This window comes from Aotus nancymaae, unplaced genomic scaffold, assembly GCF_030222135.1.
Source record: "Aotus nancymaae isolate 86718 unplaced genomic scaffold, 86718_ANA_hifiasm-v0.15.2.pri h1tg000001l, whole genome shotgun sequence".
NCBI classification, from domain to species: Eukaryota; Metazoa; Chordata; class Mammalia; order Primates; family Aotidae; genus Aotus; species Aotus nancymaae.
The window spans coordinates 14,958,160-15,030,248 of NW_026988412.1; the positions used below are offsets into that span (position 1 = coordinate 14,958,160).

Genomic DNA, 72,089 nt, shown 5'->3' on the forward strand with positions numbered 1-72,089 from the left:
TGTATGGATTTTACTTATATTTGTATATAATTCTTAGCATATAATTTTTATTATGGCCATATAAATGACCCTGGAATCAACAGCAATTTAATTGCACATTTAAAAACAAATAAACTGTAGAATTAAATTGCTTGTGATACAAAGAATAAATGCTAGAATTAATGGATACTTCATTTCCTCTAAAGTGATTATTATATATTTTGTATGCTTGTATCAAAATATGCCATATATGGCATAAATATATACACATATTGTGTATCCACAAAAATTAAGAAGAATAAATTTAAATGTGAAAATAGTAATAAAATTTTAACCTATAGGAACAATATTTTTTATCTTATTGGCAATTTAAAGCTACTGGCAAAAAAGATTACTAGAGATGTTAGTCCATTACCTTACCAAATAGTGTATTCTTACCATCTTTTACCTACACCCTTGATTAACGTGGAATAGGTTAGTGGCATAATAACAATTTATTGAATTCACAATCATATTTAACATGTTAAAAATGTTGAATTGAAAAGTTAAGTTCACACCTAACTTATAATTTTAAAATATGCTGCATATTACTCCATAAAAGCACAATTAATAAAATAACATACTACTAAATTTCAAGTAAAATTAAGAATATTTCTCTTTCATAATAATTCAGAAGACTATTACTTTGAACACCTACCTCTTGCATCACTCAATATTATAAGTTAACTACAAAGAGCCTCTCTACTTAAATTTTCATCATGCATCTTACATTTTTATGTCCTTATCTTTCCACAAAAAAAGATCATAAATAATGCCTAATAAAAAAGAAACTCTCATATCTTTTATTCAGCAACAAGTAGGCACATGCTCTCACATGTGAATACACTGGGAATAATAAAACAGCATGAAGCAATTTCAGAGTTTAACACCATTATTATTCACTTTCAAAAAAATCTGTATTTTCAAAAGTATACTTTGAATGTAATTTCAATGCTCCAAAAATATTCTAATTCTTTTAAAGTTATATACAAATGATGCTTACACAAACTGTAGTTTCTATTTTCTATACTCAGCACTCTGATTTCATGTAACGTCTAATTTTAGAATGCCCTAGATATTTCTAACTGTGAATTATCCCCTGATATTTACTTAATTTTGAATTGAATAACTTTTATATTTACTGCAACTGAAAATATATTTGATTTTCTTTATGTTTAGAATAGTTTGAGGTATTGTAAAAAGCCTTAGCACATCTTTCAGGTTTGTAGAGTTTCTATCCAGCATGAATGTTATGCCTATTAAGAATTTCAGACTTTTTATATGCTTTGCCACATTATTCACACTTGTAAGATTCCTCTCCGATATGAGTTATCTTATCTGTAGTAAGAGATGAGGACTGGTTAAAGGCTTTGCCAAATTTTTCCCATTTGTAGGTTTGCTCTACTGTATGAATTCTCTTATGTTTAGTTAGGGTTAAGGACTAGAAAAAGGCTTTGTCACATTCTTCACATTTCTGGGTATTACTCCAGTGTGAATTACCTTATGTTTAGTAAAGGTTGAAGACTGGTTAAAGATTTGCCACATTCTTCACATTTGTAGGGCTTCTCTCCAGTATGAATTCTCTTATGGTTAGTAAGGATTGAAGACTGGTTAAAGGCTTTGCCACATTTTTTACATTTGTAGAGCTTCTCTCCAGCATGAATAATTTTATGTGTAGTAAGGGTTGAGAGTTGCTTAAAAGCTTTGCCACATCCTTCACATTTGTAGGGTTTCTTGCCAGTATCAATTATCTTATGTGTATTAAGGGTTGAGGATTGGCTAAAAGCTTTGCTACATGCTTCACATTTGAAGGGTTTCTCTCCAGTGTGAATCTTGTGTCTAGATAAGGTTGAGGACCATATAAATGCTTTGTCGCATTCTTCACATTTGTAGAGTTTCTCTCTAGTACGAATTCTCTTGTGTTTAGTAAGAGTTGAGAACCAGATAAATGCTTTGCCACATTCTTCACACTTATAAGGTTTCTCTCCACTATGAGTTATCCTATGAGTAGTAGGATTTGAGGCTTGATTAAAAGCTTTGCCACATTCTTCACATTTGTAGAGTTTCTCTCTAGCATGAATTATTTTTTGTGTAGGAAGGGTTGAGGTTGCTTAAAAGCTTTGCCAAAGTCTTCGCATTTGTAGGGTTTCTCTTCAGTTTGAATTTTTTTATGATTAGTAAAGGTTGAGGACCAATTAAAGGTTTTTCCACATTCTTTACATTTATAGGACTTCTTTCATGTATAAATGCTTTTATGCTGCATTTTGTGTGAAATTATGCAAAATGATTGGACACATTTTTTACATCTGAAAGATTTATTTCCAGTATGTCTGTTTGAATTTAAAAATTTATTAAAAACTTTCAGATACTTATCACATTGAAATACTATGCTCTGGGTAGTTGTGAAATACTGGTTAAGTCCATTATAACCTTCTTTGTCCACCTGACACTCATCTACACATTTACAGCCTTTTTTAAACTGTAAACTCTCATGTCCACATTTTTCATATCTTCTCAGTATTACTTTTTGAAAAGAATTTTCCATGCCCTGCTCTGGCCAAAGGTCTTCAGCAAAATGAGGACATATAACTGAAAAATAAATAAATAAAAATAATAAATTACTCCACTTGCTAAAGTCACATGGATATAGTTTAAAAATCTTACCTATAATATTATACAAACTACATAATCAAAATGGCATTGCAAAATACCACAGGCCCTAATTCTTTCATAGACATATAAGTGTAACAGAAACATACAGACCCAAATACCTCTATGGAAAATTTATAAATGAGTTAATTCTGTGCAGTGTCCCCAGTGAACACAACACAAAAAAACACATAAAAGAAAAATAAAAGTCTGTTAAATTTATCCAACACAGCTTTTCCTGCTTCCCACTATAACATAGTGCCTTTAGAAGTAAATCATCAGCTCTTGGTTTCTGTTTTAAAATAAAATACTGGCACATTCACTGTTATTTCTGGCTTTAGGGGCTTTTTCTGACACTGGTTTCTATCTCTCATGACATAAAGTACTGAAAGAAATGGTGGTATATTTTGAAATGAGAGTTTGAATCTGCTGAGACCAAAGAAAAACCTTACAGCAGCAGAGAGACAGCAGAGCTACAGACCGGGAACCGAATGGCAAGTGATTACTGACTCCTACAGAGTAACATTAGTAAACTCTCTTAAATAAAAAACACAGCTTCTTCTCTGAGGGAAAAAAAAAAAATGGAGGATGCCATTGCGGCGGGGGGCCCTGGGATGAGGAACAGTGGTGGTTTCTGAGGATGTTTGGGCAGCAGCATCAGAGCCAGTGTCTCAGCCTTGGACAGGTCTGGGGCCCGGTCTGCGGTTGGGCCACAGAGCTTATGGAGGCAAGGCCAAAGATAAGGCGTGGATGCCCGTCACCAATCTGGGCAGCCTGGTTAAGAACATGAAGATCAAGTCCCTGAAGATCTGTCTCTTCTCCATGCCTATCAAGGAATCTGAGATCACTGACTTTTTCCTGGGGGCCTGTCTCAAGAATGAGGATTTGAAGACTATGCGGTGCATAAGCAGACCCGTGTCAGCCAGCGCACCAGGTGTAAAGTGTTTGTTTCCATCGGGGACTACAACGGCCACATTGGTCTGGGTATTTAGTGGTCCATTGTCCTGGCCAAGGTCTCCATTGTCCCTGTGTGCAGAGGCTACTGGGAAACAAGATCAGTAAGCTCCACACTATTTCTCACAAGGTTAAAGACCACTGTGGTTCTGTGCTGGTGAGCCTCATCCCTGTGCCCAGGGCCACATGCGCCTGTGCCCAAGAAGCTGCTCATGATGGCAGGTATTGATGACTGCTACACCTCACCCCGGGGCTGCACTGCCACCCTGGACAACTTCACCAAGGCCACCTTTGATGCCATCTCTATGAACTACAGCTACCTGACACTCAATCTCCAGAAGGAGGCTGTATTCACCAAGTCTCCCTATCAGAAATGCACTGACCACCTCGACAAGGCCTACACCAGATTCTCTGTGCAGAGGACCCAGGCTCCAGCAGCTACAACACAGGATTTCATACAAGAAAAATAAATGAAATAAGCCTGTAAAAAGAAATAAATAAAACTAAACACAAAATTTTAGAGTACATGTATAAGAAACTCCCATAATCACCAGTCAAGACAATTGTTTTCAGACTGCCAGAAAAAAGCTACATTATAAAGATTTTGACAAGTAACATTTTTTAATGTCCAAATCTAAATCAAAGATCATAATATATACAAAATAGGGCAACATAATCCCACCAAAAATATAAAATTTTCTGAATAAAACATAAAAAAGTATACATTAATTTAAATAATTGTTAATAAATTGAAAAATACTGATTTAAATACAGAGACAAATATGGAAAATCAGAAAAATGAGGATGAAAATAAAATTATGTAAGATTACAAAATATTAGAAATTCTGGAGAAAAAAATACAAAAAAAAAAGATTAACAGATCCTAAAAGAAAAAAAAAAGGTAAAAATAAAGAAGTTTAACAAACTAGGAACACAAAAAGATATTTATAACAAACACATATATAAGCACAATTTCAAAAGCCACAGACAAAATGATTATCTTTGGAGCTGAATATAAAAGTGATGTCCCAAATCAGGCATGGTGGCTCACTCCTGGAGTCCAGGCACTTTGGAAGGCTGAGGTGGGCAGGTTACCTGACATCAGGAGTTTGAGACCAGCCTGACCAACATGGTGAAACCTAGTCTCTATTAAAACTACAAAACTTAGCTGGGTATGCTGGCATGTGCCTACAATCCCAGCTACTCAGGAGGCTGAGGCTGAAGAACCACTTGAACCCAGGAGGTGGAGGTTGCAGTGAGCTAAGGTCACACCACTATATTCCAGTCTGGCTAAGGAGTAGAGTGAGACTCTGTCTCCAAAAAAAAAAAAAAGAAGAAGAAGAAGAAGAACAAAAGTGATGTTCCATTTACAAATACAGTCTTATGAGATATAATCATAACTGTTAACAAAAATTTTGCAGGCAATAAGGAAACTGTGTGATGCAGTCATGAAAAAAGCTGTGAAAAAAATAGCTTCAATTAAGTGGGAATAATATCATCAGTGAATCTGTCCTGCAAAATAAAATAATAAAAACCTTTCAAAGTAACCAAATTCTATAAAAGTATATTGTAACTACATAGCCCCTACATATAAAACATGCTGAAAACAGTTCCTTCTACTGAAAATAACATGATTTTTTAAAAACACATGATCATATAAAAATACATTATTTTCTGGGAAAAATATGCAAATACTCAAAAGTAGAATTTCATAGCATTATTTCAGTAGTGTAGAAAACGTTCACAATAGCAAAGACTTGGAACCAACCCAAATGCTCATCAATGATAGACTGAATTAAGAAAATGTGGCACATATATACCATAGAATACTATGTGCAGCCATAAGAAAGGATGAGTTCATGTCCCTTGCAGGGACGTGAATAAAGCTGGAAGCCATCATTCTCAGCAAACTGTCACAAGAACAGAGAACCAAACACTGCATGTTCTCACTCATAAGTAGGTGTTGAACAATAAGAACACATGGACGTAGGGAGGAAAACATCACACACCAGGGCCTGCTAGAGGGTTGGAGGCTAGGGGAGGGATAGCAACAAGTGGAGGAATGGGGAGAGATAGCATTAGAGGAAATACCTAATGTACATGACAGGGTGATGAATGTGGCAAACCACCAAAGCATGTGTATACCTACGTAACAAACCTTCAGGTTCTGCACATGTACCCCAGAAATTAAAGTATAATAATTTTTAAAAAAGAAAACATTTATACACACCTCCTTGGAAATGTAAGAAAAATAAAATTTTTGAAAAAGAGAAAAAAGAAAATAAAACATTTATAATTATTCTCTGAAATTTGAAGAATAAAAGCATAGAAATCAATATAAACACTTGTTAGTGAATATACAACACAAAAAGATATAATTAACAACATCAATGTCAAATTTGAGGGAAGATGCAATCATAAATAATTTTTATATGAACTTGTTTATGTTTTTACCAGATTAAAATATATTGTTATATCTTTTAGAGGTTATACATAATCCCCAGGTACCACAAAAATATTTGTAAAAATACACAAAGAAAATAAGTAAAAGCATATCAATAAAAACATCAGAGACACAAAGAAATAACAAAGATATCTCTTTGTCAAATAAATAAAAATACTTAATAAAATAAGTCCTTCTCTTTCAGAAAATTATTTAAATATATATAAAATTAACTTTTAAATTGAGACATACTTTCAATAAACAGATTTATTTAAAAATTTTAAAAGCCAAGATCCGTCTTGCTTTTCTACAAGAGGCAGTTGAAATCTAATGATAAAAAAAGACTCAAGTGGCAGAATGGAATTAGACATCCCATGCAAATACTAATCAAATGAGAGCAGAAACAGTCAAAATAATATTACACAAGGTACATCTTAAGTCAAAAAGTATGATATTTTATAAAATATAATTGAAATTGAAACTCCAAAGAAACAAAGAAGGACATCAAGAAACAACAGATTCACTCACTGGGAGCCTATGACGTGTGTGTGTGTGTGTGTATGTGTATGTGTCATTAGAGTTCCAAATATATAAAGCAAATTTATATATATAAAGCAACTATGTCCAAATATATAAAGCAAATTTATATATATATATCCTATATGTATATATATCCAAATATATATATACATACCCAAATATATAAAGCAAGTTTATGACAGAATCAAAGAATGACAGACTGAATAAAGAAAATATGGTACATCTGAATTCTAGTACTTGAGTTTTAGTTGAAAAAAAAAAAAGAAAAGAAAATGTGGTACATACACACCATGGAATATTATGTGCAGCCATAAAAAAGGATGAGTTCATGTCCTTTTCAGGGACATGAATAAAGTTGGAAACCATCATTCTCAGTGAGCTGACACAAGAACAGAAAAGCAAACACTGCATGTTCTCACTCATAAGTGGGTGTTGAACAATGAAAACATATATGCCCTATGTGAATGGAAGAAACACATAGAAAGCAATATAATTATAGCAAGGTATTTTAATACCACACTTTCTATAATAAAAATAAAACAAGAAAGAATGTTAATAAGGGAACAGACTACTTAAAGGCAGTATAAAAACAGTATTCCAAACAAAATTATGGAGAACACTCCTCAACATCAGAATACACACTCTTCTCAATAGCTCATACATATTCCTCTCTAGACCACATCTTAGGCCAAAAAGGAAGTCTTACCAAAATTTTTAAAAATAAAATTCAATGAACTACTTTCTATGACCAAAATGGAATGAGCGTATATACAATGATAAGAGAAAAAAACTGAAAAATTTATAAATATATACAAATTAAGCAACACACTCTTGAGTGTGCTCTTATACAAAGGTTGAAATAGTTCATATTGTGAAGAGGTCCATGCTGCTCCATGCAATCTCCAGATTTAATGCAATGTTTTTTCAAATTTCTCACTGCATTTTTGAAGAAACAGAAACAGCAACCCCAAAAATATAAAGAATCTGAAGAGGCAATAAAGTACCCAACAATCTTGAAAGAAGGGAAGGAAGGAAGGAAGAGAAGGAAGGGAAGGAAGGAAATGAAACGATGCCAGAGGCACTAAAGTTCTTGATTCAAAACACATTACAAAGCTACAGAATTAAAACAATTTGGTATAAATATAAATGTGAAAAAGTAGACTAATAAAATAGAATCTAGCATATATATATAAACTTTTACATATATGGTCATACAAGGAGTCATTTAGATGATCATAATTACTGCAGCATTGTTACTGTAAGCCAATAGGTAAAAGCAATGCAAATTTCTTTCAACAAATCATTCAGTAGATACAATTTGAAATATAAAAATTCTGGAAAATCACTCAGTATTCAAAAATCAGGAAATAGTCTACCAACTATAAAGATAAATCTTGTTGGCATTATGTAAAATGAAATAAGCCAGCCACAAAAAGACAGAGATTGTATGTGATACATGAAGCAGTTCACTCTTAGAAAAAAAGAACAGAGTGGTCTGTGCAAAGTGCCATAAAAGAGAAAAAAATGGGGCCAGGTGTGGTGGCACACACGTGTAATCCTTGCAGTCTGGGAAGCTAAGGCAGGTCGATCACCTAAGGTCAGGAGTTTGAAAGCAGCCTGGCCAACATGGTGAAAACCCATCTCTATTAAATACAAAAATTAACCATTCATGGTGATGAGCACCTGTAATCCCAGCTACTCAGAAGGCTGAGGTACAAGAATTGCTTGAACCTGAGAGGTGAAGGTTGCAGTAAGCTGAAATCATGCCATTGTACTCCAGGCTGGGTGACAGAGCAAGACTCAATCTAAAAAAAAAAAAAAAAGGTAGTTGGTTAATATTTATTAAGATTTAGCATTGCAAGATAAAAACATGTTAGCAATATGTTGCATGACAATGTCAAAATAATATGACTAAACTGAATATTTAAAAATATTTTGTGGTAAATTTTGTTAATTTTGTGCAAGTAACAATAAACAATAATACCTATAAAAGAGTTATGATAGTTTTAAAGTTATTCAAATCCAAAAGTGTTTCTCCTACACAAAAATCATACAGATTCACAAATAAATGAGATATTGAAATTACAAGAATTGCTGGGCATGGTGGCTCACGCCTGTAATTCCATCACTTTGGGAGGCTGAGGTGGGTGGATCACAAGGTCAGAAGTTCAAGACCAGCCTGGCCAACATAGTGAAACACCTCTTCAAAAAAAATATAAAAATTAGCCAGGCACAGTGGCATGCACCTGTAAGCCCTGCTACTCGGGAGGCTGAGGGAGGAGAATTGCTTGAACCTGGGAGGTGGAGGTTGCAGAGAGCCGAGATCACACCACTGCCTTCCAGCCTGGATGACAGAGCAAGAGTCTGTCTCAGGAAAAAAAAAATTCAGGAAATTACAAGAATTTTATGACTACTCATCTACACAGTATTAAAAAACTACTCACAACAAACCTGTACAACAAACATATAAACTATAAAAAAAAAATACAAGGAGGCAACAAACCACATTGCCATGTATGTACCTATGCAACAATCCTGCATGATCTGCATATGTGCCCCAGAACCTAAAGTACAATTAAAAAATAAAAGAAAAATAATACAAGGATAACACTTGTGCAGGCAAACAAACATAGAGATAATTCCGTTGCAAAAATATCTGGCTGATTCATATTTGAATCATATTTTTAAAAAATGGCTGATTCATATTTCATTTCGCTCCACACTGTCTTAAATTGTACAAACTCAAATATTGTCATGCATAATTATAATATCTACTAAAAAATAAAAACACAATTGACAGATGTGGAGTAGCATACCCTAAAATACATAACACCAGAATATAAAATTAAACTATGAAGTGTAAAACTTATTAGATTTCATCAAGTAGATCAATATATTAAGAAAATCTTAGAAAAAGAATATGGGGAAACATAATACAGAAGTTACTTGAAGATTAAAAAAATGAAAATTTTCCAAATTTTGATATAATTTTAAAAATACTTTTAACCAATATTACTTGATTTAAATTTGTTTCACTTTAAAAAAGATGAAAATAAAAAAATTTCCAAAATAAAAGGTGAGGGTGTTGTTCATCACCACTAGCGCAATTCTACAAAAAAAAAAAAAAAAAAAAAAAGTGCTACGTGGTAGCCAGACACCGTGGCTCATGCCTGTAATTCTACACTTTCAGGAGGTTAAGGCTGTCAGAACACTAGAGACCAAGAGTTTAAGATCAGGCTGAGTAATACAGTGAGACTCTTCAAATAAAAAAAGAAATGCTAAAATGAGTCAATTTTATTTAAAAATAAAATAATACTGGACAGCAGCATAAAACCATATATAAAATAAAGCTCTCTGTTAAATGTAAATACAGAAATATAAAACTCTTTACTATCATAATGATGATGCATAAAACCCTTAAAGCTCTTCTGCAGAATATTTAAAACAGAACAAAAATCTGCATAAGTATGTCAATACACAGTATAATTTTAATATTAATAACTGAAAAATAGGCATGTAATTTTTATAGTCAATTGAAATTGTCATGCGATTAAAATATATTGTTTTATTTTAAAATGTTACATGTAAACTCCATTGTTTTGTTTTTGTTTTCAGACAAAGTTTCACTCTTATTGCCCAGGTTGAAGTGCAATGGCAGATCTCAGCTCACTGCAGCCTCCACCTCCTGGGGTCAAGCAATTCTCCTGCCTCAGCCTCCCATGTAGCTGGGATTACAGGCATGCACCACCACACCTGCCTAATTTTATATTTGTAGTAGGGACGGGGTTTCACCATGTTGGTCGGGGTGGTCTTAAACTCCTGACCTCAGTTGATCCATGTGCCTTGGCCTTCCAAAGTGCTAGGATTACAAGTGTGAGTCACCGTGCCCAGCTGTAAACCTTACTTTTTAAGATGATATGGTTTGGCTGAGTCCCAACTCAAGTCTCATCTTTAATTCCCACATGTTCTGGGAGGGATGTTGTGGAAGGTAATTGAATCCTGGGGGCAGGTCTTTTCTGTGCTGTTATCATGACAGTGAATAAGTCTCATGAAATCTGATGGCTTTATAACAGAGTTTTTCTGCACAAGCTTTCTCTCTCTCATCTGCCACCATGTAAGTCACGCCTTTCACCTTCCACCATAATTGTGAAGTCTCCTCAGTCACATGAAACTATAAGTCCAATAAACCTCTTTCTTTTGTAAATTGCCCAGTCTAAGGTATGCATTTATCAGCAGTATGAAAATAGATTAATACAGAAGATGATTAGGAAGATAATATTTATAGAGACTATGCAAAACAAAATTTAAAAAATAATTGAAGCACATCACTACACAAATAAAATAAAATTTAAGGAAATAAAACAGTACATAAGAAAAAATATACCACCCAGGAACACATAAAACAATAAACTAGTAACTTTATTTTTTTTGACATTTTAATTAGAACAGAAATAAACTAAATATTTTATTTCTAAGCAAAAACAGAACTCCAGCATAAATCCTGTTTGTTTGAGAAAATTCACAATACATTTTAGAAATCTAATGGATATATTCAAAATGTTATCTAATAAATAACAAGGTCAGGTCTACTCCAAATCTAAGAATCTCATTTAAACATAAGGTGCCACACAACTACTAGGGCTGTTTTTTGTTGGTTATAAACAATACTTAATGTATAAACAATACAGTCATATGGCTTTAAACTCAGTTGCAGAGATCTACAATTTATTATTACTTTCAGTGTTAGAGCTAGAGGGTAATTTTTCAAAATTGGCACTCAACTCCACTTAGTTACCCGTCAACAAATACAGAACTGAACTGTTAGCCATAAGCACACAAGCACTTTACAAAAAGACTCAGGAAATTATGCAGGAGACAATGACATAGCTTAACCAGACTCTGAACGACACATTATTTTGATTCACACGTACAAAAAGAACAGTCATATCTGCATGACTTAAGGTTGTCTAAACACAACTGTTTTATGTTTTAGACCTCTTGAGTGTGCCAGTTTACCACATCAAGGAGGAATCAAGGGATGTGCTCCTTCTAAAGAACCAAGGGCAAGTGGGGTGGGGTAGCTGCAGGAACACCCTGGGCAGAAGAGCTGCCTCAGGTTTTTGTGGCAATGAAAACAACTTGTCGCAATTAAGCAATACTTAGGTTTTATCTAGACTGAAGTTCAAAACAAAGGAGAGAATTATTTCTTTCCTTGAGCTTTTTCCAAAGCAATATGCGCATCTCATAATCAAATCTTAAATAGTACAAAGAGATAATCAGTTATCTAAAAATTTAATTTACATACATGTTGGCCTGGATTAAAAAGAAAAAAGTTTCCATAAAGAGGAGACTTTAGTGCTGTATGACTCACATAACTAAAAACAAACCAGGAAGTTTTTATTAAAAGCTCAAGGATAAAACTGAACATTGGTTGGCTACTGAACTCCACATCTGACAATAATTACTGACAGTTTTAAAATGTATATCCAAAATATAACCTCAGGAGGACCAGGTTTATTTATCCAACAGAGCAGCTCAAAATGTTGAGAGGCATCATTTGTTTAGATGTGAGGGGTTTTTCTCAAAGTTCATTTATTTAGGAGGGGAAAGTGATTACAGAAAAATTCTTGAAATAAATTGTCAATGAGTTGCAGATTCTAACAATACTCCACATCATCTTAGATATTTAAGTGCATAATTTCATAGTTTAAACAAATTCTGTCAAAGAGCTATTCAATATACTTAATCACTTTAACTTTCCATGAAAACCAAATAAAAATCACATCTGAATGATTTACTTCCATGCTTTTTTATCTGATTGTATACATATAATGTATGACACATCCAAGTACAAGAGACAGTTATCTTCTCTGAGAGGTGCAAGAGTGTTCTTCCATGAATGCCCTCTAATAGTGAAACCAGCAATTTTTATATATGCATTCATGTGCAGATAGATGTACTTCAAAAAACAAAGCATCATCTCTTCATCCATTGTTAACTTAATGGTAAGAATCAGGGCCACCAGGCATCGGTGGAGCACCAGAAGTTCCTGAAGGCACTTCGAAAGGATTTTTGGGAGTAGCATAGAGTCCTGGTGTAGGATAAGATCCTGTAGGGGCAGGATATGGAGCTCGTGGTCCCCAGGCTCCTGGTGGAACAGTGTTCCATGGAACAGGTGGTGCTGTCCAGGGGCTTGGGGAGGAGGAAGAGCCAGATATGGTCCTGGAGATGGATATGGCATATTAGGGGTAGGATACTGTCCTCCTATTCCTGGTGCCCAAGGTCCAGAAGACATGGATCCCCATGGACCTAAAGGACCAGCTGCAGCTGGATGTGTGGGTGCACCATATGGTCTAGGTAGCTCTGGAAAGGGTATATTTGATGTAGGATATGGCCCTGTGGGGTCAGGGCCCAGCATAGTTGGGGCTGGATAAGGACCACCAGGTGGGGGGGTGTGATGGTCTGGAAGGAGGAAAGAGTGCTGAGGGTCCTGAAGTTGGTTCGGTGGGAGGCACGGAGGGATACATTCCCACTGGTGCTGGTCTAAAAGGCACAGTACAGGGTGTTGCACGTGGTGGGAGTCCAGATGGTACAGAAGGTGGAGCACTCAGATTATTCCAAGGGTCGGAGCCTGGACAGTCTTGAGGAGGTTGGCCAGGTTTTATATTGCTCACAGCAGAAGTTTTGGCAGGGGAGAGTTCAGGTAATGCATCTGCCAACAAAAATTATCAGACATTTTCCCAGCAAGATCCGAGACTGCAGTAGAGTCTAGAAGCAGTGATGGGTCTGAGGGACTGGGCCCTGAAGAAGCGGGCATACTCTGACTGACGGCAGCGAGAGCAGTAGTGGCAACAGCACCAGCAGGGCGTGGCTCCACCTGGCGCCCATAATTTTATTTTTAAGAAATAATTTTAAATATAAATTAATTAAACTACTTAATAAAAAGAAATGTAGGATGGGTTCACTGGTTCACACCTGTAATCCTAGCACTTTGAGAGGCCGAGGAGGGCAGACCACCAGAGGTCAGGAGTTCGAGACTGGCCTGGCCAACATGGTGAAACCCCTACTCTACTAAAAATACAAAAATTAGCTGGGCATGGTTGTGGGTGCCGGTAATCCCAGTTACTCAAGAGACCGAGGCAGGAGAATCACTTGACCCTGGGAGGCGGATGTTGCAGAGAGCCAAGATCGTAACATCGCACTCCAGCCTGGGTGACAAGAGCAAAACTTAGTCTCAAAAAAAAAAAAAGGAAATAAATAAATAAAGAATGAATGAAAAAGAAACATAATCTCAGGACTTTGGGAGGCTAAGGTGGGCTAATTACTGGATCTCAGAAGATTACAGGTGTAATGCTACATACTCATAACCCAGCTACCTGAGAGGCTGAAATGAAAGAATCTTCTGAGTTTGGAAGGTTGAGGCTGCCATGATCACAACACTGCAAATCAGCTTGGTTGACAGAGTGTGACTTCTCTCAAAAATAAATGAATGAACAAATAAATAAATAAAATTATTTTGGAGATCCAAGATGGCCGACTAGGAGGAAGTCGGGATTGCAGCTCTGAGAGAAGGCGCAGAGGGTGAGTGGACGCCGCATTTCCAGACGGATTTTTTACTGCCCACAGACCAGGAGATTCACAGGAGGAGGAGCCCCACGGGTCGCCAGCGCCGGTGGTTTGAGCGGCGAGGCCGCTAGAGCCCTGGGGCAGGGAGCAGCGGCTCGTTGTACAGAGAGAGAGCGACTGAGTCCCCTCTGAGCCAGCAAGGGGAGCTGAAGCAGGGATCCAAGCCAGGAGACTCCAGAGCAAGGGCGCGCCACGAATCTCAGAGCCGCTGCTTTGGCTGCTTTGGCTGATGCAGTGGCTCACAGGGCAGCGGATTTTTACTGCCCACAGACCAGGAGATTCACAGGTGGAAGAGCCCCACGGGTTGCCAGCGCCACTGGTTGGACTGGCGAGGACGCTCGGCCTGCACCTGGGGCAGGGAGGAGCAGCTCCTTGTGCAGAGTGAGCGAGACTGGGTCCCCACTGGGCCAGCAAGGGGAGCTGAGGCAGGGAGTCAAGCCAAGAGATTCCCTGGCAAAGAGGTAGCCACTGGAAACACGGCTGAACCTGGGACGGTCCAGCTCTGTGGAGGAGGGGCGACCCCCACCGGGAAACACCCTGCAGTTCCCAGGGCAATTTGCCGTAACCAAGACAACCCGCCACTACAGAGACTCCGTCACTACAGGGGCAGGCCAGCATAGCGGAAGCAGTTCTAACTACACTCATATAAACAGGACTGCAGGGAAGTTCACACGGAACCTGGGCGGAGCCCACAGCAGCTCAGCGAAGCCTCTGCAGGCTGAGTGTGACTAGGCTGCCACCTTGTGGGCAGGGAAAACAATTGCAAGCCAGCGGAAAATCATAAAGTCCTAACTCCTCAGGACAGAACACCTGGGGGGAAGAAAAGGGGGTTTATGAGTTCAGCTACTGCAGACTTAAAATTACCAAAATCAGAAAGACAGCAACTACAAAGTCGATAGGTGGATAAATCCACAAAGATGGGAAGAAACCAGCGCAAAAAGGATGAAAACACCCAAAACCGGAACACTTCTCCTCCTACAAGGGAGCACAACTCCTCACCAGCAAGGGAACAAGACTGGATGGAGAATGAGTGTGATGAAATGACAGAATCAGCTTTCAGAAAGTGGATAATAAGAAACTTCCGTGAGCTAAAAGAACATGTTCTATCCCAATGCAAAGAAACTAAGAACCTTGAAAAAAGACTTGATGAAATATTAATGAGAATGGACAACTTAGAGAGGAATATGAGCGAATTGATGGAGCTGAAAAACACAACACGAGAACTTCGTGAAGCATGCACAAGTTTCAACAGCCGAATTGACCAAGCAGAAGAAAGGATATCAGAGGTCGAAGATCAACTCAATGAAATAAAACGAGAAGGCAAGATTAGAGAAAACAGGGTAAAAAGAAATGAACAGAGTCAACAAGAAATATGGGACTATGTGAAAAGACCTAATCTACGTTTGATAGGTGTACCTGAATGTGACGAAGAGAATACATCCAAGCTGGAAAATACTCTTCAGGATATTATCCAGGAAAACTTCCCCAACCTAGCAAGGCAGGCCAATATTCAAGTTGAGGAAATACAGAGAACACCACAAAGATACTCCTCTAGAAGAGCAACCCCAAGGCACATAATCATCAGATTCAACAGGGTTGAAAAGAAGGAGAAAATACTAAGGGCAGCCAGAGAGAAAGGTCGGGTTACCCACAAAGGGAAGCCCATCAGACTCACAGCAGATCTCTCAGCAGAAACCCTACAGGCCAGAAGCGAGTGGGGGCTGATATTCAACATCCTTAAACAAAAGAACTTTCAACCCAGAATTTCATATCCAGCCAAACTAAGCTTCATAAGTGAAGGAAAAATAAAATCCTTTGTGAACAAGCAAGCACTCAGAGATTTCATCACCACGAGACCGGCTTTACAAGAGATCCTGAAGGAGGCACTACACATAGAAAAGAACAACCAGTACCAGCCACTCCAAAAATGCACAAAATGGTAAAGAGCATCAACACAATGAAGAATCTGCATCAACCAATGGGAAAAACAGCCAGCTGGCATCAAAATGACAGGATCAAATTCACACATAACAATATTAACCCTAAATGTAAACGGACTAAATGTCCCAATCAAAAGACACAGATTGGCAAATTGGATAAAAAGCCAAAACCCATCAGTGTGCTGTATCCAGGAAACCCACCTCACATGCAAGGATACACAAAGGCTCAAAATAAAGGGATGGACGAACATTTACCAAGCAAATGGAGAGCAAAAAAAAGCAGGAGTTGCAATTCTCATCTCTGATAAAATAGACTTTAAAGCAACAAAGATCAAAAGAGACAAAGAAGGACATTACATAATGGTAAAAGGATCAATGCAACAAGAAGAGCTAACGATCCTAAATATATATGCACCTAATACAGGAGCACCCAGATACATAAGGCAAGTTCTTAAAGACTTACAAACAGACCTAGACTCCCACACAATAATAGTGGGAGACTTCAACAAACCATTATCAATATTAGACAGATCAACGAAACAGAAAATTAACAAAGATATCCAGGACTTGAACTCAGACCTGGAACAAGCAAACCTAATAGATACGTACAGAACTCTCCACCCCAAATCTACAGAATATACATTCTTCTCAGAACCACATCACACCTACTCTAAAATTGACCACATAATTGGAAGTAAATCACTCCTCAGCAAATGGAAAAGAACGGAAACCATAACAAACAGTCTCTCAGACCACAGTGCAATCAAGTTAGAACTCAGAATTCAGAAGCCAACCCAGAACCGCACAGCCTCATGGAAATTGAACAACTTTCTCCTGAATGTTGACTGGATAAACACTGAAATGAAGGCAGAAATAAAGACATTCTTCGAAACCAGCGAGAACGAAGACACCACATACCAGAATCTCTGGGACACATTTAAAGCAGTTTCTAGAGGAAAATATATAGCAATAAGTGCCCACATGAGAAAAAAGGAGAGATCTAAAATTGACACCCTATCGTCAAAACTGAAAGAGCTAGAGGAGCAAGATCAAAAAAACTCAAAACTTAGCAGAAGACAAGAAATAACTAAGATCAAAGCAGAATTGAAGGAGATAGAGACACGAAAAGCCCTTAAAAAAATCAATAAATCCAGGAGCTGGTTTTTTGAAAAGATCAACAAAATAGACAGACCACTAGCCAGACTAATAAAAAAGAAAAGAGAGAACAACCAAATAGATGCAATAAAAAATGATAAAGGGGATATCACCACAGATTGCACAGAAATTCAAACCATCATCAGAGATTATTACAAACAACTCTATGCACATAAACTAGAAAACCTGGAAGAAATGGATAAATTCCTGGACAGTTGCCTCCTCCCAAGCCTAAACCAGGAAGAAGTCGAAACCCTGAATAGACCAATAACAAGGTCTGAAGTCGAGGCAGCAATTAAGAGCCTACCACCCAAAAAAAGCCCAGGCCCAGATGGGTTCACAGCCGAATTCTACCAGACATACAAAGAGGAATTGGTACCATTCCTACTGAAACTATTCCAAATAATCCAAAAAGAGGGAATCCTTCCCAAATCATTTTATGAGACCAACATCATCCTAATACCAAAACCCGGCAGAGACTCAACAAGAAAAGAAAACTACAGGCCAATATCCATGATGAACATAGATGCAAAAATCTTCAATAAAATACAGACAAGCCAATTGCACCAACACATCAAAAAGCTTATCCACCATGATCAAGTAGGATTCATCCCGGGGATGCAAGGCTGGTTCAATATACGCAAATCTATAAATGTAATTCACCACATAAACAGAACCAAAGGCAAAAACCACATGATTATCTCAATTGATGCAGAGAAGGCCTTTGACAAAATTCAACAGCCCTTCATGCTAAAAACTCTCAATAAACTAGGTATCGACGGAACGTACCTCAAAATAATAAAAGCTATTTATGACAAACCGATAGCCAATATCATACTGAATGGGCAAAAACTGGAAGCATTCCCTTTGAAATCTGGCACTAGTCAAGGATGCCCTCTCTCACCACTCCTATTCAATACAGTACGGGAAGTTCTAGCCAGAGCAATCAGACAAGAAAAAGAAATAAAGGGTATTCAATTAGGAAAGGAGGAAGTCAAATTGTCTCTATTTGCAGACGACATGATTGTATATCTAGAAGACCCTATCATCTCAGCCCAAAATCTCCTGAACCTGATAAGCAACTTCAGCAAAGTCTCAGGATACAAAATCAATGTGCAAAAATCACAAGCATTCCTATACACCAATAACAGACTTAAAGACAGCCAAATCAAGAACGAAATGCTATTCACAATTGCTACAAAGAGAATAAAATACCTAGGAATACAACTAACAAGGAACGTAAAGGACCTCTTCAAGGAGAACTACAAACCACTGCTCAATGAAATAAGAGAGGACACAAACAGATGGAGAAACATTCCATGTTCATGGTTAGGAAGAATTAATATCGTGAAAACGGCCATACTGCCCAAAGTAATTTACAGATTCAATGCTATACCCATCAAGCTACCAATGACCTTCTTCACAGAACTGGAAAAAACCACCTTAAACTTCATATGGAACCAAAAGAGAGCCCGCATAGCCAAGTCAATTCTAAGCAAAAAGAACAAAGCGGGAGGCATCACACTACCGGACATCAAACTCTACTACAAGGCTACAGTAATCAAAACAGCATGGTACTGGTACCAAAACAGAGATATAGACCAATGGAACAGAACAGAGGCATCAGAGGTGACACAACATATCTACAACCACCCGATCTTTGACAAACCTGATAAAAACAAGCAATGGGGAAAGGATTCCCTGTTCAATAAGTGGTGTTGGGAAAACTGGCTAGCCATATGCAGAAAGCAGAAATTCGACCCCTTCCTGACACCTTACACTAAAATTGACTCCAGATGGATTAAAGACTTAAACATAAGACCTAACACCATAAAAATACTAGAAGGAAACCTAGGCAAAACCATTCAGGACATAGGCGTAGGCAAGGACTTTATGACCAAAACACCAAAAGCATTGGCAACAAAAGCCAAAATAGACAAATGGGACCTAATCAAACTCCACAGCTTCTGCATGGCAAAAGAAACAGTCAATAGAGTGAATCGGCAACCAACAGAATGGGGAAAAATTTTTGCAGCCTACCCGTCTGACAAAGGGCTGATATCCAGAATTTACAACGAGCTAAAAATGATATACAAGAAAAAAACAAACAAGCCCATTCAAAAATAGGCGAAGGATATGAACAGATACTTTACAAAAGAAGACATACATGAGGCCAAGAAACATATGAAAAAATGCTCATCATCACTGGTCATTAGAGAAATGCAAATCAAAACTACATTGAGATACCATCTCATGCCAGTTAGAATGGCGATCATTAAAAAAACTGGAGACAACAGATGCTGGAGAGGATGTGGAGAAATAGGAACACTTTTACACTGTTTGTGGGAGTGTAAATTAGTTCAACCACTGTGGAAAACAGTGTGGCGATTCCTCAAGGACCTAGAAATAGAAATTTCATTTGACCCAGCAATCCCATTACTGGGCATATATCCAAAGGATTATAAATCGTTCTACTATAAGGACACATGCACATGAATGTTCATTGCAGCACAGTTTACAATAGCAAAGTCCTGGAACCAACCCAAATGCCCATCGATGACAGACTGGACAGGAAAAATGTGGCACATATACACCATGGAATATTATGCAGCCATAAAAAACGATGAGTTCACGTCCTTTGTAGGGACATGGATGAACCTGGAAACCATCATTCTCAGCAAACTGACACAAGAACACAAAATCAAACACCACATGTTCTCACTCATAGGTGGGTGTTGAACAAGGAGAACACATGGAGACATGTTGGGGGGGAGTGGGGGGGACAGCAGGGGTGTGGGGAGTTGGGGAGGGTTAGCATGGGGAGAAATGCCAGATATAGGTGAAGGGGAGGGAGGCAGCAAATCACACTGCCACATATGCACCTATGCAACAACCTTGCAGGTTTTTCACATGTACCCCAAAACCTAAAATGCAATAAATAAATAAATAAATAAATAAAAATAAATAAAAAATAAAAAAAAGAATAAAATTATTTTAAAAAATCATACAATTATTTAGTGGCTTAAGAAAAAAGCAAACGATATGCTTCCTACAAGACTCACTTAAGTACTGAGTCCACTAGACTAAACCACAGACTGAGAAAAAAACTGCATTTTATGAAAATAGTAGCTACAATAGGATACTAGATATAATATGCTTTAAGTCAAGTGCTAATGTGAGACAAACATTGATATTATATACTGGTAAAGTGAGTTGATTTACCACAAATCTATAACTATTATATCTATCTATCTATCTATCTATCTATCTATCTACCTATCTATCTATCTCTATCTGTATAACATCAGGGTTCCAAAATATATAAAGCAAATATTGACAAAAGTAAAGCAAGAAATACATAGCAACATAATAATTTTAGACATCAAGACACCATTTTCAACAATAAACAGAAAATTCAGATAAGAAAATCAATAAGAAAACAGAAAACCTAGATATTACAGACTGTATTAATTATTTTGCACATCGAGGAATACCTGAGAGTGGATAATTTATAAAGAAATCAAGTGTATTTGGCTCACAATTCAGCAGACTATACAAAAACTGTGTACCAGCATCTGCTTCTGGTGAGAGTGTCACCAAGCTTACAATAATGGTTGAAAGTGAAGAGTAAATGTACATATCACATAAGAGATAGAGCAAATATGAGGTGAAGAAGACAAGTTCTTCTAATAAACCAGCTTTCATTTGAATGAACGGAGTGTAAACATTTCAATTACCAAGAAGATAATGCCAAGCTATTTATGAGGACTTTGCCCCCATGACCCAAACATCTCTCATTAGATCCCACATTCAACATTAAGGATTACATTACAGCATAAGGTTTGGAGAACATGAACATGAAAACCATATTATAAACCAACATGGTTTAACCGACTCATACAAAACATTACAGTCAAAAGCAAGAGAATACAAAACAGTCTTCTTTGCACTTGGGTACTGTGTTAGGACACATACTAAGTCTTATTAAATATAGAAATGCCAGCTGGGTGGTGTAGCTCTTGCCTCCAATCCCAACATTAAGAGAGACTAAGGTGAAAGAATCACTTGGAGTTAAAAGTTTGAGGCCAGCCTGGTTAACATAGTGAGACACTATCCCTAAAACTAATCAAAGAATAGTCCCAGCTACTTGAGACACTGAGGTGGTAAGATCACTTGAGACCAATAGGTCGAGGCTGCAGTGAGCCAAAATCAGGCCAGTACACTCTGGCTGGGTGACAGAGTAAGATCACGTCTCCAAACAAAAACAACAAATATAACAACAACAACAAATAAATTTAAGAAGACCAAAGTGACCCGAGATTGTGCATTGCACTCCAGCCTCGGCAACAAGAGCAACACTCCACCTCAAATAAAACAAGAAGAAAAACAAGAAAATGAGCTAAGAAAGAATATATACAAGATAAGCTATAACCAATATTAGGGTCATATGTGTAAATATAAACATACACATACGTAAAATCTGATTGTGATAGACATGTGGCTCATTTATCTTTTAATTAAACCCAACATTCACTTAAAGTATACAAACAAAATTGCAAATTGTCTAAAATTCTAATACACAAAACCACAAACACAATAAACTGATATTAAGAAACTTACACTAAAAAGACACACTAATATAGAACTTCAAGACAATAATGAAAGAAATGTTTACTCATAAAATATAGTTGGCAACATTAATTTACATTAACCAATAATTTGTCTAGTTAACAGCAATGTTTGACATTAACTGCGTTCAGAGATGGCAGGCATTTTAAATTTAGTAATTTAAATTTAGTATCTATTGTATGGCAATAAAATTTCAAAGAAAATGCAGTACAACCATAAATAGGAGATGCTAGTGAGAACCTTTTACTACAGAAGCATTTAAAAGAAAATAGTGGGGGAGGCAGGGGGCGGATCCAAGATGGTCAAATAGGAACAGCTCTGGAGTGCAGTTCCCAGCAATAACAAAACAGAGGGTGAGTGATCACCACATTTCCAAATAAGTTATTACTGCCCACAGGCCAGGAGATTCCCAGGCTGAAAAGTGCCATGAGTTTCCAGCACGGCTGTTTCAGCCAGCGCAGTGGGTCTTTACACAAAAACTCACACAAATCTGGGTGGCCACTTCAACTGGCACCTGGAATGCCTGGGAGACAGAGCCGCCTATCCAACTGAAAAAAAGGGGTCTGAAACAGGGAGCTAGGTGATTTGGCTCACCAGGTCCCACCCCCAACAAAGACCAGAAATCTGAAATGCTCTGCATTGAGAGTTTTGAAGCAAGAGCAGCTGGACCAGGGACAGTCCAGCTCTGTGAGGGGAAGGGCATCCACCATCACTGAGGCAGTCCACCACTACTGAGGAAATCTGTCATTACTGAGGCAGTCTGCCATTACTGAGGCAGACCACCATTACCAAGGCAGTTCTAACTATACCTCTATAAACAAAACCACAAGGAAGTTCGCACAGCAGCTGGGCAGAGCCCACAACAGCTCAGCACCTCTGCTGGCAGACTGTGACTAGGCTACCTCCTTGCTGGGCTAGGCAGCTCTGAAAAAAGGCAGGAGCACATCAGGAACTTCTAAATAAAGCCCCACCTTCCCAGGACAGAGCACCTGGGAAAAAAGGCGATTATGAGTTCTGCTGCAGCAGACATAAACTCACCTGTCCTGCAGCTCTGAATGGAACAATGGAGCACCCAGCTCAGCACTTCAGCTCCTATAAGGGACAGACTGTCTCCTCAAGCAGCTCCCTGACCCCTATATATCCAAAGAGACACCTCATAGAGGAGAGTTCACGCTGACATCTGGCGGGTATCCTTCTGGGACAAAGATAACAGAAGAAGAACCTGGCAGCAACCCTCACTGTTCTGCAGCTGCCACAGGTGATCCCCAGGCAAGCAGGTTCTGGAGAGGACCTCCAGTAGTCCTACAGCAGAGGGGCCTGTTAGAAGGAAAACTAAAAAACAGAAAGAAATAACTTCATCATTGACAAAAAGGACATCCACTCAAAGACCCCATCTGACAATCACCAACTACAAAGACCACAGGCAGATAAATCAACAAAGATGGGAAGAAACCAGTGCAAAAAGGATGAAAACACCAAAACCAGAATGCCTCTCCTCCTCCAAGGGATCACAACTCCTCACCAGCAAGGGAACAAAGCTGGATGGAGAATGAGTCTAATGAATTGACAGAAACAAGCTTCAGAAGGTGAGTAAAACAAACTTCTCTGAGCTAAAAGAACATGTTCTAACCCAATGCAAAGAAACTAAGAACCTTGAAAAAAGGTTTGATGAAATGCTAGTGAGAATAAACAGCTTAGAGAAGAATATAAATAACTCAATGGAACTGAAAAACACAACATGAGAACTTTGCAAAGCATACACAAGTTTCATGGCTGAATCGACCAAGCAGAAGAAAGGATATCAGAGATTGAAGATCAAATCAATGAAATAAAACAAGAAGGCAAGATTAGAGGAAAAAAGAGTGAAAAGAAATGAACAAAATCTAAAAAAATATGGGATTATGTGAAAAGACCTAATCTATGTTTGATAGGTGTACCTGAATGTGATGGAGAGAATGAATCTGAGCTGGAAAACACTCTTCAGGATATTATCCAGGAGAACTTCCCCAACCTAGCAAGGCAGGCCAATATTCAAGTCCAGGAAATACAGAGACCACCACAAAGATATTCTTCAAGAAGAGCAACCCCAAGGCACATAATCATTTCATTCACCAGGATTAAAATGAAGGAAAAAATGCTAAGGGCAGCAAGAGAGAAAGGTTGGGTTACACACAAAGGGAAGCCCATCAGACTTACAGAAGATCTCTTGGCAGAAACCCTCCAAGCCAGAAGAAAGTGAGGGCCAATATTCAACATCCTTAAAGAAAAGAATTTTCAACCTAGAATTTCATATCCAGCCAAACTTCATAAGCTTCATAAGGGAAGGAAAAATAAAGTCCTTTACAAACAAGCAACTGCTGAGAGATTTCATCACCACCAGGCCTGCCTTACAAGAGCTCCTGAAGGAAGCATGAAACATAAAAAGGAACAACCAGTACCAGCCACTCCAAAAATGGCAAAGAGCATTGACACGATGAAGAAACTGCATCAACTACTGGTCAAAACAAACAGCTGGCATCAAAATGGCAGGATCAAATTCACACATAACAATATTAACCTTAAATATAAATGGGCTAAATGTCACAATCAAAAGACACAGACTGGCAAATTGGATAAAAAGCCAAAATCCATCAGTGTGCTGTACCCAGGACCCATCTCACATGGAAGGTCACACATAGGCTCAAAATAAAGGGATGGAGGAAGATTTACCAAGCAAATGGAGAGCAAAAAAAGAAGGAGTTGCAATCCTAGTCTCTGAAAAACTAGACTTTAAACCGGCAAAGATCAAAAGAGACAAAGAAGAGCATTACATAATGGCAAAATAATCAATGCAACAAGAAGAGATAATGATCCTAAATACATATGCACCCAATACAGGAGCACCCAGATACATAAAGCAAGTTCTTAATGACCCACAGAGAGACTTAGACTCCTACACAATAATAGTGGGAGACTTTAACACTCCACTGTCAATATTAGACAGACCAATGAGACAAAAAATTACAAGGATATCCAGGACTTGAACTCAGATCTGGACCAAGCAAACCTAATAGACATCTACAGAACTCGCCACCCCAAATCCACAGAATATATATTCTTCTCAGCACCACATCACACCTCCTCTAAAACTGACCACATAATTGGAAGTAAATTAAGTCTCAGCAAATGCAAAAGAATGGAAATTATAAGAAACAGTCTCTCAGACCACAATGTAATCAAATTAGAACTCAGGATTAAGAAACTAACTCAGTGGGGAGAGATAGCATGGGAGAAATGCCAGATATAGGTGATGGGGAGGAAGGCAGAAAATCACACTGCCATGTGTGTACCTATGCAACAATCTTGCATGTTCTTCACATGTACCCCAAAACCTAAATACAATTAAAAAAAAAAAAAAGAAACTAACTCAGAACTGTACAACTTCATGGGAACTGAACAACTGGCTCTTGAATGTTGACTGGATAAACAATGAAATGAAGTCAGAAATAAAGACGCTCTTTGAAACCAACAAAAATGAAGATACAATGTACCAGAATCTCTGGAACACATTTAAAGCAGTGTGTAGAGGAAAATTTTTAGCAATAAATGCCCACATGAGAAGCAAGGAAAGATCTAAAATTGACACCCTATCATCAAAACTGAAAGAGCTAGAGGAGCAAGATTTAAAAAAACACTCAAAAGCTAGCAGAAGACAAGAAATAACTAAGATCAGAGCAGAACTGAAGGAGACAGAGACACAAAAAACCCTTCAAAAAAACACAATAAATCCAGGAGCTGTTTTTTTGAAAAGATCAACAAAATAGACAGACCACCAGCCAGATTAATAAAAAAGAAAAGAGAGAAGAATAAATAGATGCAATAAAAAAAATGATAAATGATAAAGGGGATATCACCACAGATTCCACAGAAATACAAACTGCCATCAGATTACTACAAACAACTCTATGAAAACAAACCAGTAAACCTGGAAGAAATGGATAAATTCCTAGCCACTTGCACCCTCCCAAGCCTAAACCAGGAAGAAGTTGAACCCTGAATAGACCAATAACAAGGGCTGAAGTTGAGGCAGCAATTAATAGCCTACCATCCAAAAAAGCCCAGGTTCAGATGAGTTCACAGCCAAATTATACCAGACATACAAAGAGGAGCTGGTACCACTCCTTCTGAAACTATTCAAAACAATACAAAAAGAAAGAATCCTTCCCAAACCATTTTATGAGACCAATATCATCCTGATATGAAAACCCAGCAGAGACTCAACAAGAAAAGAAAACTTCAGGCCAATATCCATGAAGAAAATAGATGCAAAAATCTTCAATAAAATACTGGCAAACCAATTGCAACAGCACATCAAAAAGCTTATTCATCATGATCAAGTAGGCTTCATCCTGGGGACTAGTTCAACATATGTACATCTATAAAGGTAATTCACCACATAAACAGAACCAAAGACAAAAATCACGATTACCTCAATAGATGCAGAGAAGGCCTTTGAAAAATTTCAAAAGCCCTTTATGCTAAAAACTCTCAATAAACTAGGTATCGACAGAACCCAAAATAATAAAACCTATATACAACAAACCCACAGACAATATAATACTGAATGGGTAAAAACTGGAATCATTCCCTTTGAAATCTGGCACTAGACAAGGATGTCCTCTCTGACCACTTCTATTCAATATAGTATTGGAAGTTCTAGCCAGAGCAATCAGGCAAGAAAAAGAAAGTAATTGTATTCAATTAGGAAAGGAGGAAGTCAAATTGTCTTTATTTGCAGATGACATGATTGTATATTTAGAAGACCCCATTGTCTCAGCCCAAAATCTCCTGAAACTGATAAGCAACTTCAGCAAAGTCTCAGGATGCAAAATCAATATGCAAAAATCACAAGCATTCCATACACTAACCTTAATTTGACTTAAAGAGAGCCAAATCAAGAATGAACTGCCATTCACAATTGCTACAAAGAGAATAAAATACCTAGGAATACAACTAACAAAGGACGTAAAGGACCTCTTCAAGGAGAACTACAAACCACTGCTCAATGAAACAAGAGAGGACACAAACTATGGAAAAACATTCCATGCTCATGGTTAAGAAGAATCAATATTGTGATAATGGCCATACTACCCAAGATAATTTATACATTCAACACTTTTGCAATCAAGCTACCTATGACCTTCTTCACAGAACTGGAAAAAAACACCTTAAACTTCATATGGAACCAAAAGAGAGCCTGCATAGCCAAGACAATCCTAAGCAAAAAGAACAAAGCTGGAGGCATCATGCTACCTGACTTCAAACTATACTACAAGGCTACAGTAATCAAAACAGCATGGTACTGGTACCAAAACAGAAATACACACCAAGGGAATACAACACAGGCCTTCAGAGGCAACGTGACACATCTTCGACCATCTGATCTTTGACAAACCTGACAAAAACAAGCAATGGGGAAAGGATTCCCTGTTTAATAAATGGTGTTGGGAAAACTGGCTAGCCATATGCAGAAAGCAGAAACTGGACCCCTTCCTGACACCTTAAACTAAAATTAACTCCAGATGGATTAAAGGCGTAAACATAAGAGCTAACACCATAAAATGTTTCTTCTTGTCTAGAAGAAAACCTAGGCAAAAAGAACACCAGCATAGGCAAGGACTTCACAACTAAAACACCAAAAGCATTGGCATCAAAAGCCAAAATAGACAAATGGGATCTAATTAAACCCCAGAGCTTCTGTACAGCAAAAGAAACAATCATTAGAGTGAATAGGCAACCAACAGAATGGGAAAAAAGTTTTGCAATCTACCATCTGACAATGAGCTAATATCCAGAATCTACAAAGAACTAAAACAGATTTACAAGAAAAAAAAAAAAATTTTAAAGTGGGAGAACATGAACTGACACTTTTCAAAAGAAGACATGTGAGGCCAATAAACATGAGAAAATGCTCAGCATCACTGGTCATTAAAGAAATGCAAATCAAAACCACATTGAGATAACCTCTCATGCCAGTTAGAATGGCAATCATTAAAAAATCTGGAGACAACAGATACTGGAGAGGACATGGAGAAATAGGAACACGTTTACACTGTTGGTGGGAGTGTAAATTAGTTCAACCATTGTGGAAGACAGTGTGGTGATTCCTCAAGGACCTAGAAATAGAAATTCCATTTGACCCAGCAATCTCATTACTCGGTATATACCCAAAGGACTATAAATCATTCTATTGTAAAGACATATGCACACACATGTTCATCATGGCACTGTTTATGATAACAAAGACCTGGAACCAACCCAAATGCCCATCGATGATAGACTGCATAAAGAAAATGTGGAACATTGGATTGTAAAACCAATGACAACAGAATTTAAACCACAGACTTACTTTGATAGTACTCTTAATGGTATAACTTCTCCTCTCATTTTATGTCTCTCTTTGCTTTTTCTTGTGCTTCCTTTTTGAAAAAAAAAAATGTGTCAAATATACACCATGGAATACCATGCAGCCACAGAAAATGAATAGTTTGTGTCCTCTGTAGGGACATAGATGAACCTGGAAACCATCATTCTCAGCAAACTGACACAAGAACAGAAAATCAAACACTGCATGTTCTCACTCATAGGAAAGTGTTGAAGAATGAGAACAAATGGATACAGGGAGGGGAGCATCACACACTGGGGTCTGTTGGTGTGGAAGAGGGGAGGGACAGCAGGGGATGGGGAGGTTGGGAAGGGATAACATGGGGAGAAATGCCAGATATAGGTGATGGAGGGATACAGGCAGCAAACCACATTGCCATGTATATACCTATGTGACAATCCTGCATGTTCTGCACATGTACCCCAGAACATAAAGTGCAATAAAAAATACATATATATGTAATAAAAATAGAAAATATATGTATAAATTAAGAAAAGCCAAAATGTATAAATTTTTATGTTTTAAATATATGCATTTTCCACAAACTAAAACAACTGTAATCCAAGTTTAGAAGCAAAAAATAGCCTTACATTGCTAAATTATGCATATATTTAACAGAGCCTCATATATAAAACAAATATTTGGGAAATAAATTATGTTTTTATTTAGATATAGGCTGACAAAAATGGTTGAAAATTCTATAATTCCTTTTTGCCTGCCTGTATACTATCTAATTCAGGTACATGTAAATTTTAGTATATTGCCCTAAATATCTGAATCTAGAATTACAGACAAATTTGAAGTAAAAAATAGAAAGTAAAAATTTATATGGAGAGTGACATTAATAAGATTTAAAAAAAAAAAGGTTCCCTGTTTACTTATCCCCTGACAGCAAGAAAACTCATAAGCTATTCCTGACAAAAATGCCTTTATGAGAGAAGCAGGCATCACGGATCCCACCTGAAACGTCAGCTACATGGTACATTAAAGTTGAAGAATTGCTTCTGGTAAAAATATTAAGACCTGCTTGGGTAATGTAGCAAGACCCCATCTCAAAAATAAGTGCATTAAGAGAGCTCTGAGATTCAGGAAGGGAGTTGTGAAACGCTGCTAAGGCCCAAGATTGAAGGCAATCTTTTTTAGAAGGAAGGCACTCATTCAGGTAGCAAACTACTAAACTACTGTTTTTGGCTACAGATGAGAAAATGTTCCACCTAACTTGATTCCACTGAGAATTTTGAACTTAATCTATAACTATCCCTAACTTTTCCCAGCCACAGTCTGAGGGAGGTCCTGTTTTTCCAGAGGCCTGGATGAAGTTCCCCATTTTATAGCCATCCAGCAGGCCTACAGATCATGACTTTTACTGTGATCCCTGAAGCAGATCCATGACTCAGTTCATGACCAGTTCTGCCTATGTACAAACTCAGAGTGACCTGGGAGAAACCTCTTTTGTACTCAGTGAAAGCCATGCTCATCCACATATTGATATAAAGCCCACCATATGCAGACCTGACTGCAGAAAGCTGCCCTTGAAGCTGCCCTGCAGAGCAAAGTCCTGAAGGATATTCACTCTGTCCAAAAGTTAAATGAGAATTACAACTATCCAAGCCCCTTTTAATGAGACAGCTAATGGTGGACCTGTGTGCAAACCCAGCAGCTTTAAGACCAAGCTATAACCCCTCTTCACCACAAACCCAGAGGGCATTCTATCACTTGGCAGACCCAACAAAAATAGATTTTTACTTTCTCAAATCAGTTTATAAAAACTTGGAGAGCTGTTTGCTCATTCAAATTTACAGACACCAATGCAAAATTATTATTTCTTATTGTCAATTCTTCTATTTTAACATAGCACTGAAAGTATATGGAAGAAGAAATAGTCAAAAGAAAAATTTAAAGACATTGATATTGAAGACCAATAAGTAAAATGTTGCTGTTTGTATATCATGTAATCTTATATATTAACAAAACATAAACACTATATTAAAACCTGTGTAAACTAATAAATTTAATACTACTCAGTTAATTAGCAAAATATAAATTAACATAAAAGTTATGGTTCCATATACCTAAAGCAAACTATTTGATAAAGAAAAAAAATCTAATTTACAATAGCAGTAAAATAATCAATTTTAGAACAAATTTAACCAAGGAACTTATAAATCTTTTAAGTGAAAACTATATCAATGATAAAAATTAGAGAGGGCAAAAATAAATTTTAAAATATGTTATTTCTATTGAAAGAATAAGTATTGTGAAACTGCCATAATATGCAAAGTGATCTATAGATTCAACAGACTCCTTATCAAAATTCCAGTATTATTCCACAGTAATAAAAAATATAACCCTAAAATGTACATAAAATTACAATAAACTTTGAATAGCCAACACAATCTTGAGGAAAAAGAATAAAGCAGAATGACATCACACTATAATTTTGAACAATATTTCAAGACTATAGTAGTGAAAACAGGATGAAATGTGCAGAAAAAATTTTTTAAAAATCAATGGAACAGAAACCACTGCTGTCATGCATTTCAGTCATGATGCAAAACGAGAACTTAAAAAATAGGTTAACCCCAGGTGCAGTGGCTCACACCTGTAATCCCAGCACTTTGGGAGGCCGAGGTGGGTGGATCATGAGGTCAGGAAATTGAGACCATCCTGGCCAACATGGTGAAACCTCATCTCAAAAAAAAAAAAAAAAAAAAAATAGGTTAACATACAGTATATCAAAATTATGCAGATACCTGTCTCTCCACAAAAACAAGAAAAAATAAATCAGATTTTACACTTTATTGTCTGCCATGAACAGTACTTTGGCTGTCACTGTAGGAAGGAAGATCATTTAAGGAAAAGTAGAATTCTTAGATACTTTAGAAGCATAAGACAGAAGATGCCCTTATGTGAGAGTATAATTTTTTTTTAAATTACAGGCTTCTCAGAAACTATTTCCTTTGGATAACAGCTTCCCAAATCACTTTAAAGACTGGCTTTCTCCTTGACTTTGGACCGCTCATCCATGTCGTCTGTTGTATTCACTCTCACCTACCTGGGGGTTCATCCACCATCGCATGTTGCTTCATCTTCCAGGGCTCTTTTGCTTTCTCCAGACAGGTGACCGACTCTGGCTTAGAGGCAGCAATACCTGTTTTATTAAAAATAACAGGAATCTTGCTCATGTTTTCCAATTACCAACTTAGTAATGTGTTCAGTAAAGAGGATATAATATTCTAATAAATGTATCCCAATATACCAATTTATAACAGAAATTTTTAAATATTTATGAAATATTTTAATTTTATAGATTCTTAATTTCACTGCCTGTTACTACTCAATCAAAAATTCCTGATGGCAATTAGACTTTAAGGTGTGAGAAACAATGTTCTATGCCACTAAACTACTGAAATTATCACTAAAGTGAAGGACACAGATCAGCTCAGAAATATGGAAACTTCGGGTCAAAATAAAATATCTTGAAGAAATTCTTTTCTAAACAGACAAATCCCCAGGATTTTCTTGAAAACGGAAATCTGAAAGTATAAATAAGCAAAATACATTCTACAGAAAAGTAATGAAACCTTTAGTTTACATTAGGAATTCCATATTAAAGCTATCCTTACCCAGAAAGGCCAGGTTTCTGTAGTTCTCTAACATCACATTCCTATATAAATTCTGCTGTGCAGTGTCCAGGCATTGCCACTCCTCCAGAGAGAACTCTATGGTCACATCCCTAAATGTCAACAGTCCCTGGAAAACATAGACAAACACACATATTTACAAAGTAGGTCTGGGCAGAATTTTTCATTTGACTCAAGGTAAAATGAGAAAGTGAATAGAACTGGTTCTGACTTATAAGAGTGGCTGAAACTATCCAATAAAATAATTGTCAATATAGAAACATTTTGTAACATATTCTCTAACTCTGAGAAAAGAGAGTAGCATAATATCCACAACATCAGTGTATATATGATACTTGTCTGGATGATAAAGTGGAAAATAGAGGGCATAAACACTAACGTGCATTTTTGTGTGCTATATTTACATAATAGAGAATGAGTTCTGAATATTTTTCAGAAGAAAAAGACACAACTGTTTTTATTTTTCATACAAGATAGACATGTTGAGTTAGAAGGTACCATTCAAATTTTAATGTGTACAAAACGGGACATCTTGTAAATGTGGATTATTTTTTCAGGAGATCTGAAATAAAGTCTGAGTTACTGAATTTCTAACAAGCTCACCAGTAATGCCAATGTTTTGGCCCCAAAAACTATTTTGTCAAACATCCAGCAAGTGAAAGAGCCTGTTTTCTTGTTTGTGTGTTTGTTTTCAGTTTTTCTGGCCTGTAAACAAAGAAGAGAGCTTTCATTTACCAAAGAAAGATAAGTGCAAAGAAAACCTAAAGAACAGCACCAGGCCTGCCCTACAACAGCTCCTTAAGGAAGTACTAAACATAGAAAGGAACAACTGCTACCAGTCACTGGAAAACATACCAAATTGTAAAGACCATCAATGCGTGGAAGAAACTACATCAATGGGCAAAATAACCAGCATCATAATGGCAGGGTCAAATTCACACATAACAATATTAACCTTAAATGTAAATAGGCTAAACACCCCAATAAAAAGAAACAGGCTGGCAAACTGGATAAAGAGTCATGACCCATCTCACACGCAGACACACACAGAGGCTCAAAATAAAGAGATGGAGCAATTTTTACCAAGCAAATTGAAAGCAAAAAGAAAACAGAGGTTACAATTCTAGTCTCTGATAAAACAGACTTTAAACCATCAAAGATCAAAAGAGACAAAGAAGGGTATTACATAATGGTAAAGGAATCAATGCAACAAGAAGAGCTAACAATCCTAAATATATATGCACCCAATGCAGGAGCACCCAGATTCATAAAGCAAGTTCTTAGAGACCTACAAAGAGACTTAGACTCCCACACAATAATAGTGGGAGACATTAACACCCCACTGTCAATATTAGACAGATCAACAAGATAGAAAATTAACAAGGATATCCAGGACTTGCACTCAGCTCTGGACCAAGCGGACCTAACAGACATCGACAGAACCCTCCACCCCAAATAAACAGAATATATATTCTTCTTGGCACCACATTGCACCTATTCTAAAAATGACCACATAATTGGAAGTAAAACACTTCTCAGCAAATGCAAAAGAACAGAATTTATAGCAAACAGTCTCTCAGACCACAGTGCAATCAAATAGAACTCAGGATTAAGAAACTCACTCAAGACCACACAACTACATGGAAACTGAGCAACCTGCTCCTGAATGAGTACTGGATAAATAACTAAATGAAGACAGAAATAAAGATGTTCTTTGAAACCAATGAGAATGAAGACACAACATACCAGAATCTCTGGGACACATCTAAAGCAGTATGTAGAGGAAAATTTTTAGTACTAAATGCCCAAAAGAGAAAGCAGAAAAGATCTAAAATTAACACACTAACATCAAAATTAAAAGAACTAGAGAAGCAAGAACAAACAAATTCAAAAGGTAGCATAAAACAAGAAATAACTAAGATCACACCAGAACTGAAGGAGATAGAGACACACACACAAAAAAACCCTTCAAAAAATTAATGAATCCAGGAGGTGGTTTTTTGAAAAGATCAACTAAATAGATAGACCACTAGCCAGACTAATAAAAAAGAAAAGAAACAAGAATCAAATAGATGCAATAAAAAATGATAAAGTGGATATCACCACTGCTTCCACAGAAATACAAACTACCATCAGAGATAACTACCAACACCTATTTGCACATAAACCAGTAAATCTAGAAGAAGTGGATAAATTCCTGGACAATTATATCCTCCCAAGACTAAACCAGGAAGAAGTTCAATCCCTGAATACACCAATAACAAGGTCTGAAATTGAGGCAACAATTAATAATCTACCATCCAAAAACAGTCCAGGACCAGATGGTTTCACAGCCAAATTCTACCAGAGGTACAAAGAGGAGCTGGTAAAATTCCTTCTGAAACTATTCCAAACAATAGAAAAAGAGGGAATACTACCTAACTCATTTTATGAGGCAAACATCATCCTGATAGTAAAAGCTGGGAGAGACACAACTGAAAAAAAAAAAAAAAAATCAGGCCAACATCCCTGATGAACATTGATGCAAAAATCTGCAAATAAAATACTGGCAAACCAAATCCAAAAGCATATAAAGAAGCTTATCCATTACAATCAAGTCGGCTTCATCCTTGGGATGCAAGGCTGGTTCAACATATGCAAATCAATAAATGTATCTCATCACACAAACAGAATCAAAGACAAAAACCACACGATTATCTCAAGAAATGCAGAAAAGGCCTTCAACTAAATTCAACAACGCTTCATGCTAAAAGCTCTTAATAAACTAGGTATTGATGGAGTGTATCTCAAAATAATAAAAGCTATTTATGACAAACCCATAGCCAATATCATACTGAATGGGCAAAAAACTGGAAGCATTCCCTTTGAAAACTGGCACAAGACAAGGATGCCGTCTCTCACCACTCCTATTCAACACAGTATTGGAAGTTCTGGCCAGGGCTATCAGGCAAGAGAAAGAAATAAAGGGTATTAAAATAGGTAAAGAGGAAGTCAAATTGTCTCTATTTGCAGACAACATGATTGTATATTTAGAAGACCCCACTGTCTCACCCTACAATCTCCTTAAGCTGATAAGCAACTTCAGCAAAGTCAGCAAAGTCTCAGGATACAAAGTCAATGTGCAAAAATTACAAGCATTCTTATACACCAGTAACAGACAGAGAGCCAAATCATGAGTGAACTCTCATTCACAACTGCTACAAAAAGAATTAAATACCTAGGAATACAACTTACAAGGGATGTGAAGGACCTCTTCAAAGAGAACTACAAACCACTGCTCAAGGAAATAAGAGAGAACACAAACAAATGGAGAAACATTCCATGCTTATGGTTAGGAGGAATCAATATGGTGAGCATGCCCATACTGCCCAAAGTAATATAAAGATTCAATGCTATTCCCATCAAGCGACCATTGACTTTCTTCACAAAATTGGAAAAAACCACCTTAAACTTCATATGGAACCAAAAAAGGAGCCTACACAGCCAAGACAATTCTAAAGGGGTGGGGGTGAAGCTGGAGGCATCACACTATCTGACTTCAAAGTATATTACAAGGCTACAGTAACCAAAACAGCATGGTGCTGATACCAGAACAGGTATGTAAACAAATGGAACAGAACAGAGGCCTCAGATGTAATGCCACAAACCTACAACCATCTGATCTTTAACCAACCTGACAAAAACAAGAAATGGCAAAAGAATTCTCTATTTAATAAGTGGTGCTGGGAAAACTCGCTAGCCATATGCAGAAAACTGACACTGGATCCCTTCCTTACACCTTATACAAAAATTAACTCAAGATGAATTAAAGATTTAAATGTAAGACGTAAAACCATAAAAACCCTAGAAGAAAATGTAGGCAATACCATTCAGGACATAGGCCTGGGTGAAGACCTCATGAATAAAATACCAAAAGCAACGGTAACAAAAGCCAAAATTAGACAAATCAGATCTAATTAAACTGAAGAGCTTCTGCACAGCTAAAAAAAACTATCATCAGAGTAAACAGGAAACCTACAGAATGGGAGAAAAATTTTTGCAGTCTACCCATATGACAAAGAGCTAATATCCAGAATCTACAAAGAACTTAAACAAATTTACAGGAAAAAAAATAAACAACCCCATCAAAACTGGGCAAAGGATATGAAAAGACACTTCGCAAAAGATGACATTTATGTGGCCAACAAACATATGGAAAAAAATCACATAATCACTGGTCATTAGAGAAATGAAAATTAAAACCACATTGAGATACCATCTCACACCAGTTAGAATGGTGATCACTAAAAAGTCAGAAGACAAAAGATGCCCAAGAGGTTGTGGAGAAATAGATACAATTTTATACTGTTGGTGGGAGTGTAAATTAGTTCAACCATTGTGGAAGACAGGGTGGCAATTCCTCAAGGACCTAGAACTAGAAATACCATTTGACCCAGCAATCCCATTACTGGGTATATACACAAAGGATTATAAATCACTCTACTCTAAAGACACATGCACAGGTATGTTTATTGCAGCACTGTTCACAATAGCAAAGACTTGGAACCAATCCAAATGCCCATCAATGACAGACTGGACTTAAAAACTGTGGCACATATATACCATGGAATACAATGCAGCCATAAAAATAAGAATAAGTTTATGTCCTTTGCAGGGACATGAATGAAGCTGGAAACCATCATTCTCAGCAAATGAACACAAGAACAGAAAACCAAATACTGCATGTTCTCACTTACAATTGGGAGTGGAACAATGAGAACATGTGGACACAGGGAGGGGAACATCACACATACCATGACTGTCGGGGGCTGGGGGTCTAGGGGAGGGCTAGCGTTAGGAGCAATACCTAATGTAGATGATGGGGTGATGGATATGGCCAATCACCATGGCATGTCTATACCTATGTAACAAACCTGCATGTTCTGCACATGTACCCCAGAACTTAAAGTACAATTAAGAAAAAAAAAACCTTAAAAATATGGGGGGACAGCTGCCAGATTAAATGTGATGGTTTATGCATATTACCTTCATAAAGATACTTAATGATGAAGAAAAAAATAACTCTGTAGTGAAAAAATCTACAAAAAGGCTTATTAACATCAACTGCACTAGGACAAGTTTTTATACTGTATTGATACACCCAGAACACATCATTACTACTGAGATACTGCCACCACCAAAGTAAATTACAGTCAAAATTTAAACCTAAGAAAATAGTTTTATGGAAAGTTCAAGATACAGATATCTTCCATGTTCTACAATTTTTAATAGGAATTTTAAGTAGTCTTTCTTTAGCACCCTAATAAGCAAGTAACTCCTGATAATTTTTTTCAGAACTTTCTGGGTAATAAATGTCATCCTGTTTAAATGAGCATTTTCTTAATCATGTAATACATAGAGATATAAAAAAATACAAATATAACCTCAACATTATATGTTCTCCATCTTTACTAGGAACCCCAGGTTTTCCCCATAGAAATATTATCCACACCTGTCCATGTTCAACAGTCACAAAGCGAACATTTTCAATATTGCAGATCACAAATTTATGGTGAGAATTCTGCATGGCATATAAGAAGCCATGATGTAGAGAAGGCTATGATATTTAGAAAAAAAAATATTTTTCAGAGACCCTTGACTATCATAAGCATTTTTTTAAGTTAAGACAAACTCATTAAGGAGAAAAAACAGAGGTAATAGAAGTAAAGATTTGCAATACTAAATGCATCGCACTCCAGAGCAAACACAACTCGATCTGAGACATATTTAACTGAAAAAAAAAAAAGTCATTTTTTCTCTTTCTCCTCCTCCTCTAGAATTGCTTCTCAGATGAGATCTTCTGGACTAATTACACCTGCATCTTTAGAATATTTCTTTACAATTTTGAGCACCACATGTTTACCTGTCACCACCACACCCAAAGGCAGATGGCCCAAGATAGAAAAACTACAATTTCTGTCTTTTATAAGAGAAATGATTCAGGAACAATGAGCTGCTCCACAGAAATAAAGACGACAGTTTTAAATATAAGTTTCTCTTTTTTTGTTCTCAGGTGCCCTCTCCTGCTACTGACACTGACTTATTTAAATAAATAAGTTTAATTACTTTTTGACTTAACATTATTAATGTTAAGGTATAGAACATAGTGTCCAGTGTGACATTATTAGTTTAACGTATACCTACTTGTGGCAGTAGTGAACGGTTTCAAAAGATAAACAAATAGTTGAAAGAAAAGAGAAAAACATAATTGTGCTCTTATTTTAAAGTCTCTCTAAACTTTATAAGTAAAAAGACTTGCATTCCTCAAATAAAAGTTTTGGCTTTTTTTAATTTTGTTTTGTTTTTTAAAATTCCAAGACCTAAATTTAGATTTTAGAGCTCCAGATTTAGGTCCCAGATGGGTGGAGTAGCAGCAGGTTTTACCTGCAATTGTGAGCATTTCAGCGAGAGGAGGGAAAAAGAAGTGGAGATTCTCATGTCTTTGTCTACTCAATGCATACGTGTTACTCAGATTGGGTTTCTGTGCTCTATGGCCTCTGAGTCAGTTTCAGTTCTGAAGACACAAGAGCCATTGAAAGAAGTAAAATGATTAATATCTGCCCATTAAGTTTGTAAAAAGCTGGTCTAGCCTCTCTAAAAGTCACTGTAGAGGACCATAGATACCAAATAGGCAGAGACACAATTCTGCCTGCATATTTAGGTGACAGCATGCAATTCCAGTGGTTGACTGGAAGCCTGAGAGGAAACGTCCCCTGTAGAATAAAGCTTGGTTGGCACCTTATGTTTATATTTGGTCTGGTAATTCTACACAGTGTTTGGGAAATACAATTTTTAAAGAAATTATCTTCAGCTCCAGAGAAACCACAATAATAGAACAGAAAGAAAACTGTTTCATTACACAATTAAATCTGAATGTCACATGTATTACAGTCAGTCGGCTTAAGAGATTAAAAAGACAGAAAGACAGTTATCACAATTAGTTCACAAGAAGAATTTAAAGCACCATGTCATACATAGTTGATTCTAAATTCATCCGGTCCTTGGAGAGGCCATTCGTGTATGCTAATTGGTTATATTCAATAACAAAATAAGCTTTTCACATCTTCAGGACAGAAGGTAGCTTTGCAACTTGAAGCCAGGTGCCTGCTTAAGGTAGACTTTCACTCTTCTACAAAAGTGCTTGAATAGGTTGCTATCTTTTTGGCTATTTGCATTTTAAAGCAGTGGCTCTCTACTCCCTGAGGACTGGGCTAGAGCACTCCTGCTTCCCCTCTTCTGGTGGCCAGCGTTCTCTTTTGTTTTCTACCATCTGCCACTGAGATACAGCCCACAGCACAATGTTTACAGGTAGCAGCTCACATCTTAGGTGTATGCCAATCGCCACAGCAGCACTTCAGTGTCACATCACAGAGTGAAGCCTAAGCTGCAGGAGCAGAGCCTGCAGGGCTCCTGGGTAGAACTGCACCTTCACAATAATGGGAATAAGAGCATTATTTAATCTACAGTGTCTATTTATAATGGTGACATGGAAGAAATACTGCTGGATTTCCACCATGCATCCAGATAGAGATAGCTCCAAGAGTTCTCACTGTGACAGCCTACACTTTTCACAAACTTTATGTGATACCCATAGGGCTTCTAAAACAGAAACACAAAGCATTCCAAAGAAAAACAGCTCTCACTTCAAGAAAGACTATATAGAGAGAAAAAAAGAAAAGCATCTTAAGGGCTGGGCGCGGTGGTTCACGCCTGTAATCCCAGCACTTTGGGAGGCCAAGGTGGGTGAATCACGAGGTCAAGAGATCAAAACCATCCTGGTCAACATGGTGAAACCCTGTCTCTACTAAAAATTAAAAAAATTAGCTAGGCATTGTGGTGCATGCCTGTAATCCCAGCTACTTAGGAGGCTGAGGCAGGAGAATTGCCTGAACCCAGGAGGAGGAGGTTGCAGTGAGCCAGGATCGCACCACTGCACTCCAGCCTGGGTAACAAGAGCGAAATTCCGTCTCAAAAAAAAAAAAAGAAAGAAAGAAAAGAAAAGCATCTTAAGAAGAAAACTGAAATCAGATATAAGATTTATTAAGTCAGCCAAAAATTATTTCTCTAAAAATAATTTCTCTCTAAATGCTCAAAGTGCATAGTTACTCTCAACATGAGAAACATGAGTATTATGAAGAAAGGGGCCATATTATTAGTAGAATTTTAAAAGATTTTTTTTAATCTCTGCTGCTCTCTAATCTTCTAGCCATTGAATGCAGAATCTATATCGAAATATATCTGACAACTTCCACCAGCACTTTTTGATAAAAAATTTAAAACTTCCTGTGGTAATATAGTGGAATATATGTGAGCCTGAAACATAGCTAAATGGAAAGCTGTTAAGGTTCTGGGGCAGCCACAGCACCTGCCTTTATTTGTCCTGTAATAGCAGCATTCCAATTTGTAAAATAAAAGACACTAAAATTATGCTTACATATAATTCTCCTTACTGGTTAAATTGATAATCATATCAGACTAATAGCTACTGTAACAATTTGATAGTAAATTTTTTGGATATTATTTATAAATATGTAAATATCAATAATTTTAAGGTACTAGTCCAAATGTATATAAGATTTTCAAAAATTTTCTGTAACTAAAATTGTTGAGAAACTTTACTTTTTAAAAGTATGAAACACAATATTAAAATAACTAAGGAATGCATTCAAAGTAAATATTGTGACTTTATACTCATACTATTGTAGAAAATACTATTGAATGTATATGAATGCAGGCTGTTTATGAACACTACACATAACTATGCTAATTGTACTAAATAATAAATAGAAATCAAAGTTTGACAACAGACTCCACTGTTCAGTTTATGTACTGAGGCTAGGCATGGTGGCTCATGCCTATAATCCCATCACTTTGGGAGGCTGAGGTGGGCAGCTCACCTGAGGTCAGGAGTTTGAGACCAGCCATGGTCAACATGGCAAAACTCCACCTCTACTAAAAATACCAAAACTTAGCCAAATGTGGTAGCAGGAAACTGTAATCCCAGCTACTTGTGAGGATGAGGCAGGAGAATGGCTTGAACCTGGAAGGTGGAGGTTTCAGTAAGCTGAGACTCCTCCATTGCACTCCAGCCTGGGCAACAAGAGCTAAGCCCCATCTCAAAAAAAAAAAAAGGCCGGGCGCGGTGGCTCATGCCTATAATTCCAGCAGTTTGGGAGGCCGAGGTAGGCAGATCACACCTGAGGTCAGGAGTTTGAGACCAGCCTGGCCAACATGGAGAAACCCCATCTCTATAAAAAAGAAAAGAAAAGAAAAGAAAGAAAGAAACAGAGAGAGAGGGAGAAAGAGAGAGAAAGAAAGAAAGGAGAGAGAGAGAGAAAGAAAGAGAGAAAGAGAGAAAGAGAAAAAGAAAGGAAGAAAGAAAGAAAGAAAGAAAGAAAACTGAACTCTTTTTGCTTTTGTAGTATAATTCAGCCTGCAAAATCACTTTGGATAACCACATTTCTGTCAAACAACTTACTCACTATCTTTTAGTCTTTATAATTCTGTATTGCTAAATTTCATCCTGCATTTATGCTCAACTTTTACGTGCTCTTGGAATGAGCTTTGCTCTGAACAAATCTGAGTCAACTTTAAAAGACTAAAAATAATAAGAATCATCTTTTGCCAAAACAAAAACCAAGCAATTGATGTCAGGTCCCAGATAAAGACAATCCTGAGTCAAAAAGAAAAAAAATGACAAAACATTTATTTAGCTGTTAATATGATTTACATATATTTCGAAAGAAGATAAAAATCTACATATAATCTAAATGTTTTAAGAATATTTTAGTAAGCTATTTTCTCTTATTTGTATGTAGCCAAGACTGTGCCACTTCACTCCAGCCTGAGTGACTAAGCAACACCTTGTCTCAAAAAAATATATAGATATAGATATGAAATATTTTTTTATATATACTCTAAAACTGACCACACAATCAGAAATAAAACAATCCTCAGTAAATTCAAAATCTCAAAATTTGGCAAACCATACAGACAGACCACAGCTTGACACAAATATAATTCAATAAAAAGAAGACAACTTGAAACCATACAATTACATAAAGATTAAATGACCTGCACTAACTTATTGGTAAATAATGAAATTAAGGCAGAAACCGGTATGTATTTTTGTTTTTGTTTTTTTAACAAATAAGAACAAAAAAACAGGCCACACACTGTGGCTCATGCCTGTAATCCCAGCAGTTTGGGAAGGTGAAGCAGGCAGATCATATGAGGTTAGGAGTTCAAGACCAGCCTGGCCCCATCTCTGCTAAAATTACAAAAATTAGGTGGGAGTGGCGGAACATGCCTTTAATCCCAACTACTTGAGAGGCTGAGGTAGGACAATGCTTGAATCCAGGAGGCGGAGGTTGCAGTGAGTTGAGATCGTGCCATTGCACTTGAATTGGGCAACAAGAGCAAAACTCCATCTCAAAAAAAATTTAAGAAACCAAAAAAGAACAACCAAAACACACACACACACACACATCAGAATCTCTGCAGTACAGCTAAGGTGGTGTTAAAAGAGAAATTTATACCATTTAACTCCCAAATCAAAAAGTTAGAAAGATCTTCATTTAACAACCTGACATTATAAATAAAAGAATGAAAGAAGCAAAAGCAAATCAACCCTTAAGTTAGAAGCAGGCAAGAAATAACCAAAATCAAATCTTAACTAAATTTAGACATAAAAATTGTACAAAATATCAAGAGATCCAGTAATTAAATCTATGAAAAAAAAGATAAATAAACCACTAGCTAAACTAATGAAGAAAGAAGGAATGATTGAAATAAACACAATCAGAAATAACCAAAGACACATTACCACTGACCCCACAAAAATATAATGAAGTCTACTATGAACATTTCTGTGTACACAAACAAAAACATCTTGAAAAAAATAAATAAACTGTCCGGGCACAGGTGGCTCACGCCTGTAATCCCAGCACTTTGGGAGTCCAAGACAAGTGGATCATGAAGTTATGAGTTCAAGACCAGCCTGGCTAAGATGGTGAAATCCCATGATTAGCCCAGGTGGTGGTGGGCACCTGTAATCCCAGCTACTTGGGAGGCTGAGGCGGAGAATTGCTTAAACCCAGGAGGCAGAGTTTGCAGTGAACCAAGAGCAGGCCACTGTATTCCAGCCTGGGCGACAGTGCAAAACTCTGTCTCAAAAAAAAAAAAAAGATAGAAAAAAGTCAGGAGCTGTGGCACACACCTGTAGTCCCTGCTACTAGGGAGGCTGAGGTGGGAGGATCGCTTGAGTCCAAGAGTTTTGGGCTAAAGTGAGCTATGCTGATCGGGTGTCCACACTAAGCTCGGCATCAATACGGTGACCTCCCAAGAATGTGGGACCACTAGGTTGCCTAAAGAGGGGTAAACCGCCCCAGGTTGGAAATGGAGTAGGTCAAAACTTTCATGCTGATCAGTAGTGGGATCGCACCTGTGAATAGCCACTGCACTCCAGCCTCAGCAACATTGTGAGATCCCATCTCAAAAAAATAAAGAACAAATTATTGAACAAATACATTCTTCCAAGAATGAACAAATTTTTTAAAAAAGCCTTAAATAGATAAATACAAAGCTCAAAAATTGAACTAGTAATACATAGCCTACCAATCAAATAAAGACAAGGACCAGACATTCTCAGGGCTGAATTCTACTAGATGTACAAAAAAGTGCTGGTACTATCTCTACTGAAACTATTCTAAGAAATTAAGAAAAGGTAACTTCTCTCCAACTTATTATATAAGAATAGCATTACTCTAATACCAAAACCTGGCAGAGATTTAAATAAAAAATCAGGCCAATATCTTTGAACATTAATGCAAAAATCCTCAACAAAATACTGACTAACCAAATCCAGCAGCATATAAAACAGCTAACCAACTATGATCAAGTACAATTTGTTCTGGGTGCGCAAGGCTGGTTCAACACACACAAATCAATAAATGTGATTCATGACATAAACAGAACTAAACACAAAAACCCCAAGATTACTTCAATAGATGCTGAAAAATCTTTCGATAAAATTTAACATGTTTTATGTTAAAAACCCTCAATAACCTAGGCATTGAAGGTACATACTTTAAAATAATAAGTTATCTATGACAAAACCTCAGCCAACATACTGAATGGACAAAACCTGGAAGCAGATAGATGCAGTGGCTCACACTTGTAATTCCAGCACTTTAGGAGGGCAAGGCAGGTGGATCACCTGAAGTCAGGAGTTTGAGATCAACCTAGCTGACATGGCAAAATGCCGTCTTTACTAAAAATACAAAAATTAGTCAGATGTGAGGGTGGTTGACTATAATCCCAGATACTCAAAAGGCTAGGAAAGGAGAAGACTTGAACTCAGAAGGTGGAAGCTGCAGTGAGCCAAGATTGTGCCACTGCACTCCAGCCCCGGAAACAAAAGAAAACTCTATCTCAAAAATAAAAAATAAAAATAAAAATAAAGCTTGACGGATTCCTCCCTGAAAACTGGCACAAAGCAAAGATGCCTTCTTTCAACACTACTATTCAAGATAAAATTGGAAGTCCTGGTCAGAGCAATCAGGCAAAATATAAAAATAAAGGGCATTTAAACAGGAAGAGAGGAAATCAAACTATCCCTGTTTGCAGACTACCTGATTCTACATCTGAAAAACCATATAGTCTTGGCAGAAAAGCTCTTTAAACTTACAAACAACATCAGTGTAATTTCAGGATACAGAATAAATGTACAAAATTAGTTGCACTCCTGTAAATCAACAACATCCAAGCCAAATATGAATCATAAACACAATCACATTCACAATTGCCACAAAAAGAATAAAATATTTATGAATATAGCTAACCAGCTAGGTGAAAGATCTCTATAAGAATGACAAAATGATGCTTAAAGCAATCAGAAATGGCACAAACAAATAGAAAACAACTTTATGCTCATAAATAGAAAAGCTCAATATCCTAAGTATGATCATACTGCCACCAAAATTTACAGATTTAATGCTATTCTAATCAAAGGACCAAAATATTTTTTAAAAAACTAAAGGAAAAAAAACCCCACTATTTACAATTTATTTAAAACCAAAAAAGGGTCCAAATAGCCAAGATAATCACAAGCAAAAACAACAAAGCTGAAGGCATTACATTACCTGACTTCAAATTATACTACAGAGCTACAGTAAACAAAACAACATGGAATGGTACAGAAACAAATTCATAGACCAATACGATAGAATAGAGACTTCAGAAATAATGCCACACACCTAAAACCATGTGATCTTCAACAAAGGTGACAATAGAAATAGAAATGTGGAAAGAATTTCCTATTTTTTTAATGGTGGTGGAATAACTAGCTAGCAGTATGTAGAAGACTGAAACTGGACCACTTTATTACCCCACATACAAAAATCAAATCAAGAATAATTAAAGACTGAAATGTGTATTTTAAAATCATAAAAAAAATAAACCCTGGAAGAGAACTGAGGAATTGTTGCAACTTAACAATTGCAACAAAAGCCAAAATTGACAAATTGGACCTAATTAAACTAAAGAGATTCTTCACAGAAAAGGAAATTATCAACACAGTAAACAGACAACTTACAAAATAGTAGAAAATATTTGCAAACTAGGCTTCTGACAAAGATCTAATATTTAGAATCCATAAGAAACTTCAACAAGTTTACAGAAAAAAAAGACCTCACTAAAAAGTAGACAGAAAACATGAAAAAGTTGCTTTTCAAAAGAAGACAAATATGTGGCTAACGAGCATATAATAAAATGCTCACCAATAATCACTACAAAAATACAAAGAAAAAACACAAGATGCCATCTCACACCAGGGAGGACAGCTATTAAAAAGTCAAAAAATAGATGTTGTGATGGTTGCTGAGAAAAGGAAATACTTACACACTGCTGTTAAGAGTGTATGTTAGTTTAACCATTGTAAAAGGTAGTGTGACAATTCCTTGCAGAACTAAAACCAGATTTATCATTTCACCAAGCAACCTCATAATTGGGTATACACTCAAAGAAATATAAATTATTCTATCATAAAGACCTAAGCACAAGCGTATTCACTGCAGCACTATTCACAATAGCAGACATAGAATCAACTTGAATGCCTATCAATGGTAGACTGGATAAAGAAAATTTAGTATAATCAGGCACAATGGCTTATGTCTGTAATCCTAGCACGTTGAGAGGCCGAAACACGTGGATTGTCTGAGCTCAGGAGTTTGAGACCAGAGTGAGCAACATAAAGAAATCCAATCTCTAAAACAATAATAAAAAAAATAGCTAGGCATGGTGGCACAAACCTGTAGTCCCAAGCTACTTGAAAGGCTGGGGTATAAGAGGATTGCTTGGCCCACCATGATGGCTCATGCTTGTAATCCCAGCACTTTGGGATGCCAAGGCAAGTGGATCATTTGAGATCAGAAGTTCAAGACCAGCCTGACCAACATGGTGAAACCTTGTCTCTACTAAAAATACAAAAATCAGTCAGGCATGGTGGTGATAGGTGACTATCATCCCAGCTACTCAGGAGGCTGAGACAGAAGAATCACCTGAACCCAGGAGGTGGAGGTTGCAGTGAGCCAAGACTGCACCACTGCACTTGCACTGGGCAACAAGAGAGACACTGTCTCATAAAGAAGATTCCTTGAGGCTGGAAGGTTGAGGCTACAGTGAGCCAACATCACGCCACTGTACTTTAGCCTGGGCAATAGAGTGAGACCCTGTCTCCAAAAACGAAACAACAGAACGTAATATAAAATACATAATTTAAAAATATGGTACATAAACATGATAGAATACTATGTGGAAATAAAAAACCAAAAACAAGATTATGTCTTTTACAGCAACATGGATAAAGCTTGAGACCATTATTCTTAGAAAACTAATGTAAAAACAGAAAACCAAATGCATTTCATTTATAAGAGCTAAAAAGTTAAAATTCAGGAACACAGAGAGGAACAACAGACACTGAGGCCTAGTTAGGGGTGGAGGGTGGGAATAGAAACAGGGTCAGAAAAAAATACCTCTTCGGTGATATGCTAGTACTTTAGTTACAAAATAATGTACACACAAAACCCCCATGACACAATTTTAGCTGTACAACAAACCTGTACGTGTATCCCTAAACCACAAATAAAAGTTTTAAAAAAAAAATACCTGGGTGGGAAAGAGTGCAATGCAGGCCGAAGGACTGGTTTGTGCTACTTACAGTGGCCCAGGTGGGGCTGTACTCTGATTTATTTCTGGGTCCATGCAGGCAGATGACATTATGAACTGGCGGTCCAGAACCCTAGGTTGGTAGAGAAAACAGGTTGCTGCTACTGCAGATTGAGTGTCTGGAGGTGAGAATATGTCAGGAGACTTCTAGACACTTTTGTGTTTTTGGCAAAAAAAACCACGATGATCAAAAATGCTGTGGCAAAATTTTTGATCACCTGAGTGTGGCTCCTTGTCCTGGGAGAGTCGTGGATACATTAATGTCTAGTGGGTATGTTTGTGAGTGGGTGAAAATCTTGTAGTGGCAGCTGTGGCAAAAGGGGTCTGTCATCAGAGCTGCTTTTCTCTAAGTCTTTAGTCCTCTGTCACCTTGGAAGGAGAGCTGGTATCACAGAACAAGAAACAGTGTGACAGCCTGTGTAAAGCAGAGCACAGCCTCCCATTCCTGGACATCCAAAGTTTTATTCTAGGCCAGGAGACTGTAATATCTTTCTTCTGCCATCAAATCTGTCGAGTTTTCTGAACAACAAGCAATTCTGCAACACCGACTTACTGTCTAACACTTGAATTCTGACACCACCCAGAATCAGCACAGACCCTGATTCAGGGCTCAGTCCCACAATGTTGTCCTCACTGCAGATGCCAGTCACAAACCCCATAAGCCCATCTATGCTTCTGAGATACTGTTTAAAAATTGAGGACTCCCATAATGTTACTGAAATTTACCAATTTGATAAAGTTACTCACAGAACTCAGCAGAACACTGTAGTTATATTTACCATTTTTATACAAAACATACAATCCCAGCCAGGGGCAGTGGCTCACGCCTGTAATCCCAGCACTTTGGTAGGCTGAGATGGGCAGATTACCTGAAGTCAGAGTTCGAGACCAGCCTGACCAATATGGAGCAACCCTGTCTATACTAAAAATACAAAATTAGCAGGGCATAATGGCACATGCCTGTAATCCCAGCTACTCGGTAGGCTAAGGCAGGAGAATTGCTTGAACCTGGGAGGCGGAGGTTGTGGTGAGCTGAGATTGTGCCATTACACTCCAGCCTGAGCAACAAGAGCAAAACTAACATCTGAAAAAAAAAAAGATACAACCCCCCCCCAAAAGTCAAGTATAGGACCAAGAAAAAGGTGAGAAAAGATGAAGCATATAAATGATCCACAGCTGTGATTAATAAAATTCTCTATTCTTTGTGTTTTCGAGGAACACTTTATGAAAAGAAAAAACACTTTCCACTATGACTTAAATGGTGCTTTCTTTTCTTACCTATCACACAGCCAGAAAAATGATTGCACAATTTCTCCTTTTTCTCATTTAAAAATCAACATAAAATACTTCTTAATCAAACTGAACTGAAGTTTATTTTCTTCCCAATGACTCCTGAACTCTGAGCTACTCAGTCTGAGCCACCATACAACCCCATTTTGTGCCCCTCTTAAGAACATGCTGGCTTCAGGGTAAAACGTTCTCTGATCTAAATTCTGACTTGATCACCCTCCATTTAAACATTACCCTCCAACCTCCTTCCTAATCTTGTTTGCTTTTCCCTAGAGAAAAATAGCCCTTTTCTGCCTAATCTTTGCAATCTTTAAACATCTTACATTTGCTGCTTCCTCCTGTTGCAATACTCCTTTGAAATTCAATTTTTTACATGTGTCTGTTTTATTTTAAAAAGTCAAGAAACTATCTTTAAAAAATATCAACTTTATCTTCAATAAGACCTTCCCAAAATTCCTCAAAGTCTTCATATAAGGGGAGAAAATTTTAAGGTGCTTACATTTTATACCTGAGTAAGAAAAGAAAAAGTATTTATTTCTTTCAAACAATAAATGTATTATTTCATTATTTGTATTAAAAAATATGTAGTAAACAGCCAGATGCAGTGGTTTACACCTATAATTACACATTGGGAAGCTGAGGCAGGTGGATTGCCTGAGGTCAGGGGTTCGAGACCAGCCTAGCCAACATGGCAAAACCCCATCCCTACTAAAAATATGAAAATTAGCCAGGCGTGGTGGCAGATGCCTGCAATCCCTACTTGGGAGGCTGTAGCAGGAGATGCTTGAATACAGGAACTGGAGGTTGCAGTGAGCTGAGATCACACCATTGTACTCCAGCCTGGGCAACAGAGTGACTCCATCTCAAACAATAAATAAAATAAAATAAAATAAAATTTTGCATTAAACTCAAAAATCAAAATAACAGGATATAGGGCCAGGCTTGGTGGCTCACGAACCTGTAATCCCAGCACTTTGAGAGGCGAAGGTGGTGGAATCACTTGGGGTTAGGAGTTCAAGACAAGCCTGGCCAACATGGTGAAACCCCGTCTCTACTAAAAATACAAAAATTAGTCAGGTGTGGTGATATGTGCCTGTAGTCCCAGCTACTCGGGAGACTGAGGCAGGAGAATCACTTGAACCTGGGAAGTGATAGTTGCAGTGAGCTGAGATTGCACCATTGTACTCCAGTCTGGGCATTGCAGTGAGACTCCATCTCAAAAATAAACAAAAACCAGGATATAAAACAAAGATATTCACTGTCACAAGTTTACCCAGCTTAAAAAAAAAAAACTGAAGTTTTCAGAAATCTATGTAACTCACCAATTATCTACCACATTTTTTGTGGAAATGTATTCATTTTCTAAAGCTGAAATTGAATAGAAATTTTCTTTATTATTTTCTTTGGTAGCTAACATTCTAAAAGCTAGATTGAATTCTGTCTGAAATCACTGAGCCATAAAACACACACCAGAGAAAATTTCTAAATTCACTCTGAGAAAGAAAAAGGTAAATGAAAATTTTCAACAAATAAATATATTATTAGATATTAACTTTTTGTAACTCACGTCTTTTCTGCCCTTTGGAAATATTTTCTTGCCTTTCAAGCTCTACTAATAAAATGCAATATACACTTAAAAAACTGAGGTCCGCTGGGCACAGTGGCTCACACCTGTAATCTCAGCACTTTGGAAGGCTCATGCAGGTGAGTCACTTAAGCTCAGAATTTTGAGACTGGTCTGGCTAACATGGCAAAACCCTATCTCTACTAAAAATACAAAAACTAGCTGGGTATGGTGGTTCACATCTGTAGTCCCAGCTACTTGGGAGGCTGAGGCATGAGAAACACATAAACTCAGGATTTGGAGGTTGCAGTGAGTCGAGATGCCACCACTGCACTCCAGCCTGGGTGGCAGAGATTAACTCTGTCCAAAAAAAAAAAAAAAACTTCAGGTAAAAATAAGTGAACAAATCTTTTCAAGATGCAGATATGTCTTACTCATGTGCCAAGAAGTCAGGCCATTCAATTACTTGAGAGATTGTCCCACCTCGTCCTGCTCACTTGAGAGCTCAATAACCTCCTCACAAGAGACTCTGAACTATGCCAGTGAATGCCTCGGGCACATTTTACTCTGCAAGTTCTTATCCCATCTCACTGGGGTCATTTTTTTGTTTGTTTCTTTCTTTTTCTTTTTGTCTTTTGGAGTCCTAGGGGTTTTTGGTTTGTTTTTTGTATTTTTATGTATTTTTAGTAGAGACGGGATTTCACCATGTTGACCGGTATGGTCTTGATCTCTTGACCTCGTGATTCACCCGCCTCGGCCTCCCAAAGTGCTGGGATTACAGGCGTGTGCCACCGCACCCAGCCTGGTTTGTTTTTTGTTTTTTAGCCTAGAAATTTTTTACTACTTTTCTGCCCCCTAAGAAAATCCAGCAGGCAAAAATTATTTGTTTTCTCCTCAATACTAGTATCTGATTGGCTGACCAGCAACGTGTCTCCAAGAAATGAAAGCTTGGTTGGGTGAAGACAATATGAATGTCTCAAGAAATTAGCTTAAAAAAAAAAAAGTGCACCAGGAATTGCCTCTTATCCTCTCAACAACCACCTGAACACTTGAGAAGCTACACTCAATACCTCAGCTTGTCCTATGAGAGAAAATGATACAGAAGCTGATAGTCACTAGACACTGTAGCAGACATAGCCATGGGCCATGGTGGGTATCTCGGTTTATCCCCATACAGTACGGAAACCCAGGTCCAAGAAAAAACTAAAAGGTGACTGAAGACACATCACCCTATAAAATTTCCAAAAGGAAAACTTTACCCAAAAACATTCTGAAAAAATATCTGTGTCTAGGGAAGAGACGACAAAAAAACACACAGAGATATTTTACAGTACAGTGTCAGGAAATTATTCTTTGCTTTCTTCTCATAGGAAATGTTTACAAAAAAAAAAAAATTTTTTTAATGTGCCATCAAATGCTTTGTCAAAAACTAACTAATTGGCCAGGTTCGGTGGCTCATGTCTGTAATCCCAGATCTTTGGGAGGTCAAGGCAGGCAGATAGCTTGAGGCCAGGAGTTTGAGACCAGCCTGGCAAACATAGTGAAACCCTGTCTCTACTAAAAATAAAAAAATTAGCCAGGCATGACAGTGGGCACCTGTAATTCCATCTACTTGGGCGACTGAGACAGGAGAATAGTTTGAGTCCATGGGTCTGAAGTTGCTGTGAGCCTAGATTGGGCCACTACACTCCAGCCTAGGTGACAGAGCAAGGCTCCATCTCAAGAATTTTTTTTTTTTTTTAAAAAGGCAAATTAATATAGGTATCAAAATGTACACTAAGAATCAAATCGTTGATCAAGTGAATTAGAAAGGGGAAATTGGGCTGGGTGCAGGGGGTCCCACCTGTAATCCTAGCACTTTGGGAGGCTGAGGCAGGCGGATTACGAGATCAGGAGTTTGAAACTAGCATGGCCAACACAGTGAAACCCCATCTCTACTAAAAATACAAAAATTACCCGGGTGTGGTGGCGGGTGCCTGTAATCCCAGCTACTTGGTAGGCTGAGGCAGGAGAATTGCTTGAACTCAGGAGGCAGAGGTTGCGATGAGCCGAGATTGCACCATTACACTCCAGCCTGGGCAACAAGAGCAAAACTCCATCTCAAAAACAAAGAAAGAAAATTAAAAGAAAGGGGAAATTGGTATTTGGAAATGTCAGAAATAAATGGAAATTTAGTATTTTACTGCAAGCCAGAGTTAGGCTGGAGGAATAGCAGACAAGGGAGGACTTGAGGCCTTGCTTGAAGCACATGTGAAAAATTCAGGGAAAAATCAGTCCCCTGTGGAGTGTGAAAATAATTATGCGGCAGGCAATTAGACTGAGGTGGCTCTAGTCCCCAGATTTCAATTTCTTAAAAAAAAAAAACAACAACTAAACTGAAGAGCATTTTTTTGGTAAATTCCTACATTGCTGGAACAAAATTCAGGCTTAAACAACTCTAAACTGTCAAGTAAGCTCTGATTACACAACCAGGGTATTTCCACCTAGATTGTAAAAATCAATAAACTAGGCCAGGCGTGGTGGCTCATTCCCGTAATCCCAGCACTTTGGGAGGCCAAGGTGGGTGGATCACCTGAAGTAAGGAGTTCGAAACCAGCCTGGCCAACATGGTGACACCCTGTCTCTACTAAAAATAAAAGAAATATTGGTTAGGTGTGGTGACGGCTGCCTGTAGACCCAGCTACTAGAAAGGCTAAGGCATGAGAATCGCTTGAGCCCGGGAGGCGGAGGTTGCGGTGAGCTGATATCACACCACTGCACTCCAGCCTAAGCAACAGAGTGAGACTCTGCCTCCGGGGAGAAAAAAAAAAACACTACATACCTTGCCAATTATTGAATTTGGTTTTCTTTATCCTGAACGTCAGAAAAATCTTTCCACCAAGTCCCTTCCATGGACCACAAATTACAAACCACAGCTGGGTGCTCTACAATTTTTGAATCACTCTTTGATTATTTAATATTTCCACGGTGACGCCCGTAAATTTTTAATAGGAAAAAAGAAAGCCTGGGAACTCCATGGACCAAAGCTCTTCCCATTCATGAACCCGCACCCCGAGTCAGGATTCCGTCCTGAGGATCCTCCAGTGGTCCCTGCACAATCTGAGAGAGAGGGAGCCTACTGGTGCAGAGCTGCCCAGCGAGGGCTCCAGGCCAGGGCACAGTCACTGGGCAGGGAAAAGACAAGACGCCCGGGAGCCGACTGTCAACGCAGCCGCCATCTTATGGCTGAAGAGGACTGGAGCCCAGCTGGGCAAGGAGAACTAGAGGCAAAGATTGTGGAGCTGACAGCGGGGAGGCCTGAGTCCCGCCACAGCCACGTCCCACTGGTTCCAATCAGCCCCAACCCCTCTGTCGGAACGTCGGACCCAGCACTCTCACCGTTTCTAGGCTTTCCCGGGGTCCTGGCGTCTTAGCTGTGGATCTCCAATACCTGTAGGTCACAGGGTCACAGAGGCTCGGCCTCTAAAAGGAAAGGGCAGAGACCAGTGAAGTAGAGACATGGAGGTCCGGCCGCAGCAAGAGACAAAGACCCCCCCCACATCCCGGAAGCCGCCATGTCCGCTCCCGCTGTGTGCCTGATTGGACAGTTCCCAGACTAGGGTCCCTGATTGGATAACATTTAAGACCCCGCCTTCTCTGACCCTGAGTGACAGAAGATGCGATCAGACGGAGCTGAAGAACGTGTGACAACCGAAGCTGCAGCCTTTTCAGGCAGGGCTTCCTCCTTGAGCTGAGCCAGGCCCACCCCAGAGCATGGGAAAATTAGGTCTCTTTTTTGCTCTCTTTTTCGCTCTCTTTTTCAATGTATTCAAAATGTGAACAAAACTATTTTATGTATATTGATACATAAAATTTTTGTTCAAAAGAAAATCAACATTCACTTTGGTAATAGTGCATTATCAATACTGGAGCTGATTTGATAAAACCTTATAAGTAAATTCATTAGCCGGGCGCGGTGCCTCCCACCTTTAATCCCAGCAGTTTGGGAGGCCTAGGCGGGGGAATCCCGAGGTCAGGAATTCAAGACCAGCCTGCTAACATGGTGAAATCTCGTCTCTATTAAAAATAAAAAAATTAGCAGAGTGCGGTGGCAGGTGCCTGTAATCCCAGCTACTAGAGAGGCTGAGGCAGAGAACTGCTTGAACTCAGGAGGCAGAGGTTGCAGTCTCAAAAAAAAAAAAAAAAAAAAAAATGCAAAAAGCAGCTGGGCAGCCAGGTGCAGTGGCTAACCCCTGTAATCCTAGCACTTTAGGAGGCCAAGGCAGGAAGATCACCTGAGGTCAGGAGTTCGAGAGCAGCCTGACCAACTTGGAGAAACCCCCATCTCTACTAAAAATACAAAGTTAGCTGAGCATGGTGGCCCGTGCCTGTAATCCCAGCTACTTGGGAGACTGAGGCAGGAGAATTGCTTGAACCTGGGAGGCGGAGGTTGCAGTGAGCCTAGATCACACCATTACACTCCAGCTTGGGCAACAAGAGTGAAATTCCATCTCAAAAAAAAAAAAAAAAAAAAAAAAGAAGAAAGAAAGAAAACAAAATTAGCTGGGCATAATGGAGCGCCAGTAATCCCAGCTACTCGGGAGGCTCAGGCAGGAGAATTGCTTGAACCCAGAAAGCAGAGGTTGCAGTGAGTCGAGATTGTGCCACTGCACCCCAGCCAAAGTGACACAGGGAGACTCTGTTTTAAATATATATGTAATTAAAATTAAAAAAAGAAGTCCGCCAAATTTGTCTTTATCACTGCTCTAGATTTTTAGGATATTTTATGACCTCTTAAATTTTTTAACTTTTTTTTTTTGTTTTTTGAGATTGGAGTCTTGCTCTGCTGCCCAGGCTGAAGTGGAGTGGCCTGAACTCGGCTCACTGCAATCTCTGCCTCCTGGGTTTAAGCGATTTTCCTGCCTCAGCCTTCGGAAGAGCTGGGATTACAGGAATGCACCACCATGCCCGACTAATTTTTTTGTATTTTTAGTAGACATGGGGTTTAATGTTGGCCAGGCTGGTCTCGAACCCCTAGCTTCAGGTGATCGGGATCCATCCACCTCAGCCTTCCAAAGTACTGGGGTTACAGGCGTGAGCCACAGCGCCCGGCCATTTTGTAACTTTCTGTATTTTATTTTAATCTACATTTTTTATATTTTTTCAATCTAAGGCAACATTTAAGCAATTTCAAAGTAGAAGAAATGTTTTTCTTCATCAAAAGCATATTTTGCTTTTGCTTATAAACTCTCGTTTTTTGTTGTTGTTGTTTGCTTTCTGAGACAGTCTTGTTCTGTCGCCCAGGCTGAAGTGCAGTGGCGTGATCTCGGCACACCGCAACCTCCAACTCCAGGTTCAACCGACTCCTCAGCCTCAGCGATAGCTGGGATAAAAGATGTGCACTGTCATACCGGTATTTTATTTCTGTATTTTAAGTAGAGACTGGAATTTGCCGTGTTGCTCAGGCTTGTCTTGAACTTCTAAACTCAAAATAATGTGCCTGCCTCAGCCTCCCAAAGTGTTGGGATTACATACCTGAGCCACGCCTGGCCTTTGTTTATATACTGTCTAAAAGAACTGGTTAATTACATTAACCCTTAACAAACTAATTTTTAGTGAAATTCCTAGGAATTAATTTTGAACTGTTTTGTGTCAATATTTGTAGATAAAAAACATAAAATGTTTTTTAATAAAGATATTTTTTCAATTTTTTAACTGACAGATCTAAATATAGTTAGCATTTCTGTATAATATTATCACAATAATAATTTTTTAAAAAGATTCTGGGCCAGGTGTGGTGGCTCACCCCTGTAATCCCAGCACTTTGGGAGGCCGAGGCGGGCAAGTCATGAGATCAGGAGATCGAGACCAGCCTGGCCAATATGTTAAAATCCCATTTCTGCTAAAAAATAGAAAAATTAGCTGGACATGGTGGCATGCATCTGTAGTCCCTGCTACTCAGGAGGCTGTCGCAGGAGAATCGCTTGAACTGGAGAAGCAGAGGTTGCAGTGAGCCGAGATCATGCCACTTCACTCCAGCCTGGGCAACAGAGTGAGACTCCATCTCAAAAAAAAAAAAAAAAGATTCTGGTCAGGCCTTGTGGCTCAGGCTTATAATCCCAGCACTTTGGGAGGTCAAGAAATGAAGATTATAAGCCCAGGAATTTGAGATCAGCCTGGGCAACATGGCAAAAACACGTGTCTAAAAAATACAAAAATTAACTGTGAGCATGGTGACCTGCACCTTTAATACCAGCTATTCAGGAGGTTGAGGGAGGATGGTTTCCTGAACTCAGGAAGTGGATGCTGCAGTGAGCCCTGATCAAGCCACTGCACTCTATTCTGGGTGACAGAATGAGACCCTTTCTAAAACAAAACCAACCAAACAAAAACAGCCAAAGCACAGAAAGTTAAACTTATGAAGGTTTGGGGGGTTTTGTTATTATTTCTAAGGCTTTTAAGGTACAGTTGCTGTTTGGTTGCATGGATAAGTTCTTTTGTAGTGATTTTTAAGATTTTGGTGCACCCCTCTCCCAAGCAGTGTGCAATGTACCCAATATGTAGTCTTTTCTCTCTTACCCCCTCCCGCCCTTCCCGCTGAGTACCCAGTTCATTATATCACTTTTACACCTTTCCTTTCTCATAGCTTAGTTCTCACTTATGAGAACATAAAATGCTTGTTTTTTTTTATTCCTGAGTTACTTCGCTTAGAATAATGGTCTCCACCTCCAACAAGGTTGCTGCAAATGCTATTATTTTATTCCTTGTTATGGCAGAGTAACATTCATTGGTATATATATGCCACATTTTCTTTTTCCACTTATTAGATGATGGGCATTAGGCTGCTTCCATGTTTTTGCAATTGCAAATTCTGCTGCTATAAACATTTGTGTGCAAGTGTCTTACTAATATAATGACGTCTTTCTGTCTATAGACACCCAGTAGAGGCAATGCTGAATCAAATGATAGTTCTAATTTAGTTTTTTAATGAATCTCTATACTGTTTTCTATGGTGGTTGTACTATATTCTGCCAGTAGTGTTAAAAATTTTTCCTGTTCACCACAGTCATGCCAATATGTATTTTTTTTTTGATGTTTTAATTATGGCTGTTTTTACAGGAATAAAGTAGTATCACATTGTGGTCTTGAATTGCATTTTCCTGATCATTAATCATGAATAATGTTGAGCATTATAACCCATGTTTGTTAGCCATTTTTATATCTTTTTTTTGAGAATTTATTAAGTCTCATCTGTCTTTTTGTTGAATGTGCTTTTGAGGACTTGGTCATGTACTCTTTGCTAAAGCCAATGTCTAGAAGAGTTTGTGCAATATTATCTTCTGGAATTTCTAAGTTTCAGGTCTTAACATTTTTTATCCATCTTGAGTAGATTTTTGTTATGGTTAGTCTTGCTTTGGCTATGCAGGCTGTTTTTAATTTCATATAAATTTTAGATTTTTTTAGTTCTGTGAGGACTAATGATGTTACTTTGATGGGAATTGCATTGAATTTGTAGATTGCTTTTGGTAGTATGGTCATTTTTACAATACTAACTCTACCCATCTATAAGCATGGGATGTGTTTTCATTTGTGTATTTCATCCATAATATCTTTCAGCAAATGTTTTAGAGTTTTCTTGTAGAGATCTTTCATTGCCTTTGTTAGGTATATTCCTAATTATTTTTTTGCTGCTGCTTTAAAATGGGGTGGAGTTCTCGATTTCAATATCAGCTTGGTCGCTGTTGGTATAAATCAATGCCACTAATATGTGCAGACTGATTTTGTATCCTCAAACTTTACTGAGTTTTTTTTATCAGATCCAGGAGCTTTTTCATGAGTATTTAGTGTTTTCTAAGCATATGATTATAACATTGGTGAACAGTGGCAATTTCACTGTCTCTGACAACTTGGATGCTCTTTCTTTCTTTCCTCTAATTGCTCTGGCCAGGACTTCCAGTACTATGTTGAATAGAGTGACAAAGGTGGGGATTGTTGCCTTGTTCTAATTCTCAGAGAAAATGTTTTCAACTTTTTCCCATTCAGTGTAATGTTGGCTGTGGGTTTGTCATAGATGACTTTAAAAAAAATTTTTTTTTGTTAAAGAGTTGATTCTGAGCCAAATATGAGTGACAATGGCCCATGACACAGCCCTCAGGAGGTCCTGAGAACATGTGTCCAGGATGGTCAAAGTACAGCTTGCTTTGATATAGTTTGGCATACGACACCAATCAAATACGTTTAAGAAATACATTGGTGGCTAGGTATGGTGGCTTATGCCTCTAATCCCAGCACTTTGGGAGGCCGAGGTGGGTGTATCACAAAGTCAGGAGTTCAAGAACAGCCTGGCCAAGATGGTGAAACCCCATCTCTCCTAAAAATACAAAAATTAGCCAGCCGTGGTTGTGGGTGCCTGTAATCTCAGCTACTTGGGAGGCTGAGGAAGGAGAATCACTTGAACCTGGGAGGTGGAGTTTGCAGTGAGCCGAGATCATGCCACTGCCCTCTAGCCTGGGCAACAGAGCAAGACACTGTCTCAAAAACAAATAAACAAACAAACAAAAAACACTGGTTTTGTCCAGAAAGGGAAGACAATTCAAAGCAGAGGGCTTGCAGGTAAATTTAAATGTATTCTGGTTGACAATTGGTGGAGTTTATCTGAAGACCTGAGATCAATTAAAGGGATTGTTTAGGTTAAGGTAAAGGATTGTGGAGACCAAGTTTCACTGTGCAGAGGAGTCCCTCAGATAGATGACTTCAGAGAGAGAACGTTATAAAAAAAAGGAAGGAAAGTAAAGGGGGAAGGGGATTCTCTTCAGAATGTAAATTTTTCCCACAAGAGACTTGCAAGGCAATTCCAAGGTATGGCAGGGAAATATGTTTTGGGTTTAAATACTTATTTCTTGTCTCATCATGTTATGTCAGAGTCAGATTGAAAAGTAACTCATGACATATAGGGTCAAATAAACCCCATCTAATGAGAATTTATGGCTTGTGGGGCATGACTCTTTAGACCCCTTATGTAGTAATCTGGGCAAAATTAAAAATCAGAGCTTAGTCCTCAGTCCCTTCTCTTGGCCAAAAAGCATTCCACAGAATGCATATCAGGCCAACAGCATCAGGCCCCATGGCACTAGAAAAGGTTATTCCTAGAGTTGTCTGATCTGGTCATTAGGTGAGGTCTTACAATGTTAGAAGGTTCATTCTGTTATATGTAAAATTTTTGGTGCTGCAAAAGAAGTAGAAGTCAAATATAAGTTTCCTTAGCAAGGCAATTTACTTCTGTAGAAGGGTGCCACTCACAGATGAAACAATGGGAAGTGCACGCCTCGACAAGGGAGGGTAAAGTGCACTTACTCCTGATGGAGGTCATGCCTACTGCTGTGTCATTCCCCTATTGGCTAGGGTTAGGCTGCACAGTCTAGTCTAATTCTGATTGGCTATTTTAAAGGGAGCAGGAGTTCAGCCAGAGTGGTGGGGTGGGTAGATTGGTGGAAAGAATGGTTACAGGCAGGTCAGAGCAGGTAACCAGGGGTCAAAGAAGGTAACTGGAATGAGTCAGAATGGAGCCAGGGACTGGGGAAATAGATATGAACTACTGATTAGAACTGGTGGAAAAGTTTGCTTACTGAAACTACAAGGAAGTTAAACTTTAAAATGGAGAATTAAAGAATAAGAGAGCTGAACACACTGACATCCCGATTCTTTGAAGAGGAACTTGGGGTTCACTATATCTAACAATTCCCCATCTGGAATTTTTATTTTTCTCTTCAGACTTCCTTAACATGTCTTGGCTTAGTTGTCTTGCTATCTCTTTGACAACATCCCTTAGTGTAATTAAGAAAATGCTGATGATCATAATGGATATAATTAATTTACATTATTAGTTGTCACCTATGAAAATAATGACTTAAATCCTTCAGCTATTTGATCTCAGGTTTGAAATGTATTTGGCAACTCCAATAGTGTTTATATAAACATGGGGGTTAAAGAACCCATGTAAGGCACTTCTTCTACAATTTTTTTTTATCATGTTGATGGAATACTAGGGTGAAAGGGATGGCCAATTAGACTAGAGCATGAGTGCTGCTCTAATTACTTTTCAGAGTACCAGCAACAGTCCCCTGCAATACCACCACACATTTGCTTGGGGATAAACAAGGGCAGATTGACTGGTAAGCTCTTGAAAAGGCTTGGTTTTACCACACCCTGGTAAGTCTTTAAGGAATGCCAACTTTTCTCCTTGCCATGAAAGGCAGGTGGTGAAGTTAACATCAGGGACTGGAGGCCTGATAGCCCTTCGGGGCTGACCTGCAAGACTCTTAACCTCAGGGAACAGCAGTGAAAGAGTCTTGCATGACTCATCACCCCCAGCTGTGGAGTTCTGGAAGAGAGCTACCATAGAGCTCAGGCCCAGCCCATCAAAGGATCAACCAAGTGGAAAGGGAATCTGGGTCTCTGGCCTGCTTGTTGCACAAGTGCAACCATCAGTCTTGTTTAGCATGCAAATAGAATATCTAATCTATTCTGGCCAAGAATTTGCATCCTGATACCCTGTTCAACCGCTGTAGTTTGTTTTAAATCTTTAACCTCTACAACAAATACTTTGGTTTTATTCTTGGGTAGATGGCAAGAGGTGGTTTGGTTAGTGGAGAACTAGGAGAGGAAGAAGAGGGTGCAGGAGGTGAGGAGGCAATAACACACATTTTAAAAGATTCTATGGGGTCCTTCCCTGAGACTTCTGCTCCTATACCATTGAAATGGCTTAATAAAAAGGAAGAATTCTGGGGAGCAGAGATGGTAATCTGTCTGATAATGGGGAGGGGTAACTCCTTTAGTCAAATGAATATATGGTTTTTAGAAACTCCAAGAGCCAGTTGCAGTGGCTCACACCTATAATCCCAGCATTTTCAGAGGCTGAGGCCAGCAGATCATGAGGTCTGGAGTTCAAACCCATCCTGGCCAATATGGTGAAATCCCATCTCTACAAAAAATACAATATTAGTGGGCATGGTGGCACGCACCTATAATCCCAGCTATTCAGGAGGCTGAGGCAGGAGAATCACTTGAATCCAAGGGGTGGATGTTACAGTGAGCCGAGATCATGCCTCTGCACTTAAGCCTGGGCAACAGAGACTCTGTCTCAGAAAAAAAAAAAAGTACAATGCCAATTCATATCTTTATGTTACACATTATTTTCATTTTTTCTAAACATAACACATGAGAATAAACAGTATCCATCTCTTGCATTCTGTTGGCCTGTAGGACTTTATGGGTGTAATTTCAGATAAGTAGACCCAGCTGTTTATTACCAGAATTGAAACTGCAGTTGGGGTACTAAAGAGGAGTTGATAGGGTGCCTTCCATTTTGGGAAGTTGATCTGCTGGAAATCCTTCTGACTAAATTTTTAATAAGACCCAATTTCCCAACTGGGTTGTAACAAGATTATTTTCCATAGTTGGAGAAGGAAGTCTTTGATTTCCATATTCAAAGAGTGTCTTTTGCACTTGTCACATAATTCTGTAGCTTGAAAGTATCTGTGTCTATTAGAGGGAATGTAGCTAAGAAAGGTCTTCCATACATTATTTCAAAAGGCATTGGGTCGTGCACAATGACTGAGGCAAGAGAATCACTTGAACCTGGGAGGTGGAGGTTGCAGTGAGCCGAGATTACACCACTGCATTCCAGACTGGGAGACTTAGCAAGACTTTGTCTCAAAAAAAAAAAAAGAAAAGAAAAGAAAAGAAAAAAGGGCGGGGTGGGGCTGAGTGGCAGATTTTCCATAGATCCCACTGGAACTTGTAATAAGGCTACAGATAATAAAGACAGCCAGGCATTCGATGTTTCTTTGCATAGTTTAGCAAGAGTCCCTTTTAAAATTTGATTAGCTCTTTTTACTTTCACTGAAAATGGTGGCCTCCACACTGATTAAAGGCGGTACTAAATTTCTAGGGCTGAAGATAGGCTTTGTGTAATTGTCACTGTGAAAGATAGGCTGTTATCTCTATGTAAGCTCTTAGGAAGTCCAAATCTAGGAATTATTATTTTTTGAGATGACATCTCACTCTGTCACCCAGCCTGGAGTGCCGTGGCACAATCTCAGCTTACTGTGACCTCCACCTCCCAGGTTCAAGCAAGCCTCCTGAGTAGCTGAGACTACAGGGATATGCCACCATACCTGGCTAATTTTTTTCATATTTTAAGTAGAGATGAGGTTTCCCCACGTTGGTCAGGTTGGTCTTGAACACCTGACCTCAGGTGACCTGCTTGCCTCAGTCTCTTAAAGTGCTGGGATTACAGGCATGAGCAACCATGCCTGGCCAGTAAGTTATTTCAGGAAACACAATCTTAGGCCAGGCTAATCCTGGTTTATTGCCTGGTTGGAGGTATGAGAATCAACAATTGCAATCTCGGGCAAGATCTATGTCACAATTAGACTGGTAGGTAGGGAGTGAGCAGAAGAAACACATCACCTGGGGTTGGTCAAAAGGTATGTCACAATCCTTTCTGGAGGCAAGGACCAGGCAAGATAGTCATATTACATCACCTAGGTGCTTGGCCAGGGATGCATTAAAATCTATTCCTATAAGATAGCTGCAGGCAGACTAGGTGCAGTGGCTCATGCCAGTAATCCCAGCACTTTGGGAGGCCAAGGCAAGTGGATCATCTTAGGTCAGGAGTTCAAGACCAGCCTGACCAACATGGTGAAACCCCATCTCTACTACAAATACAAAAATTAGCCCAGTGTGGTGATGCATGCCTGTAATCACAGCTAATTGGAAGGCTAAGGCAGAAGAATCACTTGAACCCAGGAGGCAGAGGTTGCAGTGAGCCAAGATCACATCATTGCACTCCAACCTGGGTGACAAAGTGAGACACTGTCTCAAAAAAAAAAGAAGAAAAAGAACAAAGATTGGTTACCACTCTCCCATTGTAACCAAACACAAAAAAGAAAAAAAGAGAGAAAGAAAAAATGGGCACAGGACATAAGTCACATCACCTCAGTGCTGGGCCCAGCGATACGTTACAAAGGTCACTATGAGCAACACCCTGAGAGGTGAGATGCACACCTGGTGGCTGATCCCAGTGACATGTTACAATCTTTTCTTTGTGCATGCTGCATGTAGGTAAGGAGAGTCACATTTCATAGGTGGTGAATTCCAAAATATGTCACAAGGCTGCCTGTGGGCACAGCCCAGGCAGGAGCCTCTCATCCCCTAATGTCAGACCCTGTGATCTGTAACAATATGCAAACTCTGCAAGGTCCAGTCAAAAGATGAGTTGTATCACATAGGTCTGCGTCCAGTGATACATCACAATTACCTTGTGGCAGGGTACAGGCTGAAGAAGAGTCATATCACTACCTAGGTGATGAATAAAAAAAAATGTTCATAGTACTCTTGTGGTCAGGGCTTCTGTAGAAGACTCATATCACCTGGGTGGGAGACCCAGCTATATGTCACAGTGCAAAATGTTTGTAGGGCCCAGACAAGTGTTTCATCACATAGGTGCTGGGCATAGTGATACATCACAATTCCTTTTTTTTGCCAAAGTCCAAGAAGTAGACGAAGAGTCACATCACCTAAATGCTGCATCCAGCAGTATGTCACAATACCCCCTGAGAGGACAACCCGGGAAGAAAAGTCACATCACCTAGGCAAAATACCCAGAAATATTTTATAATGCTATCATTTGTAGGACTCAGAAAGAAAACAGGAGTCAGATAACATAGAAGCTGGGCCCAGCTATATGGCACAATCACTACAGTAGGCAAAGCCATGGCATGACAAGAGAGATCACATAGGTGCTGGGCCCAGCCATATGTCACATTTCCTACTGTGGACAGGTCCAGAAAAAACAAGGAGAGGCCAATCATTAGGTGATTGGCTCAGAGATATGTTCCAATGACCACTTGGTCAGGAACCAAGCAGAAGAATCACATCCCCTGTGTGCTGGGCCCAGCAATAAATCCCTCTCACTTCTGTTAGCATGACCCAGGACCAAAGATATATTACAATCTAATCTCTGGTCCAAGTGAAGATAAGAGAGGAGAGTCATATAAAACAGTTGATGGGCAGAAAACTCACATTATCTAGATGTAGGAACCCAGCAATATGTCACAATGTCTTGCATGGGAAGGACCAAGAAAAAAAAAAGTCATATTCTTTTGAGGCTTAGTTCAGTAATATTTCACAATCTTTCCTGCAGGAAGGACTAAGAAATAAATGTCAAATTGGCAGGGTGGTGGCTTACACCTGTAATCCCACCACTTTGGGAGGTTGAAGAGGGAGGATTATGAGGTCGGGAGTTCGAGACTAGCCTGGCCAACATAGTGAAACCCTGTCTCTACTAAAAATACAAAAATTAGCTGGATGTGGTGGTGGATGCCTGTAATCCCAGTTCCTTGGGACGCTGAGGCAGGAGAATCGCTTGAACCTGAGAGGTGGAGGTTGCAGTGAGGCAAGACTGTTCCATTGCACTCCAGCCTGGGCGACAGAGTGAGACCGCCTACAAAGAAAAACAAGAAAAGTCTAATCAGCTATATGCTGTGAAAGGTCACAATTCTTCCTGTGAGCAGAAACCAAGTACCACAAGAGAGTCATCACCCATGGGACTGGTGCAAAGACATTTCAAAATGACTTCTGTAGGCAATGTTCAGTCATAAAAGTTACATCACCTGAGTGTTGAACCTACAAATAGGTAACAATGGCCCAAGTGGGCAAATCTCAGGCAGAAGTCACAAATTGTCAGTTCAGGGCCCAACAATATGTCTCAATGTTCCCTGAGGGCAAAATCTAGAAAAAGAGTCACATAAGCTAGGTGCTGGGTGTAGCAATACGCTACAATTCTTCTGTAAGCAGGGACCAGACAGAAGAAGAGGGTCACATCACCTGGATGCCAGGCCCAGTCATATGTCAATCATCTTTCCTGTGGGAGAAACACATCCTCTGGTTGCTGACCAGCAATATGCCACAACTTTCCATGTAGGAAGGGTGCAGGCAGAAGAAGAGGGTCACACCTTTTAGGTGAGGAATGCAGAGACATGTCACAATGCCCCCTGTAGGAAGGGCCTAGGTAGGAGACTCCCATAACTTAGGTGTTGAGTTCAGCAATATGTCACAATTCTCAAATATGTGGAGGCTGAGAAACAGAGGAGAGTCACATCACCTAGATGCTAAGCCAGTGATGTGTCACAATTGCTCTGTGAGGAGGGACCAGGCAGGAGAAGAGAGTAACATCACCAGGGTAATGGGCATTGAGTTATGTCACAAGATCTTCTGTAGGCAGGGCCCCCCCAAAGAAAAAAACAGTTATATCATCTGGGTTTTGAACCCAGCAATATGTAACAATGTCTAATGTACTATGACACAATATAACACAACATGTAAGGCACATTTGGAAGAGTCACATAACATGGGTGCAGGACTCAGCAATAATTGACAATACCCAGAATTTGTGGTCTTAAAAAAAAGAGACAAGTCAAATCACTGAATTTCTGGATCCAGTGAAATATCACAATCTTACCCTTCAGACTAGAAACATGCAGCAAAGCCAAATCACTCGGGTGCTGAACATGGGCATATGTAACAATAACATTTGCAGGAAAGTCCAGTAATGAATTAATAATTCTGCACAGGTCCCGGTTCTAGGTAGGAGAGTCACATTTTCTATGTTGGATCCAAGTACAGTAGTGACAATCTCACTAATGAACTGGATTGGTGCATGAGAACCTGCATTTCTCCTGTAAACTGTGTTCACTCTGGCCCTAAGCCCAGGTGGAATTTTCATGGGTTCAGAGAGAATTCTCACCTGTCTATGAACTGGGTTTAGAAATAAGTTATGATTCTAACTCTGGTGGTCTTCACATGACAGCCACAATTTCAACAGTGGACTGTCTCTGTGTGAAATTCAGGGCCTCATCAGTGGGTTCTGTCATGTACGTGGGTGACAATCCTAACAATTGGTGGCATGTGCATATGAGAACCACAATCTCACCTGTGGTGATACGATACTCTGTACCACAGAGATTTATTTAGTACACAAGAAAGTGGTAACTCCCTATGACTCATGTCTAGGGTCATAAATATTACCCTAGGCCTAGCTGTAAAAGACAATATCGGCCAGGCACAGTAGCTCATGCCTGTAATCCCAGCACTTTCAGAGGCCAAAGTTGAAAGGTCATGAGGTCAGGAGTTCAATGCAGCCTAATATTCTGAAACCCCATCTCTGCTGAAAATACAAAAGTTAGCTGGGTGTCGTGGTGCACACCCATAATCCAGCTACTTGGGAGTCTGAGGCATGAGAATCTCAGAGGTTGCAGTGAGCCAAGATTGCACCACTGCACTCCAGCCTGGGCTACAGAGCGAGACTCCATCTCAAGAAAAAGAAAAAAAAAAGAGCATCTCTTTTATTAGATGGTTTGAGGTATGAGAGTCACCACTGCACTTATGAGCTAGGCCAAAATATATTTTACAATCCCACCTGTGAATAGGCAGAGGAGAGGGTCACATCACCTGGGTTTTTGGCCAGGAATACATCACAATCTTTACCAAGGGCAGGGACCAGACAGAAATGTTAATACTCAGCCAAGAATATGTTCCAACCTTCTCCTGAAAGCAGGGCATGGGCAGCAGAGTCATATCACCTGAGATTTTAGCCAAGGATATCTCACAATTTTCTCTGAGGGAAGGAACCAAGCAGGAGTGTCACATCACCTGGGTGGTCAGCCAGGGATGTGTTACAATTCTCTCCTGAAAGCACAGCACAGGCAAGAGTCACATCACCTGGGTGCTGAGCTCAGCAGTATGTCACAATGTTCCCTGGGGGCAAGACAGAGGCAGAAGAGCCACATCACCGGGTGTCTACTCCCAGTGATATGTCACAACCTTTACTGTGCAGGGCAGGGTACAGGCAAGAAGTGTCATGTCTTTTAGGTCATGGATGCAGATATATGTCACAAGGTCCCTGTAGGCAGAGCCCAGGCAGGAGCATACGATCCCATGGGTGGTGGACCTAGTAATGTTTTACAATACCCAAAATATGTGAGGCCCAGGAGAAATGGGAGAACCACATCACCTAGGTGCTGGGTCCAGTGATATGCCACAGTCCTCCCTTTTGGCAGGGACCCAGGCAGAAAAAGAGAATTACATCACCTAGTTAATGAACAAGAAGATATGTTATAACACCTCTATAGGAAAGGCCCATGCAGGAGACTCACATCACCAAGAAGAGTAACATCACCCAGAGGCTGGTCCCAGCAATATGTTATGATCCCTTCTTGGGAAAAGCCCAGGAAGTGGAGGAAAGGCACATTATCTGGGCACTAGGCCCAGTGCTATGTCTAGTGCTCTCTGTGAAAAACAATAAGGCAAGAGAATAGATTCACATCACCAAAATGCTGGGTCCAGGAACATGGCACAATCCCATCTGTACAGTGGGCCCAGGCAGAAGAGTCAAATCACTTAAGTGCTGGGCAGAGGTGTGTGTCACAATCACACCTGCATGAAGGTTGAGGTATGAGACTAACAATTTCACACATTTCTTAGTTCTAGGTACAAGACGTAACACCATCTTTATGGAAGGCGTAAGTACATAAGCGACAATCTCGATGATCTGGATTTGTGTCTGAGAACCTCAATTTCTCCTGCTAATTGTGTCATTTGAGTGAAGTCACCAGCTCACAGGTGTGCTGAATCTTGGCCTCAGACACTAACCTCCCTATGGACCAAATTAACATATGAGATTCAATTTTCCAACTTTCGATTGCATCTAGGTGTGAGATTCAGAACTTCAACAGTGAGCTGTGTGTATGTGGAAGGATGACAGTCTTTACTATTAGCAGGCTATGTATATGAGTGTCACAACCTCCCCTGTGTGCTGAGTTCTGTTAGAACATTCTCTGTACCTCTTGACAACTTTACACAGTATGTGAGAGCATGTTAACTCCTCATCACCTTCATACAAAGAGGAGAATCAAGACATTACTCATTTTCCTGACCCTGGCTATGAGAGACAGTGTATCTGCTATTGTTTACAAGATATGCATCACGATCCTGCCACTGAATAGAAACTGACCAGTAGATTCACATCACCTGTCTTTTGGGGCAGTGATATGTCACAATCTTCTTTGAGGACAGGGAAAAGGCAGAGGTGTCACATCACCTGGGAGCTTGATTAGGAACGTGTTTAAAACCTCCTCCTGAGAGTAGAACACAGTCAGCAGAGTCACATCACCTGAATGCTAGGCACTGTGATACGTTACAATGATCTGTGGGCAAGGACCAGGCAGGAAAATACATCACTTGATTGCTGAGACCAGTGATTCATCACAGTCTTCCCAGTGGTAAGGGTGCAGACAGAAAAGATGAGTTAAATCTCCTAGATAATGAATCAAACATATGTCACAAGGCCACTTATGTGCTGGGTTCAGGCAGAAGCCCAACTTTTGACTGCGTCTGGGTATGAGATTCAGACACATAAATACAAAAATCTCATGGGTATTGAACTCAAAGATATGTCATTATACCCAAAATATGCCAGAAACAGAAAAAATAAAAGCGTCACTTCACCTAGGTGATAGAAAGGAGATGTGTCATAATACTTCTGTGGGCAGTTCCCACGTCATAATATTATATCACCTAGCTGCTGAATCCATGCATATGTCACAACACGCAATGCATGCAGGGCTAAGGCAGAAGAGGAGAGTCACAACACATGGGTGATGAGTCCAGCAAAACATCACAATTCCTGCCTGGGCAAAGCCCACGCCATAGAGAATAGTCACATCACCTAAGTACTGGGTTCAGCAATATGTCACACTACCCTTTATGGGAAGGGCCCATGCGAGAGTCACATTACCTATGTAATGAGTTCAGCAATATGTCACAGCACCTGTTATGGGGAAGGCCCATGCAAGAGAGTCACATCATCTAAATTATGGACCCAAAATATGCAAAATGCTCTCTGTGAGTACAGTCTAGGAAAAGAAAAGAATCATATGACCTAGGATTTAGGCCCAACTATATGTACACAGAGCCCATGCATGAGAAAAGAGTCACATCACCTACGTGCTGGGCTCAGTGATATGGAATAATACTGTTTAGTCAGTTCCCAGGCAGAAGAGAAGTGTCACATCGCCTAGGTGATTAATAGAAAGATATTTCCTAATACCCCTATGGGCAGGGCCCATGCAGGAGAGTTGCATTACCTACATGTTAGACCCAGTGACAAGTCTCAATACACAATGTGTGCAGGTCCCAGGCTTGAGAGGAGAGTTACCTTATCTAGGTTCTTGACCCAGTGATATGTCACAATCTGTTTTTGGGCAGAGAACAAACAGTAGAGAAGAGTCACATCACCTAGATGCTGGGCCCAGTAATACATCACAATATCCCAAGAAGAAGTGCCAAATAAAAGAGTCACATCAGCTGGGCATGGTGCCTCACACCTGTAATCCCAGCACTTTGGGAGGCCAAGGAAAGTGGATCATTTGAGATCAGGAGTTCGAGACCAGCCTGGCCAACATGGTAAAACCTCATCTCTACTAAAAATAAAAAAAATTAGCCAGTTGTGGTAGCACATGCCTGTAATCCCAGCTACTCAGGAAGCTGAAGCAGGTGGATTACTTGAACCCAGGAGGCGGAGGTTGCAGTGAGCCAAGATCGCACCACTACACTCCAGCCTGGGTGACAGAGCCAGACTCCATCTCAAAAAGAGTATCACATCACCAGGCATAGTGGTTAATGCCTGTAATCCAAGCACTTTGGAGGCCAAGGCGGGAGGATCACCTGAGGTCAGGAGTTCAAGACCAGCTTGACCAACACGGTGAAACCTCATCTTTAAAAATATATAAATTAAAAATAAATAAATAAATAAAAAGAATCATATCACCTAATTAAGGGTCTCAGAGATAAGGCACAGTGCCCCTCATGGGTAAGGCTCAGGAAGAAGTGTAGAGTCACGTAACATTTGAGCTGGGCCCAGCTATGTGTCAAAATCACTCCAGTGGGCAGGGCCCAGGCATAAGAAGAGAGTCATATTATGTAGGTGCTTAGCCAAGTAATTATGTCACAATCCCCAGTATGGACAGGTGCCAGGGAGAAAAGAGTCACACAATCTCATTGATGGGCCCAGATATATGTTACAGTGACTTCTGGGAGCCCGCAGAAGAATCATATCACCTATATGTTAAACTCAGCAATAAGTCACTCTCCCTTCTGTGGGCAAGGACCAGGCAGAAGAAGAGTCACATCACTGTGGTGCCAGGACCACAAATATGTCACAATCTCTTTTTGGGCAGCGTCCAGTTAAGAGAGGAGTCACATAAAATAGTCAAAGGGGGCCGAGCACAATGGCTCGCACCTGTAATCCCAGCACATTGGGAGGTGGAGGTGGGCAGATTGGCTGAAGACAAAAGTTTGAGACAAGTCTGGCCAACATGGTGATAGCTTGTCTCTACTAAAAATAGAAAAATAAGCTGAGCATGGTGGTGCATACCTGCAGTTTTTTTGTTTTGTTTGTTTTATTTTGTTTTCCCATACTAGATCATTAGTGGTAGATCCAAAACCCTGTAGTTTTAGCTAGGAGGCTGAGACAGAAGAATCACTTGAACCCAGGAGCTAAGATTATACCACTGCACTCCAGCCTGGGTGACAGAGTGAGACTTTGTTTCAAAAAATAAAACTAAAATAAATAAAATATAATAAAATTAAAAAGTCGGCCAGGCACAGTGGCTCATGCCTGTAATCCCAGCACTTTGGGAGACCAAGGCAGGCAGATCACGAGGTCAGGAGTTCGAGACCAGCCTGATCAACATGGTGAAATCCCATCTCTACTAAAAATACAAAAATTAGCCAGGCATGGTGGCCAGCACCTATGATCTCAGCCACTCAGGAGACTGAGGGAGGAGAATTGCTTGAGCCAGGAGGCAGAGGTTGCAGCAAGACAAGATCATGCCACTGTATTCCAGCCTGAGCAACAGAGCGAGATTGTCTAAAAATAAATAAATTAATTAATTAAATAAAACAGTCAAAGGGCCTTAGATATGTTATAATGTACCTTGTAGGCAGGGTCCAGGCAGGAGTCTCATGTCACATTTGTTCTGGGCCCAGCAACACATCATCACACCTTCTGAGAGCAGTGTCATGCCAAAAGAGTCATGTCACCTTAGTATTAGGCCCAGTGACATGTCACAATAACACCTGTGGGCAAAACCTAGGAAGGGGAGAAAAGTCACTTCGCTAGGTGGTGAGCCAGTGATATGTCACAATCCCTTCTGTGACCAGGGGGCAGGCAGGAAAAGAGCAACATTACCTATGTGATGGGTGTAGGGATATGTCACAATGTCCTCTGTAGGCAGGGCCTAAGCAGAAGAGTTAGTTGTTGAACCCAGAAATATATCACAATGTTCACAGGGGTAGAACACAGGCAGGAGAGTCACATAACCTATGTGTGGGGCCCAGAAACATGACACAATGCCCCTTGTGGAAGAACCAGAACCAGACAGAAGATTCACACCACCTGGGTAGAAGACCCAGCAATATGTCATAATGTCCTCTGTGGTCAGTGCCAAGGCAGTAGAATAGTTACCTCACCTCAGTGCTGGGTCCAACAATATGTCACAATCCCTTCTGTTGGTTGGACCGAGACAGGAGCATCAACTCACTCTGGTGTCAGGTAAAGTCATAGGTCATAATCACATTGTCAGAAATGTTCAGGGATGAGATTATATATCTGGACTGGAAAGAATCAACACATCAAAAATATGACCAGATCATGCGCGGTGCTTCATGCCTGCAATCCTAGCATTTGGGAGGCCAATGTGGGAGGACATCTGGAGCCAGAAGTTCGAGACTATCCTGGGGGCCACATGGTGAGAAAACACCTATATTTAAAAATAATAATTAAAGTTAAAAGTAAATATATAGGCTGTGCACAGTGGCTCACACCTGTAATCCCAGAACTTTGGGAGGC

At 39.0% G+C, this 72,089-nt stretch overlaps 1 protein-coding gene and 1 pseudogene across 5 annotated transcripts; both read right to left on the reverse strand.

Moving 5' to 3' along the window:
• Positions 1 to 2,078: 2,078 nt before the first annotated feature.
• On the reverse strand, positions 2,079 to 53,687 carry LOC135276061 (zinc finger protein 726-like). 5 transcript variants are annotated; one of them, XM_064379222.1, is made up of 6 exons: positions 53,519 to 53,687; positions 32,005 to 32,131; positions 31,434 to 31,529; positions 28,343 to 28,412; positions 8,336 to 8,409; positions 2,079 to 2,607 (listed from the first exon to the last, which is right to left on the reverse strand). In XM_064379222.1, exons 2-6 carry the CDS (start codon positions 32,036 to 32,038, stop codon positions 2,255 to 2,257), a joined length of 627 nt encoding a protein of 208 aa, XP_064235292.1. In that variant the 5' UTR covers positions 32,039 to 32,131; positions 53,519 to 53,687; the 3' UTR covers positions 2,079 to 2,254. The 5 variants fall into 5 exon arrangements, 4 of the variants coding, with proteins under 4 accessions (XP_064235292.1, XP_064235249.1, XP_064235334.1 ...); XM_064379179.1 differs by lacking the exon at positions 53,519 to 53,687 and adding an exon at positions 32,626 to 32,682; XM_064379264.1 differs by lacking the exon at positions 53,519 to 53,687 and adding an exon at positions 32,626 to 32,682 and having other exon boundaries at positions 2,348 to 2,607; positions 8,288 to 8,409.
• Positions 12,604 to 13,323, reverse strand: LOC105723308 (MAPK-interacting and spindle-stabilizing protein-like; annotated as a pseudogene).
• Positions 53,688 to 72,089: the final 18,402 nt, after the last annotated feature.

Bases quoted from the DNA above. Each gene is read 5' to 3' on its own strand.
- LOC135276061 (XM_064379179.1), bottom strand. From the start codon at position 32,670: ATGTTTGACAAAATAGTTTTTGGGGCCAAAACATTGGCATTACTG. The intron at 28,413-31,433 runs GTAGGTGAGAGT...TTTTTCAAAAAG, and splicing joins GATGGTGGATGAACCCCCAG to GAAGCACAAGAAAAAGCAAA. The intron at 2,608-8,335 runs GTTCAAGCAATT...TTTATTTTTCAG, and splicing joins CTGCAACCTTCACCTCTCAG to TTATATGTCCTCATTTTGCT.